The 71,222-nt window shown below is 38.7% G+C and overlaps 1 protein-coding gene across 3 annotated transcripts; it reads right to left on the reverse strand.

The window, feature by feature from the left end:
* Positions 1 to 40,532: 40,532 nt before the first annotated feature.
* ATP6V1G3 (ATPase H+ transporting V1 subunit G3) lies at positions 40,533 to 59,380 on the reverse strand. 3 transcript variants are annotated; one of them, XM_039329583.1, is made up of 4 exons: positions 59,226 to 59,370; positions 46,573 to 46,736; positions 44,147 to 44,247; positions 40,533 to 41,285 (listed from the first exon to the last, which is right to left on the reverse strand). In XM_039329583.1, the coding sequence occupies exons 2-4, from the start codon at positions 46,664 to 46,666 to the stop codon at positions 41,112 to 41,114; spliced, it is 369 nt and encodes a 122-aa protein (XP_039185517.1). In that variant the 5' UTR covers positions 46,667 to 46,736; positions 59,226 to 59,370; the 3' UTR covers positions 40,533 to 41,111. The 3 variants fall into 3 exon arrangements, with proteins under 3 accessions (XP_039185517.1, XP_039185519.1, XP_039185518.1); XM_039329585.1 differs by having other exon boundaries at positions 46,617 to 46,736; positions 59,226 to 59,369; XM_039329584.1 differs by lacking the exon at positions 46,573 to 46,736 and having other exon boundaries at positions 59,226 to 59,380.
* Positions 59,381 to 71,222: the final 11,842 nt, after the last annotated feature.

Here is a 71,222-nt window from a genome sequence, read left to right on the forward strand (position 1 = left end):
GGCCACCAAAAACCAGGCCCTCCCAGCCCCATCCCCCTTTGTCAAGCCCTGCAGTAGTGTTCTCTAGGGGTTGATAAGATGTCTCTTCCAGCCGGAGCTCATGTAGAATTAGTAGGTAGCAGGCTCTTGTCGTCAAGGAGGGGCTTCCAGGAATGAAAATAACCAGTCATGATAGTCAATGCTATGATGATATCCAACAGCCCAAGGCCGGTATAGCAGCAGGAATAAAAGATTCCTCAGCGATCGTTCAGAGTCAAGTGGGATGGAAACCCCCCCCTCGGCTCAAGACGGTAGTAGAAACAACAGTCAGTGTGCTGTAGCAATAGCTCATCCCACAGGGCAACTCCCCCACAATGTCTAAAACCTGTACCAGCAGCAATAGTCACAGTCCAAATAGCCTCCAGGCTTCGCAGCAACAAGAGCTACCACCAGTCTCTCCTCTCCTTCTGTTGCTTCTTCTTCAGTCAGGTTTCAGCATCAAAGCCCTCCCCCCCCTTTATCTTTAATGTTAAAATCTGAGGCTAGGAGCCTCAGCCAACTCCTTTCTACACACACTCTCTCTTGCCTCTGTTTGAGGTTTCCTCCTTATGAAGGAAGCAATAAAACTCCACTCTCTCCCTCCCTCTAGCTTCTGTTTAAAATATCCTTGTTAGGAAGAAAAGCAAATAAAACTTCCAGTCCCTTTACCTTCACCTGACGAACTGCAATAGCAACAGCCCCCGGCCCTCTCCTTTCCTTCCCTTTTCAAATCTTTTCTTCTGCCCACACCGGCCACACCCAAAGCCAGCAGCAGCTGTCCCAATCTCTCCCTTCCCAACCAAGCTCCTGCAAACACTCTCAGACAGCCCCGCTACAAATGTATCAAAGCTAGTATAATTCACCCTGCCTCCAGCATTCAGCTTGATTCAGTGGGCATTGTGGTTATGGATTTTTTTTTCTTTTTTAAAAAAATCCCTCCCAATCAGTGTTCTATGGTTGTTATGGAAACATATTTCTGGCATAATGTATGTCTTTCTTCAGTCTTTTTCTTTGGCACACTCCTCTTCTTGTGTGGAGAGTTGGATCTCATTTTGCCATACCTCTCAGTCAGAGAGCACCTTCTGCTGTTTGTTGTAACCATGTGTGCTAGCAAATAGATGGTTGTGGGAACTTAAAAATATGCAAATCTTACAAACAACTCCAATCTGACAGTAAAGCAGCTTATTAAACTACCAGCACCTTTAATTCACTGTGCCTTATTTCTAATGTAATCTTGTGTGCTAGTGCTGCATCTTAATGTTATTGCTAAAGCAACCAGGTTATCTCTTTACCCAGGCCATGAAAATTAAGGGTTTATAAATAGATTAGTATGTGCCTTTTTATTTCTATGCTGACATGAATAATGCTACATTCTGTCCACTTTGTGGTATGGAAAATCAGCCCTCCCCAAGAAGGAAATATTAAAAAGGCAGAATATTCTATTTCCCCAAAGGATCTTAAAGGCAGAAACGCAAGCCCAGTTTTTCTTAGTAGCCCCCAGTAGAAACTCAGGAAACCACCTTTTAGAAATGCAGATTTGATCATCCCATTCAGCCCCATTCATGAGTAAACACCAGGCAGAAGCCCATTCAAGACAAAATATTTTGAAATCTCTTGCAGCAAAACTGACAGCTAACAATACCAGAGTGATAGAATTAGAACCAGAAACCCAAAATCCAACACAGGAAGTAAGCCATCAGCCACAGCCACAGTGAAGCAGGACATGACTTTAGGTCATAATAGGATTAATCAACCACCATCAAAATACCAGAAGGGCACATTGAACCTCAGAAACAACTCCAAACACAAAAGCCAAGAAGGTATAAAAACCCATCACTCTCAGCTATATGTAGTCAGCTGCTCCAGAGCATCATGTCTTGTAGTTCTGCTCTTCAGTAAACTACAACCTTCTTTCTAAAACAGTCTCCATTCTGTTTATTCCTGGCTTGGACTGGACCCTGATGAAGATTTTTTTCTTTCAACAATTTGGCATTCCAGATGGGACTTCAAGCTAACCTCTCCAATGGATTGAGACTAATAAGCCCCATCTTGCCGGTAGCACACCCCTTGTATCTGTGGATGGGTTTCCCAGACTCTGTCCATTTAGAGCAAGGGTATTAAAGGGAGTTTTGAGTTTGAGCTCTGCTTTGGAAGAAGGTGAGTACGTCTAAATTTTAACTTTAACCTGTTGGGGGTGATGTATTTCGCAAGTTGCGAGGGACCAAGAAGAAAGTCTTGAAGTCTCATTGCAGACGGTGGGAAAGAGCATGGGAAGCTCAGTATTAAGGATCTCACCTGGGTCTCCTCTAGAGAGATGGGTGAACACCTGGGGCAGGGCCAAATTGCCCACCCAGGTGGGAATGAGTAAGAAGTGTGTGCACAAATTATGTAGGAGTGGACTCTGCTCAGGGATGAAGCAGGAACAACCAATTTGGCTAAATAAAGGTACTTAAAAGAAAAGGAATATATATATATATATATAGGAACAGTGATTTTTCCCCTCTGTTTTCTATGCAACCACATATTATATTTAAGATTTGTGCCTTCCCTAATTAGAGCTAACTGAGATTTATAGTGGGAATGACCAGGATGTGAAAACTGAGTGTTCTGTTTTCCTCTCCTTTACTTTTTGTCTTTGTGTGTGTGTGTGTCAAGGTCTTTGCATGTCCTCGAGGTAAATGTTAACTGTTGGGTGACTCTAATCCCTAGAGACAAGAATGTTAAAATTCTGCTTAAAATAAGCCACTAAAAGGAAAATACCCATACCCTGTTTATTCTGGCCAGCAAGACAGGGTGAAGAGAAATGTGTTATTTTTTTTTCTCTGTGTGTGCTTTTAAGAAACAGCCCAAAGTTATCAGGAGGGAGTGTTTTAAGTTCATTTACAGAAAAAAAAGTCATTCTTGCATTTACTGTATGTGTTTAAGTGGGGTTCATCTGTCTACTTAACATCTGCAATGTTAACCTTAATGTCTGCAAGCTATCCCCCCACATTTCGCTTCTCCATTTTTTATCCTCTGTTCTCCATGCCTTTGACCAATACTACCTCTCCTGGGAGAGTCACCCAGAAAGGGGGAAGGGGACCTTGTTCTCATGTCTTTCAGCCCTGCAGAGATGACTCAGCAACCTTTGGAAGGAAGACCGCACTGATCCAGATGCTGCCTCCAAAGGAGACCCTCCATTCATTTGAGCCAGGAAATTCGGTTTGAATCCAGCCATCCACTAAAAAATCACCATGCAACCAGTGTGCAGCAGATCTTCCCACGCCATAGATCAACCAGATGCCTGTGAAAGCTGCAGAGGAAAGAAGGACTCCTGGAACCATTGGCCCTTCCATGAAGCCTCAGAAGGCAACTGGGGAAACTATGAGGGGGAGGGTGGAAACTCATTGTAATGTTTTCTTTCTTGCCTCATTTACCTTGTAATTAAGTAGTCACATGGATTCATGGAGGGATGACATTTGGGAATGGTTGGCACAGCAAGTATTGAACACTTTGGATTTCTGTCTGGTGGGCGGCAAATTTGTCAAGGATGTTTGTATTACATGTTTTGTATTAGTAGCTGCATACACACACACACACACACACACACGCGCACACACACACACACACACTGTTCAGAATCACACTGAAGTTATTACCTTCAGTAAAGTTCTCCAAGCTGGTTCTTGCTCTAAAGCTTTGCATGCATACCTCCCTACAAATTCCAAGGGGGAGGGAATCAGGCCCCTCAGGCAATTTGCAATTCATATGCTCTCACTGAGGAGAAAGTGAGGAAAGAAATTTCTAAACCGAAAGCCCTGAGTATGTTGTACTGATGGACTCATAGTGGGAGTCCTAGGGCTCACTGTGTGCAGTTTAAATAGCCTGGCTTGCATACTGGCTAACTTCAATTTGACATCACAAATCTGGATGCACTAAACTAAGAGCTAAGGCAAGTTCAGTAAGCAACCCTTGAAAATGGCCAGTGGTTATGTACTGAGGAAAAACATGGCTGTAAAGAATTTTGGGAGGCATGTGCAAACCTGACTGGAAGCTCAAAGTGACATCCAACATCTGAAAAGAATTGGCACAAAGTATTGTACACTATAAATTTCTTTTGCCCTGACTTTTAGACCTTCATGGTTGAAAGGCTCCCCTTTTGGGAGCCACTCCATGGACAACAACATCACCATCGACATAGACAAATTTGCCATCAGTCAATTGCAAAATGTGGGTTTACTCGGAAAAGCATCCATCCTGTGACTATTCCTGTAACACCATCAAACATCCAGGTCTGTCTATATCCAGGTCCTTGGAAATGACTCGATGGGTAAACAAAAATGCAAAACCCAGGTTCAATATCTGTCTGACTGTACGACAAATCATCATCATCATGATCATCATCATCATCATTACCATCATTATCATCATCATCGAGGTTTCCAGTGATGTCGCTGCAAGATGGGCACTGGGGAATGAAGCTCCAATCCCCAAGCCTGATTTCTACCAGCTGAGGAGTCCAATAGGACCAAAAGCTGCCCTGTAGAGGCGACTGGCCAAAGGGTGAAACTTTGCAGATCACGGGCCAGAGGTAGCTGACCCGCTTGATCCAAAGGAGCCCTTGGGACCAGCAGGAAGAAAGGCTGACCACACCCATGTGGTCAGCCAGAAGCAGCTGATCGTTGGAGATAATGAATTCTAACAAGCGGAAAGCGAAACAGCTGATCCGGGTGAGACTACTTTCCTTATCAATCTACAAGCAAAAATACCGGTTCTGGGAAAAAGCATTCAAAAGCAAGAAATCCTCAAGCTCCAGGGAGGGGGAGGCTTTTTTCTTTACTCCTCCCTCATGAACTATAAGAGATGGTTTAAGCTTTGGGGAAATTAAAACTGACTTATAACAATATTGTGAAGATAACTGAGGCATAAAAGAAGGATAATTTGGGAAACTTGGATTTATAATTTTTTTATTCCTTGTTTGGAAACCATCAGCTTTTAACTTTTTAAACTTTTTAAAAATATGGTGGGAATGGACATCTATTGACATCTAGTGGCAAAACTGAGAACTACATTTAATCTTGCTTTTTTTCCTTTTCTTTATCTTACTGAGTTGTGATTGGAGTTTAAAAACTTGGCTGCATGCCCAGACACAGCTTATAGTTTAAACATTTTGGTGTCCTTGGAATTTATAATCCTGTAGATTGTGGCTGAAAAAGAAAATACTCTTTTTGGATTGCCCTTTTTTACAGGATAGATTACAATTATAAATAAAAATTGTTTTTGAAGTCATCTGGCTTTCCGCGATTACAAATACAGCTTGACCTGGAATTTTTACAAGCTGTTTTGAAAGAGTGAATAACAAGAAATCTCTTTTAACAGAACGATTTGGATTATAAATTTTGGTATAAAATTTTTCTTTTTTTCTTTTTTCCCTTTTGCTCTTTTTTACCACTCATTATTTTTATTATTTACCTCTCCTATTTGTTAGGAGCCTATTGAATTATAAATTTTGATTTATTTGGTGGATTATAAAGTATGATTAAAAGATAAAGATGAGCATCCCTAATCTATCTAGAGTTGGAAAAAAAGGATCTTCTGCTCCCTCTTCTGCTTCTGCAAGTCCAGTATATCAGAGATCAATTGATACAATGCTCCAACAAGAAAAGGCTAATAACTTTCAAAAGGAAACTCAAGCGACCCTACAAGCAATTCAAGAGGCAATCGCTACTCACATGGTGGTTACAACGAGAAATCATGAGGAGATGAAAAGTGATTTTGATAAAATGAATAAAAAAATTAACAACATGGACTCTCAATTTGAAAATTTTAAACAGTTGATTACAGATAATCAACAAAGAATCCAAAAAATAGAAGATAAATCAACTGAGGTTGACCAGAAATTAGAAGTCTTAAAAGATGAAAATCAGAAATTGATGCAAATAAATGGAGAACTAGAAGACTCGATAGCTGGGATGGAGCCTCATACTTTTTAAGATTTCAAAATATAATGGAAGATAAGGAAGAGGATCTCCTAGATTTGATAACGAAATTATTGGCAGATGCATTAGGAATTGGGAAACAGCAAATGGAAGGAGAATTAGATCTATCGAGTCAACTCAAACCATGCTAAAAGAAATAAAGTCCCCAGGGAAGTACATGTTAGATTTCTCAAAAGATCTATAAGAGATGAGATTCTGAAAAGAGTAAGAGATAAACCTTTGAAATACAAAGAAAAAGAAATTGTAGTCCTCAAACAAATTCCTAGGAGAATAAGAGAATCCTGAAGAGAATACCAGTTTCTAACTAGGAAATTAATTGAAAAAGGAGTGAATTTCAGATGGCTGATTCCAGAAGGGATTTTAATCTATTGAGATATGAAAAGATATAGATTGGATATGCCACTTAAAGCAATGGAATTCTTTGACAACCATAGAGCATTTCTGGAAGGAGGTGACTCTGAATCTGATACAAAGAGAGAAACAAAGAAACAGGAATAGCTCTATACATTAAAGAAACAATGAACACTAAAAAAATTTATGCGGATGAAGAGAGGAGAATATTAATGGTGGAAATAATGATGGATCAAAAACAGATACTGATGGTAGCAATATATGCACCAAATGATAAACAAGAACAATTTTACCAAAAATTACATTAAAAATATTAGATTTAAACTATCAAAATCTTTGTATAATGGGAGACTTTAAAGCAATAATAGATGGAACATTGGACTATAGAAGCACTAAACAAGGGAGGAAAGGAGGAAATATATTACCTAAAGCATTTTTAAAAATGGCAGAAGATATATGGAGACAAAAAAAAAAAATCCAAAGAAATTACAATATACCTTTTACTCAAATAGACATAGATCATGGTCTAGAATTGATATGATATGGACATCTTTGGAACTCAATACGAAATTGAGATAGAAACTAATGTTTGGGCATATCATAACCCAATAAAGATGATTTGGAGAGGAACTAAGAAAAAATTAAGATGATCCTCAAATAAATCTATACTGAAAGAAAAAGAATTTATACAACTAGTGACAAAGGAAATTGATTTTTTCTTCAAAATAAACAAGAAAGAAGAAACATCATTTCAAAATGTGTGGGATATGGCTAAAGCATATTTCAGAGGGTTGGCTATAACCTATACCGCTAAAAGGAATAAAGAAAAGAAACAACAACAGTTAAAGTTGAAGGAAGAATTCAGAAAGTTAGAATCAGAATTACAAATAGACCCGCAAAAGAAAATACTTAAGAAACAAATGGAGATAATAAAACATAAATTAAATCTAGTTGAGACAGAAATGATGGCTCAACAGATTAAAAGGGCTAAACAGAATTTCTTTGAAAATGCCAACAAGCCGGGGAGATGGTTAGCATATAGACTGAAAAAAGAAAAAGAGAAAAAACTGATAAACAAGCTGCAAGATCCAAAAGGTGAATTACAGTTTCAAAATGATACAATTAAAAAAGTTATCAAAGATTATTATGAGATACTTTACAAAGCAGAGGAAATTCCAAAAGAAAAAAATACAGCAGTATTTAAAAAAAGCAAACTTACCAAAAATTTCAGAGAATATTCGAAATATACTAAATGAAAAAATATCAATGATGGAGATTATAGTGGCTATAAAAAGGCAAAAAAATCATAAGACTCCAGATCCAGATGGATTACCTGCAGAACTTTATAAATCATTACAGGATGTATAAAGTCCTACTTTGAAAGAACTGTGTAATGAAATACTCCTGGAGGCTAAAATACCAAATACATGGACTGAAGCCAACATTACTTTAATACCCAAAGAAGACTCTGATCTAATGCAAATAAAAAACTATAGACTAATAACGCTATTAAATGTAGACTATAAAATTTTCGCCTCAATAATAGCAGAAAGACTAAAGAAATTTTTGATCGAATTTATACATACAGACCAAAATGGTTTTCTACCTAAAAGACAGATTAAAAACAATTTAAGAATGATTTTTGATGTGTTAGAGTACTATGAAATTCATCCAGGGAAACAGATGGCTTTAATATTCCTTGATGCACAGAAAGCGTTTGACAATGTAAACTGGCAATTCATGTTTCAGCAACTTGCGGAAATGGACTTTGGAGAAAACTTTATAACTGTAATTAAAACAATTTATCGTAAATAAACAGACAAAATAATTGTAAATGGAGATTTTACAGAAAACTTTAACATTAAAAAAGGCACAAGACAGAGATGCCCACTATCTCCATTATTATTTATATTAACACTGGAAATATTGAATAGAAACATCAGACAGGATATAGAAATTAAAGGACTGGAGATAAAATATGAAAAATATAAACTACAAGCATTTGCAGATGACTTAGTTTTTATATTGGAAAATCCATTAGAAACAAGCACTAAACCTATGGAGAAAATAAAAAAAAATTGGAGAAGTGGCAGGGTTGAAAATAAACAGAGAAAAGTCTAAAGTGCTAACAAAGAATCTAACAGAACAACAAAAAATAATCTAACAAAAAAACAAATCTTCAAATAGTTAAAAAAGTCAAATATTTGGAAATTTATCTAACAGCAAGATGTGTAACAATAAAAGAAGATAACTATGTAAGACTGATAAAACAAATAAAATTGGATCCTGAAAAGTGGAAAAACTTACAACTTTCAATGCAGGGGAGAATAGCAACAGTGAAAATGAATATATTACCAAAAATACTCTTTTTATTTCAAATGATTCCTGTAAGGCTGGGAAAAGTCTTTTTTGATGAACTGAATACAACAATACTGAAATTTATCTTGCAAAGAAAAAAAGCTAGAATTAGACTGAAAATGCTACAAGAAGCGAAAGAAAGTAGAGGATTTGGTCTGTCGGACTGTATGTTATACTACCAAGGAACTATTTTAACATGGCTTAAAGAATGGATAATGCTTATAGACAAAAGACTATTATACCTAGAGGGGCATGACCTACAAATTAGTTGGCATGCCTTTCTGTGGTATGGGAAGAATAAAATACATAGATACTTTCAAAACCACTTTATAAGAAATGCACTTCTTTCAGAATGGGAAAAAATAAAAGCAAAAATTTATATTAAGACACCTGGATGGCGTTCAACAATGGAAGCTTTCGCTTACCAAATTTAATTAATTATGACAAAGTTGTGACTTATAAAGATATTTTGGACAATGAAGACAGACAAGATTTACAAGAACAAGGTATTGATTTATCATGGTGGCCATATCTGCAAATTCAAACGAGATATGAAAAAGATATTAAAACAATGGGATTCCATAAGGAACAGACAGAATTTGATCAGATACTGTTAAAAACAGATGAAAAGTTGATTAAGAAACTCTATAAATTTCTTTTAAACTTAAAGATGGAGGAAGAACAAGTTAAAGAAACGATGATAATATGGACAAAGAACTTTGGATATAATATAGAATTAGAAGACTAGCAAAAGTTATGGGAAAGAAATGTTAAATTAACTAAAGCAATAGCATATAAAGAAAATGTATATAAAATGTTTTACAGATGGCATATGACACCAGTGAGATTAGCAAAAATGTTTAAAAATACTTCAAACAAATGTTGGAAATGCAAAGAAAGACCAAGTACTTACTATCATATCTGGTGGACATGCCCAAAAGCAAAAAGATTTTGGGTAAAAATACATTTATGGTTGGAGAAAATGACTAAAAAATAAATAGACTTTAAGCCAGAATTATTTTTGTTAAGAATAATGGGAGCAAATTATGAGAAAGATTGTATATATTTAATTGTACATGTACTAACTGCAGCAAGAATTGTTTTTGCCCAACATTGTATTAATTAAGAAAATTTTAGAGTGTGCAGAAATGGACAGATTGACTTTAAAGATAAAAGAGAAAGAAGACTCAGTGTATTTTAGAACATGGGATAATTTCTATCAATGGCTAGAAATATGAGTTAGAGAGAAAAGAATGTGATATGTAACTTTGAGCATATATTAGTAAGAAGAAGACTATCGAGCGATTAATTAACATATTGTTTATGATAATTAACTATTATCTATTATTTCTTGTTAAACACATAAACCCAGACATTATGCTGTTTGCTAAATATTGAGAACGTTATTTGAAAAAATCCTAACCCCAACTCCAACTCTAATCCTAACCCTAACCCAGGGGTAGGCAACCTCGGCTCTTTTATGACTCATGGACTTCAACTCCCAGAATTCCTGAGTCAGCTAGGAATTCTGGGAGTTGAAGTCCATGAGTCATAAAAGAGCCGAGATTGCCTACCCCTGCCCTAACCCAATCCCAACCCCAATCCAGATCTCACCTCATTCCTAACCCTATAAAAACTAATAAAATTTATGTAAAATAATAACAATATTAACAACAACAACAACAACAACACTGTCAACACTGCTCAACACTGTCTGTATATATAGCCAAGATATTGCAAGGGAGTTTGGCTTGGACAAATATGCCACACTTACTATCAAACAAGGAAAAATAGTGAAAACTGAAGGAATCAAGATGCCTCACAAAAATAACATTAAGAGTTTGGAAGAGGAAGATTACTACAAATACTTGGGTATCCTTCAAGCTGACAACATCAAGCACACTGAAGTCAAGAAAAAGATTAGAGGTGAATACATCAAGAGAGTGAAGAAGATCTTAAAGTCCAAACTCAATAGAGGAAATACCATAAAGGCAATCAACACTTGGGTAATTCCAGTCATTAGATACACAGCTGTAATAGTGGACTGGACTCAAGCAGAACTAAAAGCAATGGATAGGAAGACCAGAAAAAAGAATTACAATGAATCATGCCCTTTATCCACACATCTACCAAGGCAAATAGGTGGGTGTGGAATTTTGTAAGTATATCAGATGATTGAAGAAGAAAAAATGGCTTTGGAAGAATATCTGAAGGACAATGATGAAGATGCACTAAAGTTAGTATATCAGGAAGGCTTACTGACTACTGGAGAGACCAAATTGGCCTACAAGAAAGACCAAATGAAGAACAGAATGGAGGCATGAGAAGACAAACCACTATATGGCCAGTACATTAAAAAAATGGCTGGAAAAGCAGATAATAACAAGACCTGGCAATGGCTAAGAGCAGGAAAGTTGAAGAAAGAGACCGAGGGACTAATTCTGGCTGCACAAGACCAAGCCTTAAGGACAAATGCATACAAAGTCAAAATTGAAAAGACAGCAACAGACAGTAAGTGCTGCCTATGCAAAGAAGCTGAAGAAACAGTGGACCACCTGGTAAGCTGCTGCAAGAAGATCACACAGACTGACTACCAGCAGTATGACAAAGTGGCAACAATGGTGCATTGGAAGATCTCCAAGAAATACCATTTGCCTGCAAGCAAGAACTGGTGGGACCATAAAATAAAGTCATAGCAAATAAAGAAGTTAAATTCATCTGGGGCTTTAGATCTCAAACAGACAAGCACCTGCCACAAAACACCCTGGACTTAACAATTGTCGATAAGAAAGACAAAAAAGTCTGAATAGTGAATGTGGCAGTGCCTGGAGACAGCAGAATAGACGAGAAAGAACTGGAGAAGATAACAAAATACAAAGACCTACAAATAGAAAGAGAAAGATTGTGGCAAAGGCAAGCAAGGGTAGTACCAATAGTAATAGGCGCCTTGGGTGCAATCCCAAAACAACCGGAGCACCACTTGAACAACATTGGCATTGATAAATTAGCCATTAGTCAATTGCAAAAGGCGGCTTTACTAGGAACTGCTTCCATCCTGCGACGATATCTGTAATACCATCAAACATCCACATCTGCCTATCCGAGGTCCTTGGTAAGGACTCGAGAGATAGATAAAAATACTAAATCCAGTTTGAACATCTGGCTGACTGTGCGATGATCGATGATGATGATGATGATGATGATAATAATAATAATAATAATAAAAATGTGGCAGTATCTGGAGAAAGCAGAATAGAAGTGAAAGAACTTGAGAAGATAATATTATACAAAAATCTGGTAATAGAATGATTGCAATAGCAAGCAAAGATAGTACCAATAGTAATAGGAACCTTGAGTGCAATCCCAAAACAACTGGAGCACTACTTGAATACCATCGGCTTTGACAAATTCATCACTAGTTAATTGCAAAAGGTGGCTTTATTTGGAACAGCTTCCATCCTGCGATGATATCTGTAACACATCTGCCTATCCCAGGTCCTTGGAAAAGACTCAATAAGCAGACAAAAATGCCAAGTGCAGTCTGAACATCTGGCTGACTGTGTGGCAAACCAATAATAATAATAATCCCTGATTTCCATTTTATGTCAAAAGTGGACTTATATTAATTGCTTTGATGTCTTAATGTCCTGTAACATAGTTATTAAGATATCTTGGTTATCTTAAACAAGATTTTGCAATGTAATTTGTTAGTTTAATCCCAATAATTGCACATTAATCAGGAATGAAAGGGATACTTGGTAAACTTGGAGTTCAACATGAACCTTTCTTTTAAGAAAAGGAGCCATTAGTCACATACTGTATGTCCTCACACACATAATGCAATGGAAATTGCAGGACATTCTGTGGAATGGGCAGAATGAGATTTTGCTTTTATCTCAAAATTCTGTGCATTAGGAGCTGTTATTCACCATGCTATTTGTAATTACATTTTTTAAAAAAAGTTGCCTACAACTGCCCATTGAAATTGGGACTCTGCATTTCATTCTGGAGCTGAGTGGAAGGCTAGGCTTAGATAATCTTCATCTGAGTTGAACAAGGCTATTTAAGAATATTGTATGAAAGCCATGATTTCTTTTTCATTTTTTGGCTTAATCATGAATGGAAAATAGTCCCTCATTTACTGGCATTCAGTTCAGGAAAAAATATGAAAGAAGATGGCTTTACTCTGTAGTAAGAATGCACCCCCCAATCCTTTTTCTATGCCCCCCAATTCAGAAGAATAAAACTCAAGAAAAGAAATACAGAAAAAATGTTTTACTCATGAAACCCCTGACTAATGCAAAGAGTGGAAACTTTGAATCAGGCCTGTTGATTCATAAAGAAAGCTCAGTGGAGGTAATAGACAGACTAAAGATAAGGGGCTAAAATTAATTACATTTTCTTGACAGGATTAAAACCCAAGGAAGTCAGTGTTTTAGACCCATTGCTAGCCTTTGTGAAACAAGCTAAATCTAATAACAAAAGTACACAAAGCAAGCCTTCACATTATGAAATGCTGTAAACTGTATACAAATCCTTGTACTCATCAAATCAAATTTGTCAGCTGTCCCAGAACTGCATGCTGTTGCTGGTTCTACTCATCAATAAACAGACCTTCTTTCTTAAGCAGCCTCCATTTTATTCCCGGCTTGGAACTGGACCTGATTTTTCTTCCAACAACTTTTTAGTGCTGGATGGCTAAGATTTTATATGTTGGTTTTAACTCCTGGGCCTTCTGGAGTTAACAGTATTAGCTACTTTTTATAATTGAATATAGTGTTTATAATACTGTGGATTTAATTTATAAGTCCTCTGATGATAAAAAATTAAACAAACTCATCACAATTTCTCAGATTCTTTAGTCTAAAAATATTGGCCATGTTGCTTCTACCTTCTATCAAGGACTTCTCCATGATTCTGTGGTAGGTGGAAGCCAAAAACGAGATTTTAAACTATTTTTTTAAAGTGCAGTTTTCAGCTGCAAAATAATTGCTTGTTTCTGCTCTAGTCATGGCAATTCAAATCACTTTAATTTATGCAGGACAATCATACATGGGAATGACTTGAACATTGCTAATTGCACTATATATATATACCTCATAAAGTTCCCAAACGGTATTGAACTATGCGTACTGGGTTGCTCACAACCTAACCTCACAACTTAGTCATTAATAAAATCATTCAATTAGTATTGAAATAAAAAGAGTGTTAAGTGTTTTCCCCTCCACTCCCAATACATAGCAGTTAATCAACTCCCTCTAAAGACAATCCTGAAAACTAATTTTCAGTTTCCTCCTGACCGCTCACTGCCTGCTGTGATACACAGTTAGTAACAACTGGGACCACCAACACTATGGTCTTCCTAAAATCACAATAGCAATAAAACACTTTTTAAAAATGCATTTCACAGTTTATTCTTTGTGAGAATTGCTTCATTCACCATGAATTTGCTTTTCCTGGGGGAAGGAGATCAAGGGCAGTTTACCCAAAAGATTTTTCTCTGTTGGCATAAAAAAAGGGTCTCCTAATAGGAGAAGTCCAGCCTGTTCTATAAACCAAAAGTGAAAATAGAGTCCTAATAAGGATGCCTGGCCTCTGACTTCTTTCTGAATAAAACCACAAATACAGTATATTTATTCCTGTTCCATGTCATCTCTGTAAGAATCTGATGACATGTTATACACATCACTTTCTTTAACTCACCTAGTAAGATTCTACTTATTTCCTTAGGGCATCAAATGGCAGCCTATCACATAATTACAAAGTAGTTGAGTGCAGTGACATATATGAAGAAAAAAAATCTTACATTCTTTTCACATGAAAAGCTAAGCTTTAGGTAACTGATAGTTTCTGGGCCAAAACTGCCCAGTAAAAACATATGTGTTTTGCCCATCTGCTGTGTGGAATTGGTAGTTCTTCCATGGTGTGATGCTCCTTGGACTTCCATAATTTGTTTTTCAGGGACAGAAACTTCTGGTTCCAAACATTATCAGAGAAGGGTGGCAGATGCTTATCTTCCTCAATGAGAAAGAGGAAGTGCAAGTCAACTTTCTCCTACGTTGTATTGGTATGGGGGAATGACCTTGGGAGACAGAAAGAAGAGGTGTAGATTAAACAACCGGTATAAAAGATTTCTCAGCCCTCAAAAGGAGAGGAACAGTGGGAAGCATTTCAGAAGGGACTCTCCCTAATTTTCTGGGGTAAAATGAAAGAAGGAGGGGAATACTTTCAGTCTTCAAGATTTTGTTAATGTAACCTTATATAAAGGTGGAGTTAATGCTCATATAACTTGTTCTTCTTTTCTGGACTGCCTCAGAGGGCTAACATACTGTACATGCAGTGGGAAAGGAAGATGAAAACATTTGTATACCTATTACCTTTGCTGTAATGTAATAAACATAATTACAAGATGACCCAAGTTGGTTGCAAATTCTGAGATTTGAAATCCACATCTCTTCAAGTGGCCAAGGTTGGGAAACACTGTCCTAGCAAAATCTGATAATCATTTCATCCACATTGTGTAACCAAACGTCTTTTAGAGGTTTGTATGTGTTGTGGAGAGAAGACTATCTCGTAAGCAGAGCTTTCTATTTAGAAAGGTGAGCCTCTGTGTGAGAGAGTTGAAAGAGGACTATTTCTCCCCCCACACCCAGTGTTGGTTTTGTCCAATACATACATTGTCCATAGCATGTGCTTGAGCCACTCAGCTGGAAGACATTTGGTGAACAGTCTGATCTTGCAAATGAAGGTAAATATACATGATACAGGATAATGTTGCAGGATCCAATCTGAATCAGTCACCGGGGCCAAAGTTTTACACTTCCAAGCTTTCGTGCCATGCTGGAGGCCATCATCAGGGAATGTCTGTCTCTCTCCAGTGAACATATTCTGGAGACAGAGAAGTTTCATGATGATGGGTTCCAGCAGGAGCCCAAAAGCTTCGAAGAATTAAACCTTTGGTCCTGGTGACTGACTCATATTGGATCATGGAACAGTCTGCTCTTCTCTGTCCTCTCCTACAGTCAGAGCTCTGCAAAAGTAGGCTAAGAAGAACCCTGACACAAAGAGCAGTGCATTAAAACAGTCACATGGTTTCACCATGAGAAATGAGTGGGCCATGTTGCTCTTGATGAAGCAACTCTGTACAGGTTGTCCAGTTCAAATAATGTAAAAGCAAACCATCCTTTCATGGCTTTACACAGCCCTAATGTGTTGGCACTCTGGTGACCAGTCAGGAACCAATAGGTTCTTTAGGATTCAGAAGCAATAGACTCAAACCAGAGTGAAAAGTCAAAAAGATGTCATTGAATAAATATTAAGAATTAACAAGGAAGGAAAAATATAGCAATCCTTGTTTCTCTTTAGCATATCAGGAATCCCAAGAATGGTAGTAGTTTGACTCTCTGGATCGAAGATTTGCATAGTACCTTCTAGAAATCTGGATCTATGTTGAGGTTCTAGCTATCTAGGGACATTTGCTATCTCCCTATACTTTTCTCAAAAGACAGGATAACACCCTTAGTATTCTCATCTCATCCCATCTTTGTTTTATTCTATATTAGATAGTCCTCGACTTACGACCACAACTGGCCTCATAATTTCTGTTGCTAAGTGAGACAATTAAGTGACTTATGCCCTGTTTTACAACCTTTCTTGCCACAATTGTTACGTGAATCACTGCAGTTGTTAAGTTAGTAACACAGCTGTTAAGTGAATCTGCCTTCCCTATCGACTTTGTTTGTCAGAAGTTCACAGATGAACTTACCCCAGACTCTGCAACCATCATAAATATGAGTCAGTTGCCAAGCATCCAAATTTTGTTCATGTGACCATGGGGATGCTGCAATGGTTGTAAGTGTGAAAATGGTTATAAGTCATTTTTTTCAGCACCATTGTAACTTCGAACCATCACTAAATGAACTGTTGTAAGTTGAGGACTACCTATGTAGCATGTTTGGTTAAGGATGTAATCATAATGTTAGATAGTCGAACCTCTGCCAAGAATATTTTTAGGCAACACCGGATTTGTAGCGGACAGAATCTGTTAATGATCTGATGACACATCTGGCTAATATTTGGGGAATAATAAAAACATAGCTCTTAATATTTATTGTCCCCCACTTTCCCTTGGCAGATGTTAAATTAGGGAGCTGATGTGGTCTCTTTATTCTATACAGTATGCTGTAGGTATAAGTAAGAATGCAGACAAGGCACAAGCAAGACTGGTTAACAATAACAATGATACAATCCACCAAGCCCCCATGTAATTTTTTCTAAGCAAATATCTGGAGAAATTTGCTGTTCACAAATGGCCCCAGCTGACCATATAACTCTTTTTAAACAGATATATTTTGCACATACAAAGGAAAAAAGAGTTTCTAGATGGCATTTGGATCCTAAAAAGTTGTCCTGTATGTACCTGAACCTGCAACCTAAATGTTGGAGATGTGGTTGCTTGGATGCAACCTATTTCCATGTTTGGTGGACTTGTAAAGTTATTAAAGCCTTCTGGATTATGATTTGGTGGAACATTCAAAAGGTTTTTAAAAGGAAGATTAAGTTTACTCCCCAATTGTTTCTTTTGGGAATTTTCGTGGACTTTGATGTTAAAGAAACTATCTTAATGTTGAATTTAATAACAGCAGCAAGATTACTGGTGGGTCAATATTGGAAGAAGGATACTCTGCCTTCTTTAGAAGAATGGGTATTTAAGGTTTCTAATTTAGCAGAAATGGCTAAAATTTCTGCTTATTTAAAGGACCATTCACAAGAGAGATATTTTAACGTATGGAGAAGATGGATAGAATATGTTCAGAAGAAATATGGAACTACAAAGTTTCACTTATTCTATGAGTAACGATTTTGTTTATAAACTTACGATGTTAAAGTTTGAAGAGCGTTAAGGGTTTTTATGATTTTGTTCATTGTATAATTAGTAAACTTAAATAGATTATGTTTAATATGTTTGCATAATCCTGTATTTTGCTCTGGGAAGTCGGGGGGGAAGGGGGTGGGGGGAGGGGGTGGGGGTGGATGGGTTGAAGTTTAAGTAGTTCAGATAAAGTAGAAATAGTCTTATTGTATATAATATTAATGTTTTAATTTTGAGAGAGGAACTGCTCGGGCATTTCCCCTGGACCGCATCAAGAGGGAGGAGAAGAAGGTGAGAAGTAAGTAGGAAGGTTGAGGTGAAGGAGGAGAGGGGTGAGTGAAGAAAAAGAGGGAAAGAAGTAAGTTGGTTTGAGGTGGGATGCGGTTTGGGGGGAAATGGGTGGGCAAGACCGAATGTGGTGTGTATCAATTTGTTTTATTTTTTTATCTGAAGTATTTGTAAGATTGTTATGTATTGTAAAGTTGAAAATAAAAAAAATTACAAAAAAAAAGAAAAAAAAAGGAAAAAAGAGGTCCACTTCACTAACTCTTTGCCAGCTTTCCATGAAAACAAAAGGGTTTTATCGTAGTAGAAAAGGACTATTGTATTAACCAGAAAATACTTTGGTGAATAGAACTACCTAAGTGAATTGAGGGGGTTACTAAAAATGGTACATCTACTATTTCAGCGGTTCTCAACCTATGGGTCGCGACCCCATTTGGTGCCTTACTTCCCTTGGGCTGGACCAGCTGGTGGCCCAGACGGTGGTCGGCCTGCTCCGTCTCTGCCGCTTGCCAGCTATGCCTCGGCCGGCGCAGGGGGCGGCACCACGCATGCGCAGCGCTCCCGGGCAGGGAAAGTCCTCGACTTATGACCGATTGGGTAGTCCTCGACTTACGACCGGTTTAGTCCTCAACCTACGACTGGTTTAGTCCTTGACTTACGACTGGTTGGGGGGTCGCGGCATTAAAAAGGTTGAGAACCACTGTACTATTTTAACACAAAGGTTGCCCTGAGCTTGAGAAGCTGATTCCCCAAGTTCAAGCCTTTTTTAAAGTTCCTTTGTGATTCATTTTAAACAAAGCCTGGGAAGGGGAGCGCTAAGGGGAAATTTCCCCCTCCTGGTTATAAATAAGTCTCGAATTATGCAGAAACAAGACTGGTTTTACTGGTATAATTAACAAACAGAATATAAACATAGAAGTAGTACCACAAAGATGTTAAGAGAAACAATAAACAATGCTACTTCTTTGAATTCATCGGAAGTCCTGCTGAGAGGGCTCACTGACAAACTAACAATGGTTCCTTTCTCACAGACATATTCACAGGAGACTTAAACATGCACTCCCAGTGCTCTTCAACATCTTCATCAACGATTTGGACGAGGGGATAGATGGGGAAATCATCAAATTTGCAGACGACACCAAGCTGCCAGGAATAGCCAACACTCCAGAAGACAGGCTTAAGATACAGGAGGATCTGGACAGACTTGAATACTGGGCGCTATCGAACAAAATGAAATTCAATGGTGAAAAAAGTAAGGTTCTACATTTAGGCAAGAAAAACCAAATGTACAGGTATAGTATAGGGAGTACCTTGCTCAACAGTAGTAACTGTGAGAGGGATCTCGGAGTCCTAGTAGACAATCACTTAAATATGAGCCAGCAGTGTGCTGCAGCTGCCAAAAGAAGCCAACACAGTGCTAGGCTGCATTAACCGAGAGATAGAATCAAAATCATGTGAAGTATTAATACCACTTTACAATGCTTTGGTAAGGCCACCCTTGGAATACTGCATCCAGTTTTGGTCACCACGATGTAAAAAAGATGTTGAGACTCTAGAAAGAGCACAGAGAAGAGCAACAAAGATGATTAGGGGACTGGAGGCTAAAACATATAAGGAATGGTTGCTGGAATTGGGTATGTCTAGTTTAACGAAGAGAAGGACTAGGGGGGACATGATAGCAGTGTTCCAATATTTCAGGGGCTACCATAAAGAGGAGGGAGTCAAGCTATTTTCCAAAGTGCCTGAAGGCAGGACAAGAAGCAATGGATGGAAACCAATCAAGGAGAGAAGCAACCTAGAACTAAGGAGAAACTTCCTGTCAGATAGAACAATTAACCAGTGGAACAACCTGCCTCCAGAAGCAGTGAATGCTCCAACACTGGAAGTTTTTAAGAAGAGACTGGACAGCCATTTGTCCAAAATGGTATAGGGTTTCCTGCCTGAGCAGGGGGTTGGACTAGATGACCTCCAAGGTCTCTTCCAACTTTATTATTATTATTATTGTTGTTATTATTATTATTATCATCATCATCATCATCCTCATTATTATTATTATTATAGCACAGAACACATTTAAACAAACTATTTCTCCTCCCTTGTACAATGTTCAAGGAAACAGGTGAGCTGTGTAAAAGTATTTTTATTCTACCCTGCTCATCTTCTTGATCCCAGTTTGGGAACCATTAGCTGAGTGGTGCTTACCATGCACCTTTATTCCTTTGCATCCCCAAATGCCCTAATCGAAACAAACCATCTTGGAGGATCCAATCTGGGTCTTCCAAACTTTCAGATTTGTGCTGGAACATCTTTCTCTGTTAGTGTCCGAAAGCTCGGAAAACAATTCCTCTGGTCCCGGTGACCAACCCAGATTGGATCCTGGAGCATTATCCTGGGACACATATATTTGCCTTCATTCGTGAAACCATCTTCTCCTTCTTCCTGCCTAAGCATCCTTAAGATGCTAGTATACCTTTAATGACTACTTGGACAAGATCCTGGACAAGTTTTATTGTCAAAATTTTCAGCAAGCTTTGTCACTGCCTTCTTCCTAAGGCTGACAGTGAGTCACTATCCCAAAGCCATCTCAACTAATTTCATGCCTAAGGCAGGACTAGAATCTATAGTCTCCAAATTTTTAGCTTGGTGTCTTAACCACCCCACCAAAACTGACTCTCAGGACACCAGATTAGCTATGAAAATTTTAGGTACGCCCATAGATATTATACAGTAGTGGACTCAGATAGCCAAACTCACAAAAATATAAATATTCAGATTACTATTTATTTTGATGGAGTGATGGGAAAACTCTGAGAGCCAGAGGTGAGTCATTTCGATACAGAACAGCCAGATATTAAATGTGGGGTGGAGTTTTGAACATGACAGATCAGTACAGTACAGAGTGCCAGAGGAGTTGGGAAATCAATAATTAAGCACACTGTGAGGTATTTGTTTCATGAAAATTCTAAGTAGCTTTTAATGAAGTTGTGATGCAATTGAATCCCATGATTCTACAAAATTATTAACAGTTTCAAAGCAATGTGCTCTGGAATTGCAGCAAAAATTAATTGGTGCTGAAAAACTTACCTAACCATAATTTAAACCTTTTACACTTTCATATTTTAAGTTTCATCATCAAAGAACTAATTGTTTTTAAAATTACAAAACAACATCATTTTTAACTCCAAGAAGGACATGCATATCTTAACTAGCAATCGATCATATTTATTATTGAATTATGTTTTTTAAAAACCAAGGATAATTTGTTGATCTCCACCTTGATTACATCTGACATTTACACATATGTAAATCCCACATTTAGATCAACAGTGCAGGTACACACTGCGCACAATAAGAAAACCTGCAAGTCCTTTCCTTGACACCACCTAGTTGCTAGGCAGCCTGAGAGCAGAGATCCTAAAAAGCCAGCAGCTTCAATCACCCCCGCTTGTATATTTTGTATTCAAGACTATACTTTTTTTTTATTCCAGTAATACTATCACATCAACACAGGAAGAAGTGAAAAAGTAATACTAATTTTGAAATACACAGTATACTAATTATTCAAAAGCCACTGAAAATTATTTGGCCTTTTTTACAGTTATTCTTTTTTTAAAAAAGATTTTAATATAAATTAATCTCTGTATCATTTGACTTGGCCTTTGATTGTTGTTTCAATTAGTGCACCCATAGCTGGGCTGCAAAAAAATGGATGAGTAACTATTTGACAGCAAAGAAATAATAAAAAATTTTTTTGTTTTAGATTACCTAGTAGGTTGCACTTTTTGCAGCTCTGATCTGTACCCTTAATATTTATTTAGATTGGATAAGCAGAAATTAACAATCAAACAGTGAACAACATTCCAAACAAGGAAGCAACTTAGAAAAACAAGAACCTAATCAAGAACACTCCCACCAACACTGATAGGACAAGCCACATGTTGAAATCTCAAATAACAAACAAGGTTCATAAATATTACTTCAAGCAGGTAAATCCTATGGATTAAATATAATTTAGGAGAAAGCAAAAAAAAATAATGGTTATGAATAAATGTAAGAAAATGTTACTTAGCCTGAAAACAAGTACAGAGAGCACAATAATATTTTGGTTTGTATTTTGACTGATAGATGGTACCATATCATAGAAATAAAGTGCAGGATTGAATAGGGAGAAATATTTTTTTAAAAAAAATAAGTAAACTTGTTTGCAGTTAACCTTAAGATTAGAATTTTACTGGTGGATCTTAAATGGTTACCAGTTTTTTGAATGGACAATGATCTAAATGACAATCAGAAGATTGTCTGAATTAAAAAAAAATACATAAAATATCATGAATTGAACATGCATGAGATGATAAGATTCCCCCAAAGAGTGGACACAGGGAAATTATTGATATCATCATGCAGCAGAATGCAATGATATGTAGTAAGGAATATGAACTATTGTTCTTCAATTAACGGTGCAAAGAAAAAAAATGAAGGGAGACACAGTTCTAAAAAATGACACATATCCTTGCTGAAAAATCAATGTAGATTGGCAAAAATACAGTGCCTGTGATAGAACACGCTCTGAAAAGAATAAGAAAATATTTATGGTCACCAACTGGAAGAGGAGGAGGAAGAGAAAGAATGTGGCAATTATAAGAAATTTAGGGAAATTATCTTAGGGTTGAAACAATGTTTTGATATAGTTTTTGAACAGTTTATTTATTGCATTCTTTCTTTTTATTTTATAATCTGTATTTTGCAAGCATGGATAACAATCATGTAACCCGTTTGTTTTCTTGGCCAATAAATGAACTTTCAAAGAAACACCTTGATTCAGTCAGAAAAAATTGCTAATGCTTGTTTTTTCTGCTTTTAACAAAATGTAAAAATCTGCCGAGAAGAAATTAATCTTTGCAAATGTCAATAGGTTTAAAATGTTAATGATGGAGTATGATGGAGTTCATAATTATAGTTATGTGATGTCACACATCACATAAAAATGCAAAGGTATACAGTTAACTTTAAACGTCAGAGTTGGGATAAATGATGAAGAGTTGAGAAAAACTGCAAACTAAAGAAAATGGGAGAAATCACCAAAAGAACAGATGGACAAAAAGGGAGCTGCACAACTGAACTGTGCATGGAAAAGTGCGAAGTTTACATCTTTTAAAACAGCACAGTCAGATGGTGGGTGGGCTCATCTTGCATGTTGCTTGGCATGCAGATAAGAAATGTGCCTTCTTTTAGCACTTAATATGATGCATTTACTTTGGTTTTCTTGTATGAAAGAATGGAAGTCAAGGGCAGCCAAGCAGAGACAGAGAGAGAAAGAGAGAAATTGTCACCCTGATTGAATAGGATTCTTGCCTGCTCTGATTTGAGAATGCTACCCATTGAAGTGAAGGTAGTGGTGATGGTAACATGGGTATCCTTCAAGCTGACAACATCAAGCACACTGAAGTCAAGAAAAAGATTAGAGGTAAATACATCAAGAGAGTGAAGAAAAACTTTACGAAGCTACTGATGAAATATGTTCACAAATAAAAGAATTTACTATGGAAATAAAAAACAGAAATTCTGCTTTGAATGTACAGATTGACTCCCAGACCTTATCTGAGCACTCTATAGACCAAAAAACAACAGAAGCGGGATTAACTAAAGGTAAAGAAGATTCCATCCTATTTCATATGCATGCTGATAAGATCTCCGAGGAACTAAAAAGGATTGCAATTAAACCACTTGCAACCTTAAAACCAACAGAAATGGACAGACAAGCCCAACGAACTGAGAACTATGATAGCTTGGATAAACAACTATCATCTACAAAGTTGGACATAACTGAGCCGGCTATTCAACAGTTTCAAACGTGGAGATTTGACTTTTCAAAACAACAAGGGATTACTTACAAAAGAGCTAGGTCTCTAAAACAGAAAAGAGGACGTCTTTGTTTGATTGAAAGGATACTACAAGGCACAAAGAGTGACTTGTTGATTGATATAGAGGCCTTGTTATGGAAACCGGTTTGGCATAAAAGGAAAGCTAGAATAAGATTTAAGAACGTGACTTAAGGTTTTATGTAATGGGTTTAAAAGGCTTATTAGATATGGATTGATTTATGGCTTAAGACAGTTAAATAAGAGGTTAGATTGAATAAAAATTAATTAAAGGTTTAAACTTAATAACAAGTTGTTTTGTCTATGTATTAATATGTTTTGGATACAGTAACTTTGGAAGGAGGTTAAAGAAACTTGATACAGATATTGAGGGATTGATTGTTAGATTATAAAGAATAATAGAAATAGAAAGGTATTTTCTCTTTTCTTTTTTCTTTTGCTTTGTTTCTGTTTTTTCTTCTTTGTTCTTTTTTTCCTTTCTGATTTGAACTAATATTTTCTTTTCTTATTAGAACTGATAGTCATTTTGTAATGGAAGAAGAGTAGAAAAAAGAAGAAATGATATTAATAAATGTTTATTGAATATGTTAAGGAAAAAGGTTATGGGGAGACTCCCGAAGTGTTAACTAGGTATTTAGATTAGAAATATGGAACATAGCAAGTGAAATAGTTAAACTTAACACAGGATCTGGATTTGTGGATTTATTTAGATGAAAGATTATTGAGGATTGTTATGATTGATTTAGTTGCATTGAAATATATCAATTTGAATATAATATGTCATTAGAGGGAAAAGAGAGGAGGTTTTTAATGACTTAATCTGAACTTTATGAGTATGACTTTGTTTTGTGGACAATCGATTGCCCAGCCACCATGTTGTTTCTTAAACACTTCTTTGTAAAATGAAAAAAAAAAAACAATAAAACTTGTTTAAAAAAAAGAGAGAGTGAAGAAGATTTTAAAGTCCAAACTCAATGGAAGGAATACCATGAAGGCAATCAACACCTGGGTAATTCCAATCATTAGATACACAGCTGGAATTGTGGACTGGACTCAAGCAAAACTAAAAGCAATGGATAGGAAGACCAGAAAAAAGAATTACAATGAATCATGCCCTTCATCCACCAAGGCAAATAGGTGGGCATGGAATTTTGTAAGTACATCAGATGGTTGAAGAAGAAAAAAATGGCTTTGGAAGTGTATCTGAAGGACAGTGGTGAAGATGCACCAAAATTAGTATATCAGGAAGGCATACTGACTACTGGAAAGACCAAACTGGCCTACAAGAAAGACTAAATGAAGAACAGAATGGAGGCATGGGAAGACAAACCACTATAAGGCCAGTACATTAAAAAACATGGCTGGGAAAGCAGATAATAACAAGGTCTGGCAAAGTCTAAGAGCAGGAAAGTTGAAGAAAGAGACCGAGGGACTAATTCTGGCTGCACAAGACCAAGCCTTAAGGACAAATGCATACAAAGTCAAAATTGAGAAGACAGCAACAGACAGTAAGTGCCGCCTATGCAAAGAAGCTGAAGAAACAGTGGACCACCTGGTAAGCTGCTGCAAGAAGATCACACAGACTGACTATCAGCAGGATGACAAAGTAGCAACAATGATGCATTGGAAGATCTCCAAGAAATACCATTTGCCTGCAAGCAGGAACTGGTGGGACCATAAAATAAAGTCATAGCAAATAAAGAAGTTAAATTCATCTGGGGCTTTAGATCTCAAACAGACAAGCACCTGCCACAAAACACCCTGGACTTAACAATTGTCAATAAGAAAGACAAAAAAGTCTGACTAGTGGACGTGGCAATATATATATTGAAGAGTCTCCTTGTTTCAGATTCTTCTTTTCTTGGATGTTCTTGGAGAGATAAGAATTGGTTGCCAGAGCATTGAACCAAAGAATCAAAAGGAATCACAAACACCAAGGCTATGATAATATAATATCACAATTGTCTGGTTTCATAACTACTCTTCATTTGCTGCTAGTGGTGAGCTGCCTGGTCATGTCTATGCAAAAACTCCTCTTGGTCAAAAATGTTCCTTTTGAGAAATGAATTGGCCCCCAAGTGATGCGCAGTAAGGATAATAGCTAGGAATGGAGAAATTCCAGGCTTTCCAAATTTATACCTGAAGTAGAAAGTAATGCACACTTCCACATTTTGTGATGTGGTTCACAGTTTAGTAAAATGTAAATGCATGTGTTTAGCCACACTCAGCTCAAGAATATGTTTATTAGGGAAAAGGTGCATGTAAAATATGCCCATTAGGAGGAACGCAAAAATATATGGATTTTGTGCAAATCATTTTTAAAGAAATATTCCAAACTGATGGCCTTAACGTACTGTAATGTTTAAAAGATTAGCTACTGAGTCAATACCTGGTATCAAGATGCTGAAACAATGAGATAACATTATAGCTTTCGCTCTCTAGGCTCACATGGCTTATATTTCTCATCCCCTTCCTCTGCTATTTTGTTTTAAATGTGGAAATGCTCTTTAACGTTATCTAACTAAGTGGAAATGTACAGGAGCTTAAAACATTAATTATTAATCTTAAAGAGAACCAGTGCTTAAGGCATCTGGCCAGAAGCTGGGAGTTCTAGTCCTGCCATTGCATGTAGCCTACGGGGTGACCTTGGTCCAGTTACTCTATCTTAGCCCCAGAAAGCAAGCAATGGCAAGTCACTTCCAAAAAAAGCCCCCCCCCAAAACCCCTTGCTATAAAAACCATAGGGACTTATCTGAGAGGTCATCAGGAGTCAACACTGACTTGAAGGCATACATACACACAAAAATCTTAAAAAAAATACAAGCCACCAAGAAATCAGCACTGGCTGATTTGGATCTGCTGAATTTATTTTAATAATAGTAGCTATTAAAAGAGGACTACCTTACGGTGGTTGCAAAAAGCTCAAATAACCACTGTGTGGCAGCCAAATGATAGAGTAAACCCTGCCTCTTTTCAATCATCCACAGTGGTAATCTTGATTTTTGCAGGCCAAATATATCAGCTGTGATTAAAGACATTTTTTAATGGGTCAGTTTTTACAAGATAGTTTTGTGGTATTCAGGGGAGGGGGAGAGAAACCTGGCACTTGATTAATTCATAATTGATACATGTCAAAATATGTCAGATCTATGTAACTTTTGAAATTAGTAAAAAGGAGGCAATTGAATCTTTTTTATGGGTTTTATTAATCCGCAGTGCCATCTAGGGTCGAGCTGAAGCATTTAAATCTACTTGCAACTTGTTTAGCAGAGGTATAATAGTTTTTTTTTTTAAAAAAACTTGCATATAAAATAATATGGTATGTATCTCTTGTGGGGCAGAAAATAAAAGAAATAGAATGGGGAATCTTGATTATAAAGTTAATGTTGCTGTTTTTTTTTTACTGAAGTTTTTATTGGTTTATTTACAGGATATCTTGAATCAAAATAGAGATGTGGTTGATAAATTGGAATAACAAATTATATCCATACCATTTCTCATGCCGCTTCTGAACTCTTTAAAAATCAAATGAATCAGGACAGCTCATATAATAATTTTCCCCTTTAGGAAGAGATTCATTTGGTGCAGGAACGAATAGTCTCTGGCTTAAACTTCTCTAAATTCCCACGACTGCTTCCCTAACCCAATCATTAACATATCAGAAAGACACCAGGTAGTATTATTGTAATGTGAGGGTAGATACCACATATCTTTTATTTTTTTTTTCTGATTTCTATCCTGCTGCTATCTAAATCAGACTCTCACCAGCACACAACAGTGAAAACAGTAGTAATAATAATACATTAAATACAAAAGCCTACTAAAAACCAACAGTTAACCGTGACTATCATCTACCAACCTGCCAAAAACTCTCTGGAAGAGAGTTTAATCTTTAACATTTTCCAAAACACTGTCAGGGTAGGGAATAACCTGATTTCTAAGCGATGGCTGTTCCATAGAAAGGGGCGTTGTCTTACCTGAACGCCTTTTCTCAGCATGATGATGGAGAATCCACGGATGGGTTGTCTTAGTCTATCTGCTCCAATTGGACTAAGTCTGAATTTGGTAACGCCCCCTCTGTGCCAAGTGCACCCCAGTTTTAGACTAAGGCGATACCCAGACTTTAGTCCGATGCGTCTGAACAAATGGGAACTAGGCCAACTGACCTAATGGGAGGGAGTGGATTCTCCATCATCATGCTGAGAAAAGGCGTTCAGGTAAGACAACGCCCCTTTCTCCAGCATGATTGGATGGAGAACCCACGGATGGGACATACCAAAGCCCTGTGTCCCTAGGGTGGGAAATTAGATTGGGCCTGGGTCCCATCCAATGTTAATGCGTGTTCTAGTACCTTGCGGCCGAATGAAGCTGTAGAAGATGCGTATACATCCATCTTGCAGTGACGGACAAAGGAGGAGGGCGATGCCCATGTTGCTGCCCTACAAACCTCCTCTATGGATGCCTGGGTAGACCAGGCTGCTGTAGTGGCTGCGCCCCTGGTGGAATGGGCCGTGATATGGCTGGGAGCTTGAAGTGACTGAGTTTGGTATGCCAGAGAAATACAAGCTCTAATCCACCTGCCTATAGTGGGTGAGGAAACCTTTTGTCCTAACGACGATGGGTGAAATGACACAAACAGAGCCTCAGTCTTGCAGAAAGATGAGGTTCTCTGTATATAGCAATCTAAGGCCCTGCGAACATCCAATCTGTTCCACTGAGCCTCTGTGTTATTAGATGGGTTCGGACAGAAGTCCGGCAAAACTATGTCCTGGGACCTATGATATAAGGAGTTAACCTTAGGCACAAAGGAGGGATCTAACCTGAGAGTAACCCTGTCCTTATGGAAAATACACAGGTCCTTTCTTACTGACAGGGCAGCCAGCTCAGAGATCCTTCTGGCTGAAGTTATAGCAACCAGAAATGCCACCTTCATTGATAATTGTTTGAACAAACAAGTGTCAATAGGCTCAAAGGGTGGTGAGATGAGAGCCTGTAGAACCTGATGAAGGTCCCAGGAGGGATATCTATGTACCGTTGGTGGTCTGGCATTGTTAGCTCCCTTTAGGAAGGAGCGTATCATAGGGTGTTGTGTTAAGGGCTCCTTGCCATAGGAAATAACCGTGGCAAGTGCTGCTACCTGCCTACGGATGGTACTTGTGGAAAGACCTTTGTCCAGACCATCCATCAGGAACTCCAGGATAACTGGCACTGCAGCCTGTAAGGGTTCAATATTGTGCGCTAAACACCAATTACAGAAGCTTTTCCATGTAGCATCGTATATTCTATTCGTCGAGGGTCGCCTGGATTGCTGGATCATGGCTATGACCCTTGACGAATATGAGTCTAGGCCTAAGGCCTGCCTCTCAAGTGCCAGACGGTTAACTGAAGCCATTGAGGGTCTGGAAGATGTAACTCTCCCTGAATGAGGGAGATCCGATTGGCTGGGATCCTCCATGGAGTGGATGCGGAGAGCTCCATCAGGTCGGCGAACCAAGGTCGTCTCGGCCAATGTGGGGCGACCAGGAGAACCTCTGCTTGCTCACGAATGATCTTCCTGATCGTGGCAGGTAGGAGAGGTAGTGGAGGAAAGGCATAGAGCAGTTCCCTGGGCCAGGGACTGCGGAGTGCATCTGTTCCTTCCGCTGATGGGGACGGGAACCTGGAAAGGAATCTGGGAAGCTGTGAGTTGGCTGGGGAGGCAAACAGATCTAGGGTTGGGGAACCAAACCTGTCCATGATCTCTCTGAAGATCTCCGGATTCAGCTGCCATTCGGAATGGTCCACGGTGGCTCTGCTCAGTGAGTCCGCCTGCTGGTTGGCCACTCCGGATATGTGCTCCGCCCTGATGGAGGCAAGATTCAGTTCCGCCCAAGACCCCAGCAATCTGGCCTCCTGCATGAGAGGCTTGGACCTCGTTCCCCCCTGTCTGTTGATATGGGCCTTGGCTGTGATGTTGTCGGTTAAGACCAGGACGTGCTGGCCCTGTACTAAGCTGCTGAATCTCTTTAGGGCCATGTGTATGGCTCTTACTTCCAGCCAGTTTATATTGTTCTTTAGATCCTGCCTGGACCACTGACCTTGGGCCCAGTGTGTGTGGAGGTGTGCCCCCCACCCAAATAGGCTTGCGTCTGTGGTGATGGTGATCCTGTCTGGTTCTTTGAATTCTGCTCCCCGTGACAGTGCCGGAGAGTCCCACCAACGAAGGGAGTTCAACACCGATTGTGGAACTCGGATCTTCTGGTGGGATGTGCTGGTATGAAGTCTCTGAAATGGAAGGAGACGCCACTGTAATTCCCTGGCATGGAGACGTGCCCATGGCACAATTTGCACGCAGGACACCATCTTCCCTAGTAGCTGTGAAAGGGATGCCAATGTGACTACTCTGCCCCTTCGGATCCGACGTACAAGAGTCTGGATAGAGTTCCGTCGGTCCTGAGATAGGTAGACCGTGCAGTTGTCTGTGTCTATAACTGCGCCCAAATGGAGGAGCCGAGTTGATGGTACAGTCTGACTTTTCTGGAAATTAACGGAAAACCCGTGCTTCTGCAAAACTTTGATGGCTAGGGCGAGATCTGCTCGGGCCCTCTGCCATGATGACGACTGAATTAGAATGTCATCTAAATAACATTGAATCCTGATGGGAATTAGTCTAAGGTGGGCTGCAATCACTGCCAGTACCTTTGTAAATACTCTCGGTGCAGATGAGAGGCCAAATGGAAGGGCTCTGTACTGGTAGTGGCATCGTGCATAACTAAATCTGAGGTATTTGCGGTGTCCAGGAAAAATGGGAATGTGCAAATATGCCTCAGTCAGGTCTATGGAGGTAAGAAAGTTACCTTGCCTGACGCTAGCCAGGATTGATTGAAGTGATAGCATCTTAAATTTCTTATACCTCAGGTAGAGATTTAGGCCTTTTAAGTTCAAGATCGCCCTCCAGCCCCCTGAAGCCTTGGAAATGACGAAGAGGTCTGAGTAAAACCCTCGTCCTTCTTGTTCTTGTGGAACTGGTTCAATTGCTTGTATTTGCAATAAATGAGCTATTGCTTCTGACATAAGTTCAGCTCTGGCCCTGTTGTTTGAAATAGGACAAGAGCGGAACCTGTCGGGTGGATGGGAACGAAACTCTAATCGCAGGCCTTGGGAGACGGTGTCTAACACCCATGCATCCGTAGTAGTGGCCGCCCAAATGTTGGAATAGAGGGCCAGCCGGCCTCCTATGGGAGGTGAGGCTGCAGGCTCACTTGCCTCGCTTGAAGGAGCGGCTCCCTGTGCCCCGAAAGGACCGCTTAGTCTGGAACTGTGATCTGCCTCTGTATGCTGAACGATCTTGTTGTCGTTCCTGCCTCTGAAAGGAGGGGCGAGAAGCCTGGGCCCAATCCCAGGATGGCGCTGGCCGAAAGGGCTGCCTTCTGTAGTTACTCTGCGACAAGTTCCCCCAGCGCCTATCTCCCCTCCTTGATGTATTGACCAAGATCTTGCGTTTATCCTTACCTTCGGTTAGGTATGGCTCTAGCGCCTTACCAAAGAGTTGTCCACCTGTGTAAGGCTTGGAGGCCAGACGCCACTTGGCCTTGGTGTCTGCTCGCCAGTTTCTGAGCCAGAGGAGCCTTCGTGCTGAAATGTCTGCCGCGATGGTCCGGGCAGTGTATCTGGCCGTGAGTAGGGAGGCATCGGCCAGATACTGGGACGTGGCCACCAACTTACCCAGATTCTGGTGGACTCTGAGCTGGTCCGGAGGGATCATGTCCTGGAGCTCCCATAACCACAGGACCGAAGCCCTGGTAAAGAAGGCCATGGAGGTTGCCGCCCTCGTTGCCCAGGCTGACGCTTGGTGGGCTCTGCGTAGGGCAGACTCGATCTTCTTGTCCTCTGCTCTTAGTGCCTCATTTATGTCCCCAGGAATATTGGACTTGGGAAACAATGAGTTCAAGGGCTCATCAATTTTGGGTATCTCCAAAAGGGAGGTCAGGGAAGGAGCGACATTGAACAATTGCCTTTCTACTGCACCAGGGCTCAAGGGGGATCCTAGGTTCTCCCATTGTTTCTGGACCATCTTTAGAAAAAGGGGAGGGCAGGGAATATGATTCTGTGAGACAGAGGGTTCAGTGTATATGGCTTGGGGACCTTGGGATGTTGGTGGGGTCTCCTGTTGTTGAGTGAGGTTTGCAGTAGTACAGGCTTTGAGTAGCAAGGAATTAAAGAAGGAATGGTCAAAGAGACCAACAGGAGGGGTGGACTCGGATGGGGCGATGCCCTCGTCATCAGACAAGATCAGGTCAGGTTGTTCAGCTCCTGTAGATTCCAGGTCCGATATGGGGTCATCCATCCACTCCGGAGATTGTGAGTGATGTGTGGTCTGGGGGGGGGGTGGCTGTGGAGTGTTGGAGGCCATAAACTGAGCCACAGCCTGGGCTATCATGGACTGGAGCAAGTTTGGGTTCAGGGCCTGGTTCTCAGGGAGGCGGAGCCCTGCTGCAGTGGGTGTAAATGTGGCCTGGGGCCCTGAGGTGTCTGACCAGTCATACCCCTCCCTGAGGTCACAGCTATGCTTGAATCTGACTCGGTAATTCCTCTGGGGGGAGACCAAGCCCCTGGGGCTGAGGCACTATGTGAAGAAAGGGGCTTAAAAATAGACCTCCCCCTTGTGCCTGCCAGATCTGGGGATACCGTTCTCGGTCCTTGGCCCCCTTCCTCCCTCTGTGGCTCCCTGCTTAGTCGGGCTCGCTTGGTGGTGCTCTTTCCACTTGCCTCTGATTGACGACTTCTCTTGACCGGATCGCTGCCTCTCTCTGCCATGACGTTGCTCTGGTCTCAACCTTGGCAAAACGCCCCCTCAGCGCTGTAGTTCACCAAGGGAGTCTACAGAGATAATTCAGCCCTAGAGGGGAAGGGCGGGGAACTGATGTGGGCACCCCGATCACTTAGGATCGATCAGGCCCTCCCCAGTCGAAGCTGCTCTCTGAAGAGTTGGCCACCGATGATCAAATGCTGCCTTCAGAAGAAGGTTCCAGGCAGCCTGGACTCCGGATACACCCAAAAAGGCCTCCGGTGGCTTTAGCCACGTACAAAATGGCCGCCGATGACTTTAGTAACAAACAAAATGGCCGCCGAGGCTTCAGCCCCACTCAAAATGGCCGCCGAGGGCTTCAGCCACAAACAAAATGGCCGCCGAGGCTTCAGCCCCACTCAAAATGGCCGCCGAGGGCTTCAGCCACAAACAAAATGGCCGCTGAGGCTTCAGCCCCACTCAAAATGGCCACCAGTGACTTTCGCCACTCCCAAAATGGCCGTCACTGGCCTCAACCACCTACAAAATGGCCGTCGGGGCTGAGCCACACCTAAAATGGCCGCCGGAGGCAATTCAAAATGGCGGCCGCCAATTTGGCGCCTTAAAAAAGCCCAGAAAAAACGGCCGTTGGAAGGAGGCCTTGAGGCCCGGGTGTAAGCTGCGACGAGCCCTCGTTCGGATGAATCGCCTGGGCTCCTAAGCAGCTGGTGGCATGCGATTAGGCCGGCTGGGAAGGATGTCGTCCAAGGCCTGACGGGCCCTCCCGGCTCCGAAAATTGGGCCGCGCCCAATTTCTCACCTGTTGCTGTCGGCTGGGACCGAGGGACCTGGGAAGGCTCCCTGTCGGCCTGACGAGGCTCGACGATGTTGCGGAGCCCTCAGTGCGATCAGCAGCTTGCTTGCTGTGGTGCCGGCCATCGAAGTATGCCCGATGCCTCCGACGATCAGCTGGCAGTCGGAGGATCGTCAGAGCAGCTCCGGATGGAAGCGAGTAAAATCGAAGGTTTGAAGTGCTGTCCCTAACTGAGGGAAACGAACAAGGGGAAAGCTTTCCCCCCCCCAGGGTTGTGGGTCTGTCAGCCTAAATAGGCTTCAGACTGGTCTAATTGATCCTTTTTCCTAGCTAATAATCGATTCAAATCAATAATAAAAAACAATTAATACTAATAGCCTGAGCCAAGTAATTAAATGGAATTTAACAGTCTTCTGCTCCAGGAGCGAAGACAAAACGCGTCTTAGAGCAAATAGGACTAAGTCTAAAACTGGGGTGCACTTGGCACAGAGGGGGCGTTACCAAATTCAGACTTAGTCCAATTGGAGCAGATAGACTAAGACAACCCATCCGTGGGTTCTCCATCCAATCATGCTGGAGAACAGAAGGAATCACTATGGAATGCTTCATTTTCCTTACCTTAAGGAGATGGAAGTTTTCCCCACAATGTTTGTACTGAGTTCTGTTTCAGTGCCAATGGCACCTAGGGCTCAAAGTCAGCACATTACATTGCACTTGGAAGTGTATAGGCAACCAATGCAGGGCCCAAAGCATAGTTGTGTTGTGCTCCTGACATCTGGTTGCAGATAATAAGCAGGTTCTCACCTGGAGCTTCAAAATAGTCTTTAAAGGAAGACCTAGGTAGAGTGCATTGCAGTGGTTCAGCCAGGTAGTGACAAAGGTGTGAATGTGTACTTGGTTTTCTGGCTAGGATCAAACTGGTGCCCCACCCAAAGCTGGATAAAAAGCCTCCCGACCTTCCTTCCACCTTCCTTCTGTCCCTATAGTAACAGCCTTGAGTTCAGGAAGACACCCCCCCCCAAGACAGCAGGTGGCAGGAGATTGCTACTTCCTTAAGAAGCGACACCTCAGCAGACAGAGGAACCCTGAGCAATCAACAGGAATTCCATTATGTACAGTCAATGACACAAGCTTGCCAACTTAATATCTTTGTTGTTGTTAATTGCGAAGTCATGTTCGACCCATCGTGACCCCATGGACAACATTCCCCCAGGTCTTCCTGTCCTCTACCATCTTGTGGAGTCCATTTAAGCTCACTCCTACTGCTTCAGTGACTCCATCCAGCCACCTCATTCTCTGTCATCCCCCTTAATATCTTACAAGGGCATTTTTCTTAAATTTATAATAATTAATTAGACCAAGATGGTACACCTTTTGCTATGTTGGGAAATCCTTTATATTAACAGACAATGAACCTCTTTGTGAAAGGGTTCTGAGGTAAAGGTTATGCTTTTAGAGTAGGTGCTACAAAATATTGTAAGTATGAAATGCCCCCTTCCTTTCACACAGAAAAGGAGAGTAGGGAGAACATTCTGAATTTCTTTGATGAACTCTGCTGGAAACCACCCCACCCTTTCCCTTTAACATTGTTTTCCAGCTTAGGCAGGTTGTTCCACTGGTTAATTGTTCTAACTGACAGGAAGTTTCTCCTCAGTTCTAGGTTGCTTCTCTCTTTGGTTAGTTTCCATCCATTGCTTCTTGTCCTGCCTTCAGGCGCTTTGGAAAATAGCTTGATTCCCTCTTCTTTATGGTAGCCCCTGAGATATTGGAACACTGCTATCATGTCACCCCTCGTCCTTCTCTTCATTAAACTAGACATGCACAATACCAGCAACCATTCCTTATATGTTTTAGCCTCCAGTCCCCTAATCATCTTTGTTGCTCTTCTCTGTACTCTTTCTAGAATCTCAACATCTTTTTTACATCGCGGTGACCAAAACTGGATATAGTATTCCAAGTGTGGCCTTACCAAGGCATTGTAAAGTGGAATTAATACTTCACGTGATCTTGATTCTATCTCTCTGTTAATGCAGCCTAGCACTGTGTTGGCCTTTTTGGCAGCTGCAGCACACTGATGGCTCATATTTAAGTGATTGTCCACTAGGACTCCGAGGTCCCTCTTACAGTTACTACTATTGAGCAAGTACCTGTACATTTGGTTTTTCTTGCCTAAATGTAGAACCTTACTTTTTTCACCATTGAATTTCATTTTGTTAGATAGTGCCCAGTGTTCAAGTCTGTCCAGATCCTTCTGTATCTTAAGCCTGTCTTCTGGAGTGTTGGCTATTTCTGCCAGCTTGGTGTCGTCTGCAAATTTGATGAGTTCCCCATCTATCCCCCTCGTCCAAATCGTTGATGAAAATGTTGAAGAGCATTGGGCCCAGAACAGAGCCCTGGGGCACCCCACTAGACACTTCCCTCCATGTAGATGCGGTTCCATTGAGGACCACATGCTGAGACGGCCAGTCAGCCAGCTACAGATCCATCTGTGGTGATGCTGTCTATCACACATTTTTCTATCTTGTCAAGTAGTAGGTTGTCATCTACTTTATCAAATGCCTTACTGAAGTCCAAGTAAATTATATCCACAGCATTCCTCTGATCCACTAATTTTGTCACTTGGTCAAATAATGCAATAAGATTTGTCTGGCATGATCTATTTTTGACAAAACCCATGCTGGCTTTTAGTAATGACTTTGTTTGCCTCTAGGTGTTCTCTGATTCGTTGTTTGATTATCTTTTCCAGGATCTTCCCAGGTATTGAGGTCAAGCTGATAGGTCTGTAATTTCCTGGGTCCATTTTTTTCCTTTTTTGAAGATGGGAACTACATCGGCTCTTTTCTAGTCCTCCGGTAGTTCCCCAGTGCTCCAGGATCTTTGAAAAATATAGTTCAGTGGTCACATCTGCCAGTTCCTTGAGAACCTTGGGGTGTAATCCATCTGGTCCCGGTGATTTGAACTTGTCTAGAATGGAGGGGTGCTCACCTATCATTTTCTTGCCTAGCTTAACTTGTGTTTCTATTCTGTTTTTTATGGCACTATTTTTGATAGGATGGTCTGTTTTTTCCCTTTGTGCAAAGACAGATGCAAAAAATGAGTTAAATAGTTCTGCTTTCTCCCTGTTGCTTGTCACCTTCTTGCCACTTTCACCCACTGGTAATTGACCAATCACTTCCTTCACTTTTTTCTTGTTTTTTACATGTTAAAAGAAGGGGTTTTTTTTTTGTTATTTTTGACTTTGGTCACAAGCCTTAGTTCATTTTGAGCCTTGGCTTTCCTCACTTCATCTTTGCAGGCTCGGGCTATTTGTTGATATTCTGACTTAATTATGTGCCCTTCTTTCCACTTTCTATACTTGTCCTTTTTATCTTTCAATTTGTCAGAGAGGTCTTTATGCAACCATGCTGGTTTCTGTTGAGAGCTGTTATTTTTCCTCTTTGTTGGTATTGTGCTAGACTAGGCTTTTATTATCTCATTTTTCAAAATTTCCAAGCTTCTTGAGTTGTTTTCCCCTTGAGGATTCTCATCCATGGAATCCTTCCCAAGCCCTCTCTAAGTTTATTGAAATTAGCTCTCTTGAAGTCCAAGACTCTAGTTTAACTGTGTTCTATTGTTTGTGCTTCCATAATGTTGAATTCCAATATTGCATGATCACTTCCTCCCAAGGTTCCTATGGCTTCAACACCTTCTATCATTTCATCTCTGTTAGTGAGAATTAGATCCAAAATGGCTAATCCCCTAGTTCCCTTCTCTACTTTTTGGGAGACAAAGTTGCCTGCTAGGTTTGCCAGGAACCTGTTTGATCTTCCACTTGGTGCAGAGTTTGTCTCCCAGTTGATGTCATGGTAGTTAAAGTCCCCCATTACTATTGTGATGTGCTTCCTAAATACCTTAGTTAGCTGACTAGCAAAAAGTTCATCTATTTCCTCTGTTTGGTTGGGTAGTCTGTAGTATACACCTATGGCAATGTCATTCCCCCCACTTTTATATTGACCTAAATGCATTCAAGACAGTTTTTATCATTGTTGTGCTCTATTTCTGTAGAGATGTAGTTATTTCTTATATAGAGAGCAATTCCACCTCCTCTTTTATTTGGTCTGTTTCTTTTAAATAATTTAAATCTCTCTAGTTGTGTGTTCCATGTCTGGGTTTCATCCCACCATGTTTCTGTAATGGCAACAATATCATATCTGCACTCATTAACCTGAATTTCTAGTTCACCCTGTTTGCTGTTCATACTCTGTGCATTGGTGTATAGACATTTGAGTCCTTTATGACTGATCCTGTGTTTATTTTATACATAACCTGTAGACAAGAGTTCCCCTATTGTCTTACCACCTATTTGGTTAGTGCACTTTGTGTGGCACTCACTATTAGAGGCTTGATTTTGCTTGACAGCAAGGTTGGTATTCTTGTCCCCACACACATCTATGTTACATGCACTGATAGCCCTATAATTTTTAGATTGCTGGGGACAGGGTTGTTCTGTATTAATTAACTCACTGTCCCTGCTGTTTAGTTTAAATTTTCCTTCAGAAAATCTGTGAACTTATAACTGAGTAACTCAGTCCCTTTTTTTGATGGATGCAAACCATCTCTTTTGTACATCTTTTCATTGGACTAGCTACAGACATCGTGACTAATATATCCAAAGCCTTCCCCTTTACACCACTCCTTTAGCCACATATTGAATTCTGCTATATGCTGGCCTTTTCCATTTTGCTACTTATACACTGGTAAAACCTCTGAAAAAGTAAGCCTACAGCCTATTCTGCTAAGGTCCTGCCCCAAGCTCTGGAAATCGTTCTGCACAGAGAGTACATCTTTTTGGGACAGATTGTTAGTGCCAAGATGTACAATAGCCTCCACATCACAATCCCTGCTGCCATTCTTGATTATTTTAGAAATACTCTTCTTGTCCCTACTGGCAGTAGCACCTGGAAGACACCTGACCTCTTTCAAAACCTCTGTGTCCTTTCCTAAATTTACAACCCTTATAATTGAATCACCTATCAGAAGGTGGCTTCTCTTTTTGGATGCCTTTCTGTTCTTGCATGACTGATGTGTAATACCCGATTCACACTTCTCTCTGTCAAAATCTAGTTCTTCATCTCGGACCACAATCCCTTGCTTATTTGAGTTATCATCACAAATACCTTTACCCATCTCCTTAATGTCCCTATTAAGGTCAGCAAGGGCACTGTAACTGTTGTGCAGGGACACAGCAAAAGCTTTGTGTTTATGGTTCACAGCTCTCACCCTGCCAGATCCCACGGTTGTCCACACTGCCTTCTCCTGCAGGATCTTTGTGGTAGAGAGGGCTGATAGCATGGAGGTTTAATAAAGTAGAGTAGAAATAGGTCATTCATTCATTCACTCATCTATCTATCTATCTATCTATCTATCTATCTATCTATCTATCTATCTATCTATCTATCTATCTCTAATATGCTGCCCATCCAACTAATAAGGTGGCTCTGGTGGCATATGCAATTTTATACAATACATCAAAGACCAAGCCTGTATTAATCATCTGGAACATGACTTTTAGAACTTAAAAAATCTAACAACAATTAGTAATGTTTGTTGAAAAGTTTTTATATTTAAACTTAGCTAGTTGATGGGGGGGGGAATAGAAGAGAAAGGGAAGATGAATTACTAAGAAGTAATTTGTCTTTCCTTATGTTTTTTAAAATGTAGATGTAATACTCTTTTGTTTTATCTTGCTTTTTTCTGCTTTTTACTTTTTTACAAAAAAATCAAAACCAATGAATTAAAATTTATTTTGCACACCTCATTAGATTTTTTTTTTTTAGGCGCTGTGATTAAAATACAATAGGCAGATAGTAAACTTTGCTGTCAATGCTTAATCAGCTAGCTATAAAGAGAAAGATTGACAGAACAATTTGTTTTTGTTAGGATTGCAGTTTTAACTGATTTGCAACACCATCCTCAAAATTCAGTTCCAGAGAACTTAGTACTCCAGAATTATTTATTTATTTAAGCAGTGCCTTTGAGTCAATGCTGACTCCAGGCGACTCCCTAGACAAGTCCCTGCAGCTCTTTTTGGCAATATTTCAGAGGTGGCTTTGCGCTTGCTTCCTAAGAGTGAGAGAGAGTGTTTGGCTCAAGGTTAACTCAGCTGTCTTCAGGCCTGGAACTCATAATCCTCCATTTTTAGCCTTTAGCCTTAACTACTAAGCCAAACTGGCTCTCACAGCAGAAAATTATATGTAATCATGTAAAGCTTTTTACTTCATAGGGAAGGGCAAATGTTTGCGTGCCTTGGTTTCCAGTGCAGTATTTACTATCTCCGCAGCCTTTGAGGTTTCCTTCCATTAATTAACCTGGAATTCAGATATTATGATAGTATGTAGCACTTGAGGGAATATCAAAAAAGGCATAAAAATCTCTACTCAGAACGTGAATTGGCTGCCTTTTTTGTGTAAGTGAACATACTTTCAACCACTTCTTTAAATGTGGGAGTTCAGAGCACTCTCTGAAGTCTTTTCAATATTGATGAAGGAGAATAGAAGAATCAAACACCAAGGGTAACCTTCCTTAACAATGATTTGTTGCATTAGTTATTCTTATATTTCAAGTCATTCTACTCTTTGTTCAGCTTTAAAAGGTGCCTTATTGAACTTGTCACTATTTGTTTATTTAAACGTAGAGTATTTGTGATTTTTTAAAAATCCCATGACTTGGGATTTAGGGGCCAGGAAATAACATTAAAAATTAGAAAGGAACTGAAAATTCAAATTGCCAATATATTAGGAATCCCTCCACTGACTGTATCATCACTGAGGAACTGATCTTCAGCAGCAGAAATTGTCTCTGTATAATTGATCCACACAATCTACCATGCAGAACCTATGGAGAACCACTCTTCACTTATGCCATTAGTTAGACTTAGAGATGGAACTGCTTACCACTTCTTGTGAATTGGAGTCTACCTTTAATCTATTCCATGAATAGGACTCTTACTTATTTCAGAGGTGTCACATACCTATCTTTGCTGTAACCAAGCAAATATATTTTTGACACAATGAAGAGAGAGAGAGAGGATTTTTTTTGGCCAAATGCCAACTCACAGACAGAACTTCTAATTCCAGCATAACTTGGGGCAGTTACTGTACGTCTGATATGTAAAGGCATCCAATAAATGTGACTGTACCTTCCCCATATGTACCACCCTAGAGACACATGGTTAATGTTAAGTCTAATAATATATAATATTTATTGTATACTTAGTTATTTTAAAACTCCACATATTGAGGCAAACAGATTTCCTACAACAAGCCATATGACAAAATACTCTCCAAGCAGTAGAGAACATCAGAAGGAAAAAAAGACACCCACTTAAAAGCTGCTGGTGTCAAGCAATTCTTTTTTCTGCTTTTGCCCATATTTAAGTGATACAATCTTTGCTACAAAAAAAGAAAAAAAAAGTGAGGGTAGAAATCTATGTTGCCAGAGAGTTGCCTATAAAAGCTGGCCATATTACAAATATTATACTCAAGAATATGTTTCAGCTTTGAGATTATATTATATATCCAGCTGGAATGAAGAAAGCAATAATAATTTTAAAAAAATCTGTAGTAAAATTATGTGTAATAATTTGGCTGTTGGAAACAGAAAATCCAAATGGATTCTGTTTGGTCCTGGCTGGTAATAAAAATATAATTGGTAACAAGCTAATATAAAATGATAGTTCCCAATCTGCCATCTTCGTTAGGCTATCTCATTCTGCAAGAACTGCTTCTTTTAAAACATTTCCATAGGGGATTTAAATTGTATATGTATAATTTGGATGGATATCAGGATTGATGTCGTACACTTTGCCTAATAGATGACCAAGCACATTCTCCATGTTCTTGTGATAATTATTAGTGAGGCCTTGGATCTTTGCTGCAGTTTCTTCATCTATTTTTGTTGATAGATTATCATGAGAGCCCATTATCTGCAAAGACAAAACAAGGTATAATATGTAAAGTAAGCAGAAACGTCTATACATGTTTCAAGAGAACTCATGTTCTTTTAACAGCAGGATGCTGTTATTCAAAAAGTCCTTTCTGAGGGAGTTATCTCTCTTGCCATCTTGCCCCTTGTGGGGAATCTAGGATTATGGGCTAGAGAGGTTTGTGTTGGGTGTGTTTGTGTGTATTTATCTCTCTGAAGCAGCCAAAGAAAATAAAAAACAAAAAAATAGAAGATGGCAAAGTTGTTACAAGACTATCTACAAAGCTAGTGCACTTTGCTACCCCTGTGCTAAATTACCAGTTGCTAAATTGCCAACTTAGTATCACAAGATAAATTGGTTTCAAGGAATTACTAATCAAGGAACCACCAACAACTCTCCCACCAACACTGATAGGGCAAGCCACTAGTACAGGGGTCCCCAACCTCCACGCCATGGACTGGCACCAATCTGTGGCTCACTGGGAACTGGGCCATGCAAGTCAGTGAAACCCCTTCTGTGCATGCACAGGAGGTAGCTAGCATGCGAAACCACACTTTTCCAGTCCCTAGAAAAGCCACTCTCCGCAGAACCACTCCCTGGCACCTGAAAGATTGGGGGGGGGGGTCACTGCACTACTATATAAAAAGAGAGCAAACCCCACACTCTTCTAACACTATATTCTCTAGTTGGGATAATGAAACATCTGCAACAAAACAAAACCGTTTCAGTAGTTCCAAGAAGGCTCCACACCATTTGCACCTTTCAGGTGACCTTGAGACACAGATAAACCTCCAAGTGGCCTCAACAACTCTCTAAAAGAATGCAAATGACCAGCTCTCTGCAAGGAATATAAATCCTTCCATTTCCCACCATCCAGTCAGAGCTGAATAAGCTTCTTGGATGAGAAGCAAAAAGTCTTTAGAGAAAAACAAGGAAGTCCAGTTGCCTCTTGAAAAAGCACCTTTGGGAGAAGGAGAATTAGGTCTCAACTTCCATGCCTTAATTACTAGAGCACTTAGGTCAAGTTTTAGGTCTCTGAGAGGCAGCGTGGTATAGTGATTTAGATGCTGGGTAGGACAGGTATACTCAGATTCAAGTCTATCCTCAAACACTCAGCTCAATTTACCTCATCAACTTGTTATTGTGAGCAAAAAATAATAAGAGGAAGTGCCAAGTATGCCACTTTGACTTCTGAAGGAGAGGTGGAATATTAATCAATCAAGATATACAAACAGTTTTTAAAAGTGATACACAAAGTAAGAGAAATGTCTCCGCAGGCCTCACATGGTTAATCTGGGTTGGAAAAGAATTTGATTTATCTTTTCCCCTGATATTTCAATGTGGGAATTGAGGAAAAGTAAAGGCGATCAGTTTATTGAGTGAATATACTTAACTGTGTGCAATATTATATTGTTACCCATTGTTATAACCATCATTGATGCAGAGATGGAGAAAGTATGTAATTGTATCCTGTAGCATTCCATACTAAGCATGAATTTGCCTGAACAGTATGCACAGGGTTGGGGTTTTGTGATAATTTGTTTTTAATTAACTAAATATTTGACAGATTGTGGTGGAAACAACATTGACCTACCATTTAATTAAATGATATTTCTACATCAATTGAACAATTTAGCAAGGTGATGTTAAAAACAGATGCATACATTCCAAACTGTGACTCCTTTCTTCTAGTTTTGTGCTTCCTTTTCACACCAATTTAAATGTTTTAACCTTACAGAATTCTAAATACACTACTTGGGAATTGCTGCCAAATATGTGGGCAAAACCCTTTCATCATTCTTTACTTTTTCAGAGGGGACCTTCAAAAACGACTAATATGAATGACAACAGATATAAGATTAAATTTTCTACTCATTGATTTTTTTTTTTTTAATGTATAAAAGCAGTGGCTTTTTATGAACTTAATCCTCAGCCAGGGATCACACTGACCTTTGAGAAATAGGCAACCTAATTTTAAAAGCTCAATCAGTTGCCTCAGTCAGTTTAGGTGTCTGGCTAGAGTGGTCAGCTTCTCTCTGTAAGATGGGCCAGATCAGGAAAGAGTCTCCACAAGAGGTTTAGAAATAGATGTTATTGAGATAGATTATAGTAACAGAATCTTGAAAATCTGCTAGTGTTTTATCTTTCCTCCTTCTTATACCCTCTTTGAACCAAGCAAGGAGCCAGGCTGAGGATAGGGATAATAATTTTAATATTATCCCCTTTCCTGGGGTTTAAGGAATGTTTTTGGTAACAATAACAACAATAATAATAATCTATATTTTCTATTATTTGCATCAAATGAATATATCAGGACTAGTAGTTAAGCTTTTTACTTACTCAATAAAGGAATGTGTGCATTTCACATATTTCATATTCCAATGCTGTATGAACAGTCAATGCATATAATTTAAAGTTGTGGAAATAGAATCCCAGAAGGATTGAAAAATCTGAATTGTGATGGAATGTAGTCCAGACTTACAGGATGGAGGGGCTCTTTCACGTTAAGAAAGAGACAAAGAAGCTTGGAACTCCCCCTAGCAGTTCGCAGGGACTATCTAGTAGTTATGCAAATATGCGCTTTAGTTCGGCAATATTTCTGTCTATAGGCAAACAACAATATTCTGAAGCAATTCAGCACGTTGTTCTTGGCCTTTTGGGCCTGACAGATTACACAAAATGTATGAACAATTCCTAATATGTACTGCTTCTTCTTTCCCCAATTTGTGATTTCAGATACTTGAGTTCCATCTGCCATCAGCCCTAGCCAGCGTAGCCCATGTAATTAGTCAGAAACGCCTTGAGGGCTTCAAACTAGAAAGTTTTCAATGATCTAACCTTCCCTTGATATTCTTACTTACTTTGGAATGCTTCCGTCTGAAATCTTTTTCCCTCTGGAGCCTGTAGTGGTCTATCTCTGCTATGGCTTCTTCCTTGGCCTGCTTCAGTCTCTTTCCTTTTCCTGAAAAAGAAGCCATGCCATTTTAATTGGATTATTTTATTTACTGCAGGAGGTCAGACAAAATTAAAACTCAGTCCCTTCCTTAGTTCAAGAACAGTTAGTTAGTTCATTGTCCCCTTTCTTTCAACCCAAACAAAAACCCCAACTTCTTCCTCTTCCTAATTTTTCTTGCCAAGAAGCTATGTATAATCTTATAATTTAACTTCTAGAAGTATACATCAGTCTGTAAAGAGTCTGAATGCTATATAGTCAGGAATTATGCCATAAATTATTTTTGCGTCTACTGGAGAGATTTGAAGAAATCTCTCGGTGTTTTGTTGACCACTGTTTAATACTCTTTTAAAAAATAGATTCCCATAATTTCTTGGGAAGCTTTGAATTGGACTGATCTCAAAGGCTCAAGTGTCTTTGTCACTATCATCTTATACAGAATGACCCAATTTCCTTGTCACATTTAGTTATTTAAAAAAAAGTATATGACTGTCTAACTCACTCTCTGTAAATTTGGGCAGCTTACAAAGATAAAAACCCAATAGAAAAATAATAAAAAGCAACAACCCTCTACCTTCTGGCAACAACAATCAAATAAGACACTTAATCCCATTGTGATTAATGGGGGAGCCAATTTGTGAAGATGATATTCCGCAGGGAGGGAGCCATCACAGAAAAGGCCCTTCTTCTTAATCCCACTAGATGGACCTCTTTAGGAGAGGGGACTCATAGCATCCCCTGCTTCCTCCCTTTAGTGGGTCAAGTAGATGTGACTTGGAAAAGATGGTCCCTCAATTCCCTAAATGGTTTAAATATAGTTGACCTACACACACAGCACTAAACTATAAATAATGAAATACAAATCACAGAGCTAGATTTGTACAACATGATATGTTCAAATTAGACAAATCATTTTATTATCCTGAGCAATACTCTGCTTAGATACCCTATGCCAGTGATGGCGAACCTTTTAGAGACCGAGTGCCCAAATTGCAACCCAAAACCCACATGTATTGTTGGGTGCCGGGTGGGCGTGGCCCATTGGGTGGGCGTGGCTGCGGTGGTAATGGCAGACTGGGTGAGACTAAAAAGTTCAATCAATCAATTCCAACTTTGCAAGATCTTTTTTTTCTCCGCGAGAAGTTGAAATTGATTGATTGAACCTTTTTTTTTTTTGCACATGGTGGCGGAGGCCTAAAGCAAAAAGGTTTTATAAAACCTAGTTGAAGGCCTAGGACTGGGGTGATGGCGCACATGCCCAGAGAGAGGGGTCTGCATGCCACCGGTGGCACACGTGCCATAGGTTCACCACCATGGCCCTATGCTATACAAGAATTATTAGCCTCCCAGCTAAACTAGACAGCAAACATGACTAGATGAACTAATTCTGTAAAATTAACCAAATTTTCCCAGTCTGAAAGTACAAACTTCCTGGTGCCACTTTTAAACATCTGATCAATTAGGGCAGGTCCTGCCTAAGTTTCTCTCTCTGATTGTTAAGCTACTGGCAGCTCCTGCCTCTCTTGTCTGATTGTTTTTTAGACAGATGCCTTCCCCTTGTTCCCCAGGGTAACACACACATTTCATTACAAGCCTATTCTTAATTCATTGACAATAAAAAGTTAATGGATATATTAAAAGAATAAAAGTAAATCCACAAAAATGTTCATATGCATATCACATATAGTGTTCTACAAGGGAAGACAGAACACAGTCCTGACATCTCATCAGGTATAGTGTCTCCATATCAGAATGCATATATCCATATGTGTGTGTATATATACATATATATATATATATATATATATATATATATATATATATATATATATATTAGAAATAAAAACAAAAACGCGACTCTTGGGAGTATTCATATTGTCAAAATAATGATCACCAAGAGAATATCTATCCAAAAATAGAATTTAATCCACCAAGCTTTCGTCAAATACATTTGACATCGTCAGGGTTAAAAGGCAAACACCGGGGGAAGTCTTATATTCAGTTGTTTAATGCCTGTTTCCGGCTCCTGGAGCGTGTCATCGGCCCCAGCTGATCGAATTGAGTCCCAAGCACACCCCCCCCACATCAGCACCTATCCTCTTTCCATAGCTAATTTGCATTCTGTCATACGTTACTCTGTTAGCTGTTTCAGGGATGGTCAGGTTGGGGGTCAGGATCTTTTTTCCTCCCCTGCTCATAATTCCCCCACCATCCCACACACGACTTCCCTTAGGGAGTGGGGGTAGGCAATTATTCTATTTTTGGATAGATATTCTCTTGGTGATCATTATTTTGACAATATATATATATATATATATATTCTGAGGTTTTCACGGGTATTTATATGTAGGTCTTTGGTTATTCGGATTTTCTCCCACGTAAAATTGGAGGTGTCTTGGCGACGTTTCGACGAAGTCCCATTCGTCATCTTCAGGCTGGTGTCTTCAGCTTCGTGCTTCGTGCTTATTGAGTTTCCACCTCCCCTTCGCTATTGTTTGCTAGTGGGAATATTAAAGCACATTTTGAGCACTAACACATTGTAGACATGAAGGTAAAAGTAACATCAAAGTCTAGTGACTCATTTCATAATAAGGGTAATATGGCAACAGTGATGTCCAGCTGATTTTTTAAAGTATTAACATAATGTTTCATATCTTGGTCTTGCAAATTCCAGTTTAGTCAGGTATTTAGGTATTTATGCATTTATTTAGATTAATCATTCTACCTAAGGTTGAAGAATTAAAATGAATCCTGTGAGGTTTTTAGCTCCATATGATGTTCTCTTAAATATGACACTTTAGTAGACAGAAGAGACAGCTCTCTTTCAGATGCAAAAGGGCGTTGTACATTCCATTTTAAGCAGAGTGTAAAGACATGAGATGGTAGAGGACAGGAAGACCTGGAGGAACATTGTCCATGGGGTCGCGATGGGTCGGACACGACTTCACAATTAACAACAAAGACATGAATTTAGGAAAATATTGAAACAACTAAAGGAGACCTGGGCAAGTTCTAGCAGCCAGAAGGAGAAGAATTAATGTTCTTACACTGAGATTCCATTTCCGTCTAATTTAGATAAGAAAAAAGGATGACAAGAAACATTCTGAAAGTGTTGATTGCCCCCTACTTAAGTTATAATTTCTTCCAGTTCTTGAGCTTTGTCTATTAATGTATGTAAAATTTATAAAACACCATCTTGCCTCCAATAATCACATCCTAAAGAAAAACACAACTTCTGAAGAATTGCAGAGTACTCACTGTTTAGAAATCTAGAATGGCTAGAACTATAGACTGATCAGCAGCATTCTGTATGCTTTATACTTACAACCGCAAAGACAAACAATTAGGAATGACACCCAATAGTTTCAAGTTTTCAACTTGCTTTGCAAATAGCCCAGACCACACAGCTTGTATAGTTACATACTATGGAAGAGGTGATAATGCAAGCATGCTTTTGCATTCCAAGCAACATGCAGATATGGGTAAAGGAATTGATCAGACACAGCTATTTTGTGACAAAGCATATGAGGTAAGTTGTTCCAAGTTTCAGTGCAGTAATGAGGGAATTAGCCATATCTGTAGTTAGATGCATTCTATCTAGTCCTGTATTCACATTTATCTGTTCTGCCAGAATTTAGATTAGATGTTCCACTGCTGAAGGGATCCTGTCTCCATAAAAAAGGCAATACAGTGCTGTGTCTGGTGTCCTGTCAATCAGAAGCAATGTCACCAAAAGCAAGTTTATAGAAAAGTGAAGGAAGAGCTGTCATACCACAGTACTGCAAAAAGTAAGGAGAAACAAAACAGTTGGAGACAAAGACTTGGTTTTTGGCATACTGAAAATGTTGCATGGCTTCCTATTGCAGCTAACAGAAGTAAAAATACCCATGGCATTGAAAATGAAGATAAAACAGAATAAGAAATCAGCATAGTTTACTTTTTCAAGAAATTGCAATAAAGTACTGAAACATTGTGGAATAGTGAAAACTAAAGCATTCTTCAGAACACCAAATGTTTATTTTCGTTGTGTTAAAAATAATGCTTAGGTGACTTTTGGTGGGCAAATTTAGAATTTTTAAAACAATTTGTGGACTTTCTTATAAAATGGCTGCCCTTATTCATAAAAATGGCTGCCATAGGAAATATGTCCTGTGAAAAAAATGCCAGTTTATCAGGAGGCAAACTGGTGAAGGGGTCCTTGCCAGTCTAGAATAATATCCAATGTTTATCAAAGATAAGCAAAGCAGTAGGCTCTAATCACTCATTATTATTTTCAGCAAATGCCTCTGGGTTTATGTAGTCTCTAAAAACATTCTTGGGAATAAGCATTATGTCAGAAATTTGTTTGTAGAATTATAGCTTCCCTGAAAAGAAATAAAAAAGAACCTTGGAAACAAAATCACATGGAAGCCAAATGTACATCATAGAAATTATTTACTAAAATCAAATGGCCAGTTATGGTTTAATAATATGACTACACATTATTAAAGATCACATGCCTTTTCTTCTATTCCCTTCCTGTGAACAGGATATGTTTTTGTGTTAACCATAATTAACAATATATATGTCATCAAAAACTATGGTTTAATTTATCTTTGTTTTGAAGAAGCATGCTGAAAGCACTTTAAAAAAACTGGAGAAAGGCCTTGTGACTCCATTGTAATGTTACAATACCTGCAGATTGGAAAGGCTATTGGCATAGCCTTTCATCCTAAATTAAGTGCCTGGGTGTTTCAATAGAGAGCAACATGACTCTCCTTTAATAGAGATTATATATTAGAAATTATAGCAGCAATATGGTACGTTCATATTGTTCAATCTAGATGTTACCTGATTATTGGAGGAGGTGAACTATGGACTTAATGCAATACCTGTCTCAAATTTGGGCCTTGCCTTAATAAGCAAACAATGATGGCTCGGAATGTCCATATAATGTTTTCAGATAGCATATACATGTTTACATATACAACCTCAGGCATACTCTACCTCCAGAGATACAAATAATAGCTGTTTGGATTCATGCTTTGCATAAAACCATATTATTTGGTTTTTTTGAAAGAAAAATCTTCATCAGGGTCCAATCCAAGTCAGGAATAAACAAAATGGAGACTGCTTTAGAAAGAAGGTTGTAGTTCATTGAAGAGCAGAGCCAGACAGAAAATGTGGCTTTGGAAAGCTGACCACATGTAGCTGGGGGCGGTGGGTTTTTATACCTTCTTGGGCTTTTGTGTTTGGAGTTGTTTCCTGTTCCTGTGGCATGAACTTTGACCTGAGCTTTTGAGTGTGTCCTTTTTGGTATTCTGATGGTGGTGGATTAATCCTATTATGTCCTAAAGGTCATATCCTGCTTCCCTGTGGCTGTGGCTGATGGCTATGTCCTGTGTTGGATTTTTTTGGGTGAGCGGTTGTTGTGTTTGTGTTTCTAATCCCATTGGCTCCAAGCTTCCTGGCTACAGTCTTTTTGAAAGGTTTATCAGATCTGCATTTCTAAAAGTTGGCCTACTTGGTTTCTGCTTGGGGGAGGGAGACTTTGGCCTGTCTTTGCCTAAGATTTTTCATTATTCCTTTGTGGAAATATAATATTCTGTCCTTTTTAATATCTCACAAAATATTTCCTTCTCTGGGGCTGACTTCCCACAGTTCCTTCTCTAATTCTGGAAAGCCTTTGTGCCCTGGAGGAAAGTAGCTGTGTTACTTTCTGCTTCTTATCCATGAGAATTTGACAGAGACACCGTTTTCTTTGATATCCCAGGATATATCTGGATGTTCTTTGCTAAAAAATCAGGCTCAAATCTTCACCATACCACAATGAATAAATGGATGCATGGTTATATCTCAGCTTGGAAGCCATTATTAACTCTCATATATTTTCTTTAAGTTGCCATGCTATGTTGGATTGAGTTATGTTACACACTGGAAACTGGGCATGGCACAGCTGAGGTCAGAAATCCTGGATCTGTGTTTTGAGACAACTTTGAATAGAACTGATCAATTTGGCAGTGCATTCTTTGTAAATGAGAACCAACATTCTGAATTAGTAGATTTAAGAAGTGACCAAACACTAAAAGAACTGAAAACTTTTTCAGACCTTATGTCAGTTTTGCTAATGTTGCTTAACTGATGACTAAGTGAGTGATGAAGCCTAAGTCCTGAAGTGAACTCCATTAAGCAATCACTTTGAATATCATTTTGTCTTCAAAAGTACAAACAATCTTCTGTCCATCGATTAATTTCACTTGCCCAGATCTAGGTATTATGTTGAGGTCTTGGATTAGGCAAACTATTTTGCAATATAGGCTTATTTTCCCACCCTTAAAAAGTGCCTTATTTATTGTGGTTAAAATTTAAGATGATTGGGATGCAACATGTTAAGTAACTATTCTGAAGATTTCAGGAGCCATTGTTTTGCCAGCTGAAAATTATAGAGTGAATCCAAATATGTTTATTTAATCTCAATATCACATCCAATATGAACATTTTTGGACTTTCAGCCACAGATATAAAAATGTCTTGAAAAGGGGAATGGCAGCGTTTAATCCTTGAATAGAAATTATAGTTGTAACATCTACTATACCACGCAGATAAAAAGAATCCTATGTGAATCTTGCTTCTATGAAATGCAGAAGTTTATGTTCTGAGCCTCAGGGTTACCTGTGGATCCTGAAATATCCATCCATCCATCTATCTATTCACCTGCTACTTTTTGAAAACTGAAGAAGCTGTATAGCCTTCCAAGGTGATATCTAGCAATATTGAGATGGAGGACAATCAGCACTGAAGAATCATATGAGATTCGAGTAGGGATACATCAAATATTTCTGATGAGATATGTCAAGATCTTTTATTTTTCTCCTAATTCCTTAGATTAGCCTTTCCCAACCTGTTATTCTGAAAACTGGATTGGAATTTGCACAGAAGATTGCTTTTGAGAAGAACTATCCAATTCATTTTGGAAATCCTCTTTGGCATAATTTGTTGGCCACGATATTATTTTATGTACTCCAGCTCCAATTTTTGATGGATTTCCAGTAACACTTGGTTTCATTACTACAGGATATATAGTATGAATGACACTATATAAAAGTTACATATGTTCCCTAAGTAACATCACACGTTTTATGCATAATGACCCAAATTTATTTATTTACAATTTTTATTAGACTACAATACTTCACTTCAAGTATTTCTCACATAATTAAGAATTTTATATGCAATCATATTGCTTCTAAGTTAGACATGACATTTTAAAACTTTAAAAAAATATATTATCTGTGACTACTGAAATTATCTACTAAAATAGTATAAAATACTATAATCTTTGGAGACAAATTCCTAGTGTGTGTTCAATCACACCTGGCCAATAAAGAATCCTATCCTATCCTATCCTATTCTTTGGAAACTGAGTAAATCAGCCAGCTATTTCAGTATAATGGATATTTTTCAATTACTATCAATACTGTAGATATTCAATATCAGGTTGTGTTATAACCAAGTGCATCTGAAGCTAGAGCAAAACCTGTTGCTCACTCAAGGTGAATGAAAAATGAATGGCTGGTTTGGATCTCAGTAATCTTTATTCTCCAAAGCATTTGGGTTGTGTGATTTGGTCATTTACACATATAGTTGATTACAAGGATTGGGATCTAGAATGCTTTCATTCATGGACTTACACAAGTTTGAACACATTTAAAAAACATACTCATGTTCTGAACTCCTCCTCCTCCTCCTCCTCCTCCTCCTCCTCCTCCTCCTTCTGAGCCAACAAGAAATGATCCTATTCTTATGAACATAAGAGTCATGTTTTCAATTTTCCAGTTCAGGAAGGTCAAACCTGTTTCACATTGCAATTAAATCTTGCTGATGGTGGAAGAGCAAGCAGAGTGTACCTCTTTAAACTAGTGCAGGGTGCCTTAGAACTGGTATTTCCTGAAATGCAGAAAAAAATAGTTTTGGCTTATGCCACAGGTTTGCACGCATGTACCTATGAGTCAGTTTTGACTCCTGGCGACTGCCAGGACAAGTCCCTGCATTTTTCTTGGCAAGATAGTGACTGGCTCAAGGTCACCTAGCTGGCTTTGTGCCTAAGGTGGGCCTAAAATTTATGGTCTCTCAGTTTCTAGTCTGGTGCTTTAACCAGTATACCAAACTGTCTGTCTTAAAGATAATTATATCCCCAACAACCTATAAAGATAGGTCAGATTTTCCAAGTTTCACAAAGACAATAGAATAATAGAGTTGAAAGGGAGGTCTTCTAATCCAATCTCCTGCTCAAGCAGGGAGCCCTATAACATGATGAAATTCTTTAAATGCATCTTTATAGAAGCTTAAGGAAACGAATGCAAGAATGTAGGAGATAAAAGAGCTATAAGAGATGGAAGGAGTTTGATCCTGACCGGCTCAAGGTTGACTCAGCCTTTCATTCTTCCGAGGTCGGTCAAATGAGGACCCAGAGTGTTGGGGGCATTATGCTGACTCTGTAAACCACTTAGAGGGGGCTGTAAAGCATTATGAAACGGTATGTTCATATTAGTAAAGTTGGAAGGGACCTTGGAGGTCATCTAGTCCAACCCCCTGCTCGGGCAGGAAACCCTACACCATTTCGGACAAGTGGCTGTCCGGTCTCTTCTTAAAAACTTCCAGTGTTGGAGCATTTACTTCTTCTGGAGGCAAGCTGTTCCACTGATTAATTGTTCTCACTGTCAGGAAGTTTCTCCTTAGTTCTAGGTTGCTTCTCTCCTTGATTAGTTTCCACCCATTGCTTCTTGTCCTCCCTTCAGGTGCTTTTGAAAATAGCTTAATTCCCTCTTCTTTATGGCAGCCCCTGAGATATTGGAATACTGCTATCATGTCCCCCCTTGTCCTTCTCTTCGTTAAACTAGACATACCCAATTCTAGCAACCGTTCCTTATATGTTTTAGCCTCCAGTCCCCTAATCATCTTTGTTGCTCTTCTCTGTACTCTTTCTAGAGTCTCAACATCTTTTTTGCATCGTGGTGACCAAAACTGGATGCAGTATTCCAAGTGTGGCCTTACCAAGGCATTGAAGAGTGGTATTAATACTTCACGTGATCTTGATTCTATCCCTCTGTTAATGCAGCCTAGCACTGTGTTGGCCTTTTTGGCAGCTGCAGCACACTGCTGGCTCATATTTAGTGATTGTCTACTAGGACTCCGAGGTCCCTCTCACAGTTACTACTATTGAGCATGGTGCCACCTATGCTGTACTTGTGCATTTGGTTTTTCTTGCCTAAATGTAGAACCTTGCTTTTTTCACCATTGAATTTCATTTTGTTAGTTAGTGCCCAGTGTTCAAGTCTGTCCAGATCCTTCTGTATCTTAAGCCTGTCTTCTGGAGTGTTGGCTATTCCTGCCAGCTTGGTGTCGTCTGCAAATTTGATGAGTTCCCCATCTATCCCTTCATCCAAATCGTTGATGAAGATGTTGAAGAGTACTGGGCCCAGAACAGAGCCCTGGGGCACCCCACTACACACTTCCCTCCATATAGATGCAGTTCCATTGAGGACCACTCGCTGAGTACGGCCGGTCAGCCAGCTACGGATCCATCTGGTGGTGGTTCTGTCTACCCCACATTTTTCTATCTTGTCAAGTAGTAGGTTGTGATCTACTTTATCAAATGCCTTACTGAAGTCCAAGTAAATTATGTCCACAGCATTCCTCTGATCCACTAATTTTGTCACTTGGTCAAAGAATGCAATAAGATTTGTCTGGCATGATCTATTTTTGACAAACCCATGTTGGCTTTTAGTAATGACTTTGTTTGCCTCTAGGTGTTCGTTGATTCGTTGTTTGATTATCTTTTCCAGGATCTTCCCAGGTATTGAGGTCAGGCTGATAGGTCTGTAATTTCCTGGATCCATTTTTTTTCCTTTTTTGAGGATGGGAACTACATCAGCTCTTTTCCAGTCCTCTGGTAGTTCCCCTGTGTTCCAGGATCTTTGAAAAATATAGTTCAGTGGCTCCGATATCACATCTGCCAGTTCCTTGAGAACTCTGGGATGTAATCCATCTGGTCCTGGCGATTTGAACTCATCTAGGCTGGACAGGTGCTCACTAACCATTTTCTTGCCTATCTTAATTTGTGTTTCTGTTTTGTTTTTTATGGCACTATTTTTGATAGGTTGGTCTGTTTTTTCCCTTTGTGTAAAGACAGATGCAAAAAATGAGTTAAATAGTTCTGCTTTCTCCCTGTTGCTTGTCACCTTCTTGCCACTTCCACCCACTAATGGACCAATCATTTCCTTCACTTTTTTCTTGTTTTTTACATGTTGAAAGAAGCTTTTTTTGTTATTTTTGACTTTGGTCGCAAGCCTTAGTTCATTTTGAGCCTTGGCTTTCTTCACTTCATCTTTGCAGGCTCGGGCTATTTGCTGATATTCTGACTTAGTTATGTTCCCCTCTTTCCACTTTCTATACTTGTCCTTTTTATCTTTCAATTTGTCAGAGAGTTCTTTATGCAGCCATGCTGGTTTCTTTTGAGAGCTGTTGTTTTTCCTCTTTGTTGGTATTGTGCTAGACTGTGCTTTTATTATCTCATTTTTCAAAATTTCCCAAGCTTCTTGAGTTGTTTTCCCCTTGAGGATTCTCATCCATGGAATCCTTCCCAAGCCCTCTCTAAGTTTATTGAAATTAGCTCTCTTGAAGTCCAAGACTCTAGTTTGACTGTGTTCTATTGCTTGTGCTTCTATAATGTTGAATTCTAATATTGCATGATCACTTCCTCCCAGGGTTCCTATGGCTTCAACACCGTCTATCATTTCATCTCTGTTAGTGAGAATTAGATCCAAAATGGCTAATCCCCTAGTTCCCTTCTCTACTTTTTGGGAGACAAAGTTGTCTGCTAGGTTTGCCAGGAACCTGTTTGATCTTCCACTTGGTGCGGAGTTTGTCTCCCAGTTGATGTCAGGGTAGTTAAAGTCCCCCATTACTATTGTGATGTGCTTCCTACATACCTTAGTTAGCTGACTAGCAAAAAGTTCATCTATTTCCTCTGTTTGGTTGGGTGGTCTGTAGTATACACCTATGGCAATGTCATTTCCCCTCCCTTTTATATTGACCCAAATGCATTCAAGACAGTTTTTATCATTGTTGTGCTCTATTTCTGTGGAGATGTAGTTATTTCTTATATAGAGAGCAACTCCACCTCCTCTTTTATTTGGTCTGTTTCTTTTGAATAATTTAAATCCCTCTAGCTGTGTGTTCTATGTGTGGGTTTCATCCCACCATGTTTCCGTAATGGCAACAATATCGTATCTGCCCTCATTAACCTGAATTTCTAGTTCACCCTGTTTGCTGTTCATACTCTGTGCATTGGTGTATAAACATTTGAGTCCTTTGTGAGTGGCCCTGTGTTTCCTTTCTACATAACCTGTGTGGTGCCTGAGTTCCCCTATTGTCTTACCACCTATTTGGTTAGTGCACTTTATGTGGCACTCGCTATTAGAGGCTTCATTTTGCTTGATAGCAAGGTTGGTATTCTTGTCCACACACACATCTATGCTACATGCACTGATAGCCCTATAGTTTTTAAATTGCCGGGGACAGGGTTGTTCCGTGTCAATTAACTCCCTGTCCCCGCTGTTTAGTTTAAATTTCCCTCCAGAAAATCTGTGAATTTATAGCCGAGTAACTCAGTCCCTTTTTTTGATGGATGCAAACCATCTCTTTTGTACATCTTTTGATTGGACCAGCTACTGACATCGTGACTAATATATCCAAAGCCTTCCCCTTTACACCACTCCTTTAGCCACATATTGAATTGTGCTATGCGCTGGCCTTTTCCGTTTTGCTCCTTATACACTGGTAAGACCTCTGAGAAAGTAAGCCTACAGCCTATTCTGCTAAGTTCCTTCCCCAAGCTCTGGAAATCATTCTGCACAGAGAGTACATCTTTTTGGGATAGATCATTAGTGCCAAGATGTACAATAGCCTCCACATCCAAGTCCTTGCTGCCATTCTTGATTATTTTAGAAATACGCTTCTTGTCCCTACTGGCAGTAGCACCTGGAAGACACCTGACCTGTTTCAAAGCCTCTGTGTCCTTCCCTAAATTTACATCCCTTATAATTGAATCACCTACCAGAAGGTAGCTTCTCTTTTTGGGAGCCTTTCTATTCTTTCATGACTGATGTGCAATACCTGATTCACACTTCTCCCTGTCAGAATCTAGTTCTTATATAAGTCTAAGGGCTATGGCTATTGTTAGAAGAATAATAGCATAACCTCATTTCATGGAAATGAAACCAATTTCATTGACAAAACGATTGGCACAGGCCTGCCAAGTGCTAATCTAAAGCCAATTCAGCTACTCTTGCTGGAAAAAAGGACGGGGAAAAATATCACTGCAGCTTGGTGTAGACTAGAGTCTAAAACTGCTATCTTGTTTCTTAAAAAAATTGTTAGGAAACATTGTTGTTTCTCTTTTCTCAGAGCTTATGAGATTTTGTTTGTATTTGTTTTAATGTGCACCTAGTCTGTTATTATATCATGTGTTGTATTAGATTCGTTGCATTATTTATATTAGATAGGTTTAGTTTGCCATTTTTAATGTTCATTTATCATTTTTGTTCCTTTTTTTAGAGATTTAAAGGGTTTTAAAAAATATTTTAAGGTTTTTATGCAATTTAATTTTTGTATTTTTAATGCTTTTAAATTCCTTACACCCCACCCTTGTTATGCTGGTCTTTGACCATAATTAAGGGTGATAGTAATTAGTTTCTCCTGGTTCCGAGCTTTTTTATTTTGTATGGTGTTCATTAATGCTGTTTATATTCCTGTGTAAGCCAGGTAAAGGCTTCATAGGAAGATATCTTCACTGGGCTTCAGTGGAAGCATGGGAAGCTATTCATGGGAGAACTGATACTTGCTATTGGTTGCTTGAACTCAGATGCTTTGTAATTAAGGTTAGTACATCCTTATTATGGGTGTCACCTGTGAACATTTATTTTCATTCATTTTTTGTTTTGTTTTTGGAAAGCACTTTTTCCCCTCCAAAGACATGGGAGAACAATGGATGGTTCTCTAGATATTGCTGAACTACAACTCCTGATAGTCCCTACCAACATGGTCAACTTGAGCATGGTGGGAATCAGGATTTCAGTAGCACCTGCAAGGTCACACATTATGAAGTCATATAATAATGGGCTGGTAACTCTGGAGTAACCAACAGAAGATCGATATCAGCTGTTATTGAGAATGTTATTGGGAATGAATGAAAAGTCTATTCTGGCCAGATTTTGTATTTATTGGTGATTTTTAAAAAGATTCCTAATAAATAGTATAAGAACTCCTGCCTTGGGCAGGGGATTGAACTAGAAGACCATCAAGATCCCTTCAGCCCTATGATTCTATGAAATATGAAGGCAGTGTAAAGCTTTAGTAGAGTGCTTTACTGTATTCTGAAGATATTCTACCAAGCAATACAGTTCCCCAAATTCAAAGAATAAAGCAAATCTGTCATATCACGTTATGTTTCTCCTGGGACCTTTTCTGGATCTGTAGTAGACAGAAAAGGTTTCGGTTGGAGAATGCACTCCAAAGTGAATTCCTGAGAAAAAACATCACATCATCAGTGCACCTCCACAAGGCACACAGTGTCACCATTGCAATACAAAACCTCTACAGAACTGAGACTAGCAAACCCAAATTTTGAATACATTGTCATGAAACATAGCTTGAAAAGTATCCTTTAATTCAAAGTCCATATTGCTGAGTCCACTATTTATAGATTTTTCTTTGGAATGTTTTCCCTCGCAAAATCAGAGAAATGTATAATCCAAAAGATGATTTCCTTTCTCACTACATTTATACTTCATCTCTATTTTATACAATTCAGGGTGGTGTACTTAATACTTCTGCTACCTATTTTCCCACAAAAAAATCTGTGAAGTGGACTGGGCTGAGAAAGAGTAACTGGCCCAAAGTCACTCAACTGGTTTTCATGCTAAGAAAGGACTAGAATTGAGTGTTCGGGTTGCTAGACCACCAACTTCCCCACTATGTGAAACTATCTGTCTTAAAAGTCATTTTATCTCCAACAGTCCATTAGATCATAAAATAAAGGCAGGGCAGATTATCAAGGTTTTCCTCAAATACCTTTTTGTAGAAGCTTTAGGAAGTGAATGAAAGACTCTACAAGTAATAATAGCAAAACCCAATTTCATAGAAATGAAATCAATTTAATTGATAAAAATATTTTTTTTAAAGTCCTGGTAGCAAATGCAGAGTTGCTGATGGGCCCCAATATAATAAGGAGAAAGAGATCTAAGGAAACTAGACATGAAATCTTGTGTAAGGATGAATAATACTTTATAGAAGTTACTGTAGAATAAAATTACATATGGTTTTTTTTATAGTATGTAACTTTCAACAAAGCCTAAAATGTATAATTAGATTAACAAAATGTTAGTAGGTGGATTAAAACGTGATAAATAATATTGGCAATTCAAACAAGTTTACTTACATAGAAGATCTACAAGAACCACTGGCCTTGTTGGCTGAGGCTGATAGGAAATATAGTGAATCAATAGACAGAGGGCAACGGTTCCTTTAGTTCTGAGATGCAACCAACATTAAATCAGAGAAGATTATAATGGCACAGTTGGGAAAGATGGATTCCATTCGCACACACACAAACACAAACATGCCACATATGTTATTTCACTCTCCCTATTCTAGACCCCAAAATGGAAGTCACAATTTTCATTAGAGGACCAGAAAAGAATGTAGAAGGATGATTGTTGATTCACATTAATTCACCCCATTATTAGACACCCCATTATTAAAATGTTGGGAAAAAGACATTGGAGTTAATTTTAAAAATTAATCCAATGGTGAAAAAAATCAAATTACTATAACCTTTAAATGTATTATAACACTTCCTTGCTGATGCCTCTGTGATTTATCTGTAGTTATATATGACAAACATTTTCTGGAGATTTAATAGAGTTCCATCATAGGATGCTACTTACTTTTTTTGGCTTCTTCAAGCTTATCTTTGGCCCGTTTTTCTGCCTGGAGAAGTTGCTGTATTCCCTGAGACTGGCTAGTCATTTTGCCTCCTTGAGTTCAGAAAATGCCTATGGGAACTACAAAGGAGGAAGAAGGCTTTATGGCGTGACACCATATTTATTCAATGCTTCTTCTGTTGTGTCAATAATCAAACCATAAACTTTGCTCTATCCGTTTCAGGATGAAGCCAGATTAAAACCATGGAAGAAAACAAAAAGCAGGTGCAAAGAAGTGGATCAACTGGTTTGAGGGAGTTTCCCCCCCCCACTATAGCTGCCCTCTTCAACATGGCTTATATGCAACCATCAACATAAAATCTTTGCCAGCTCTGTTTGACAGTGATATTTATGCAAGGTTTAGATTAAAAATATCAAGGTAGCAGCATGATTTGAGTAAAGTAAAACTCAGAAAGCACCTGGGTTTTTTCCCCCTTAATGCTTGCTTGCATTGCAGATCTTTTCCTGTGCAGTAGCTGCCATTAGCACAGGCATATCAATCATTGCTATTATATCCCCCACTTCTTTGTTTAATATTGCAGGCATGAGCACATAGGCATGTCAAGATCTCCAAGGTGACTACCATTACTGGGATTAAAAGTCAGGATATATGGATCATGTGATGACATGGTTTCCATTTCAGTATTTTGTATTGTTTGTGCATATTTTTATTTTTCAATTATACATATATGGATTTATATTTAATTTATACCCTTGATTTCTATTCTTGAAACAAGAATAATACAGAAATGATCAACAGTCATTTTTAAAAAGATAAACGTGGTTTTCCAAAAGTGCATTAAAGCACACAACTATATGTAAATATTATGCATTGAGACATTTTTGTTTTGTTTTTTGAAGGTCATAGTCAATAGAATTACACATAGCTAGGACTAGTCCAGGAATTCTGGGAGTTGAAGTCCATGAGTCATAAAAGAGCCGAGGTTGCCTACCCCTGGACTAGTCCAATGTGGAGTGATTGTCCCTCTTCTCCTCTCCCCTGCCCTCATTTACTGGGTCTTCTGCTGCCTGATCGCTCTTAAGGATTAGCCTGTGAAGAAGGCCTCAATAAATAAAGTTGTTCATAACTTTGTCTCTCCTTATAATGAATACCATTAGATTTTGATCAATGTTCTTCAGACTGAAGCAATATATAATTACCATCCTGGCATGGGATGGCTTGAGACCCCTGAGTCACTTTGGTGCTGAAGTAGATGCTGAAGTCATAGTGGAAGAAAGAAAAAGTATATAGTATTTTATCCATTGAGCTCCTCTCCGCTGTCTTTGGGCATATCCAGACATAGCAGAGATTGTGCTGTTAAGGTGTCAGTCTGAATCATATATATATAAAAAGAAGGGCTTTGATTCCATTATTTCATTCAACAACAAGATTTTTTTTTTACTCTTCTCCCATAGATGTCCCTGATAGTATAGTTTCCTTCTTTTGGCAGGATAGTTGTAATGTAGGGACTCACTTAGGGAACTGCAAAGTAGTAGGTAGGGAGCTATGTATTGCTTATCCTGATGGATAGAAGCATTTCAGAATATTCAGTTAAAGAAATAAATTAGAATATGAAAAATATCTGCAGACAAGATTTTTGTACAGCTTCTTCTTCATTGTTTCACCTTTTGGAGTAGAATGTGTCAGTGTAAACTTTTATGTCAAGAATTGGCAACTTAACATAGTGACCTGGTTCTTGTGGTTCACAAGATGTGTGAGAGAACAGACATCAAGATCTATTTTGTCTACTTTTATCTAATTGAACATTCCTTCCTTCCTTCCTTCCTTCCTTCCTTCCTTCCTTCCTTCCTTCCTTCCTTCCTTCCTTCCTACCTACCTACCTACAGTGAAAGGGAGTGTGTAGGATATCTATCTAAAATGCTAAAACTGCTTTTATTTATTGGATTTTTTTTACCTAGACTTTATTACTTTACAAGTAACTCAAAGCAGCGAATATACCTAATATTCTTTCTTTCTCCTATTTTCTCTACAACAACAATTCTGATATCTAAATGGGGCTGAAACAACGTGACTGGCCCAGAATCAGCCAGCTGGCTTTCATACATAAGGCAGGATTAGAATTCACAGCCTCCTGGTTTCTAGCCTGGTGCCTTAGCTACTAGGCCAAACTGGCATTGTTTAGCTACATAGGTGTTTCTTGACACTTACCCTGGGAACCAAAAATGCAAAGCAGCAAAAGAAAGTGAATTGAAACAATCTGTTTTCATTTGTCTACCAACCAATGGGCTTACTTTCCAGATATAAACCTAGCAGCCCAGCCAAGGCTCCATCTACCCCTCCCCCCCCAAACACACACCTCACTCCCGCTACCTGGAATCTCCCCTCTAACTAGTTTATCAGTACAGCTCCCCATTCTAAAGTCTGGCTTCTCACAATTGCAGAAATTTCTCCCTCACACAGAAGGCACCTACAGAAAAACATCTTTTTAACCGCTTCCTATTCAGAATGCACGAAACATGACAGATGCACTGTGTGACCTGCTTTTGCAGCCCAGCTGCTCCACCCCAGGTACAAATGGGTCTTGAACAATTGTGGTGTCGAACTGCAGCATTCTGCCAGAGGTTCTCTTACCCTTCAAAGAGTATTATCTTCGGAAGAGGATTTCAAAGGCCAAATAATAGACTCCATTCTGATCAAGGTACCATGCATTTTTCACTCTCTTCCTTATCATGTAAGGGTAGAACACAGGAAGAAGATTGGTGGTACAGTACTATTCCAATCAGAAGAAGAGATTTAAAAAAAAATGTTTCTTTGGCTTCTTAAGAGTTAATAGGCTGTTGGTTTTCCTGTCCTTTGTCCAATTCTAAAAATGTCCCCTGTTAGAACTGGTTGCCAAGCATGGAACTATTTCATTATTGCTGAAACTGGCAATGTGCTAAGGAGCAGATGCACCATTTGCTTTGCCATTCATACCATTTGCCTTCAAATGCATGCATGCGCACACGGACCTCACACAAATATAGAGTATCCCTCCCCCCCACATTATGCTTTGTTTACATGGACAAGTAATCAAATAAGCATTTCAGCTTGTGGCAAACCGGAATTGCTTCCTATCATGGCTTTATGCAAATGGGATCTCAGTGAATTCTATCTGTGAGCATCATATGGCAGCCTGCCATTGCCCAAAAGAAGTAGACTTCCCAATTAGCAGCAGATTGACTTTATTATAGTTTCTATAGATGAGAAACTGGATTATTAATCTGTTGTTGGCCTGACAAACTAGCAACGAGAACTTCATTATCTTACATTTTTTGGAGAAAAGTATAAAGCCAAACCGCCCCCCCCCCCACAAAAAAGATTTACAAATAAACACAATTTTGTTGCTGGTCCAGTGGTAGGAAAGCTACTTTCTTTATTAACGAAACTTAGGAACCTTTGCAAAGACAAAAGGATGAATTTCATCTTTCATCTTCATTCAATTCTTGGCAAGCAGATTGAAAACCCCTGTAGCTGTGAATGACAAGATGGGGGAAAAAATGACACAGATGGATAATGGGTATCACTAAGTAAACAATGGCATTAGGATATGTCTAAACCACTGAGTAAAATTTGGGGCCTCTTCCTGGAGATTGAAGTAGCTGGATTTAGTATATGCTGCTCACACTCTTTAGGGAGGTCAGAAAACCACCACCACCACCACCACCATCACTACAAAGCTCAGCTAATACAAGAAAAAGTGCAAATGGCACTTTTCAATGAAAATAAAAAGTTATTTGTTCCTAAAAAAACACTGATCCTGGTTATCAGTAGTTGCCATTGTTCCAATCACTTCCTTCAGTTTAGCTAGTTTTTTTTTTAAAAAAAATATGGAATTAACCCAGAGACTAAAAGAGTACATTTTTTATTTCCTAACCTGCATAGGCACTCTTTAGTTGCACTCTAACAAAAGACTTAATCTGGACTTACACCATTTTACACGCAAATTTTACACGCAAATAACTAAAATTGGCTAGATTTGCACAATACATGAAGTCACCCAAAAGGAAAAAAGAATCAAGATTAGATGTAACCAAAGTTAATAGGGCAGGACAGAACCCATAGGAAGGGTGATGGGTTCAAATGCCCTTTTTAAGAAGGACTCTGGATAACCTGCCTCTAACTTCTATTCCTTGGAACAGAGGCTGTGTAATTCTTTTTTTTTTTATTGAAAATTTTTAAAAGTTTTTACAAAAAACAAAAAAGACAACAACAACAAAAAAAACAAAACAACCCTCACCCAACCCCTCCCAAACTGTGTAATTCTTATTACTACCAGCTAACTTCTAACTTCTACCAGGTGGGATTCAGCCAGTTCGTACCACTTCGGCAGAACTGGTAGCTAATTTTTTGTTGCCCAGGCCCAGAATGGACTTCTGGAAGCGGCATCCACAAAGAGAACTGGTTGTTCACATATTTGAATCTCACCACTGCACATAACTACTACTTCTAACCTTCTCTTTCTGCTAACTGTGGCACACAAGGGGTCATCCACATCCTGTGGGGTTTTTTTTCAATTACTAGGTCAAATTCTAAGACAAAAAGTGTTACAGGGCTATTTTCCAGCAATATAGCATTGAGGCAAGGGACTATAAGTATCATTTTCTTTCTTCCATGGAGATAAAACTTAATTAAGAAAATAATTTTTATAAATCAAATGTAAAACCCTTATTTCCTTTTAAATATGAAAATGCAAAAGGTTAAGGAAAAAAATAGCTTCCTGCGCTGGGCAACGTATAACTAGCACCTTGTTTTTATTAAAACAAAGCTAAAAATGTAAAATAAATCATACTTAGAACACAAATAAATCGACTCAGAACACAAATCACTAATTTTACTGCTTTGTGTGGGTTTCACAAGGCTTCAGCTTATCATGGCATAACAGTGAGATAAAATCTGTAAAACTCCAGAACATAATCCAACTACCCTGGCTAGGATAGGCCATATTACAACTAATACAAAGAGATAAACATAATAAAGAATAAAAAAATTAATACACACAGAAAACATTCAAAAGATCTTATTGCAAACTTCTGACAAAGTATTTCTATCTCTAGTGAAATAGCCCAAATTCTTGAAACAGGCGTTCTCACTAATTCGCTTTTACCTGGAATTCATTCCTTCTTCATATTAGCAAATTTTAAAGTGAGCCTGATTAAAAACAGCACACTTAGAGGGGAGTCTTAGTTCTTAATTGAGAAAGTTGTGGTTGTACAGTATAAATACCAGCATCCATATGAGATTGTAGGTATGAGAGTTGAAGGGTTTGCATTGCTTTTGTTTTAAGCCAGAATCTTTCTAAAGCAAATTTAACTGTGTTATAGGTTGAGAAGCAAATGCCACTGTTTTCATCTTATGTGTCAACTAAAGAATTGCTGGAATTTTTGCATTTTCATTTTATCTTTCAAAACAGTATTTCTACTTGTCTTTCATGGCTGGTGTCACTAGCTCCTACCACATCCGGTTTGGTTTTTGGATTTTTTTTTCTTTTTCTTAGCATGGGACTGAGCTTTACTGAGAGCTTCTTTATTCTGTTGTACAATTGTTGCAAAAGGGTTACCAGATCTGAGAGATAAAATTCAAGTAAACAATAGATGGCACCAACCATTGTTGGTTTCTGCCCATCCTACTAGATCTGGCAAGGTGGACATACTCTGGATTCCCAGAGTGAAGTCATGTTGCCTGGTGGGGTCTCAAAAGCATGCCTTCACTGTCATGATGCCTGCCTTATGGAACAGTCTCCTTTGGCAAATGGGCCCTGATCCTGTTGGCCTTTGGAGGAGCAGTGAAGATTTAGCTTTCCCCCCAGGCACTGTGTCCTTGATGCTGTAGAGCCAGCATTGGATGGTTGGTGGATGGATGCAAGTTTTATTAGGGCCTCAACATTTTTTATTGTTTTAAATTTTTGCTGTATTGTATTACTTTTTTATTTTGTTCACCACCCAGAGTGGAAGAAAGGAATGAATGAAGGAAGGAAGGAAGGAAGGAAGGAAGGAGATAGAGAAAAAGAAATAAAGGAGAGAGATAGATTAAAACAGAGATAGAGATAAAAAGGAAGAATAGAGGGAAAGAAAGAGAGATAAAGACAGAGATAAAGAAAAAGAAAGGAAGAGATTGAAAAAGAATAAAAGAGAAATAAGGAAGGAAGGAAGGAAGAAAGAAAAAGAAAGAAAGAAAGAAAAAAAGAAGAAAGAGGAAGGAAGGAAGGAAGAAAAAGAAAGAAAGAAAGAAAGAAAGAAGAAAGAAGAAGGAAGGAAGGAAGGAAGGAAGGAAGGAAGGAAGGAAGGAAGGAAGGAAGGAAGGAATGTTTGCAGCCCTGATGGCTCTATCTAAGTAGAATGGAAGATACAAAATCTGAAAACTTTTAGGACCTTAAGAGAACAATGCACTTCTTTTCATCCAACACAAGAGGTCATTCTTAAAGAAGAACAGAAAGTATCTTAATTAGAATTTGTAATATGGCCACTCAACCTAGGAAGGAAAGAGGAAAGGTGTCCCTCCTAAGATAGGAACTTCATGCGACCTGTTTCCTGGGTACCAATGGGTAGAAAAACTAGTTGTAAACAAGACGGAAGATTTTTTATGCTCTAGGCTGAAGTCAGAGAGGCATGCAAAAACAAGGATAACAGACAAGAGATTAGAAATGAGAAAGTAGGGTCTGGAACAGTAACGGCCTTGTAAGGCTTATAGAGACAATATTAGATTCCTGGAGAAGTTCAGTGTAACATATGGAGACCCAAAAGAAATAAATCGCAAGCAAGAAAATAACATCTTTTCCTTTTTTTAAAAAGAAAATTTTATTGACTTTCTAGTTTTACATTTAAATATTTGAAAAGCAACGTGGTGGCTGAGTTGGTCAATAATTCAATAACATACAAATATCTTTAGTACAGATCACAAATTATTAAATTAAATATTTCCTCTCTTTTCCCCTTGATATTTACTGTCTCATATTTAAATTAATACAATTCTTATTATATCGATTAAATAAAAATAACTTTCTTACATTTATCCATAATTTTTAGTTTAGACATATCCTAATTATTTTAACGTTCAATCTTTTTAGACAATCAATGTCCTGGTTAGTTTCCCCCAATTTTTAGTTTTCCATTAATATTTAAATTTAACGTTTAATATTTATAATTTCCAAGTTTTAAATAACCCCAATTCCCTTTATCACAATTCATCACAAGATCTAATGTTCAGGATTCACATCTTATCTATTTGAATTCTCACCATCTTACATCAACAGATTAATAATACAATATAATATTCTTATTTTCTGGTAATTTCCAAATATCTTAAATTTAGTAACCAAAATTTCTCTTATTTCAACATTTAATACTTCCTCTCTTTTTCTCTTAATATCTACTATCTCATATTTAAGCTAGTAATTTTTATTATTACCGCTAAGTAAAAACATATTTATTACATTCATCGATAGATTTTTAGCTTATATATATCTTAATTATCTTTACATTTCACCTTTATAAGCAAATCATTGTTCAAATTTAACTGTTAATATTTATACTTCCAAGTTTTAAATGACCAAAGTTTTCTTTATCTCAACTCATAACAATATCTAGTATTTAAAGTACACATCTTATCTATTTGAGTATATTCTATTTTAATTCTCACTAATAAGTCAAAACCCCCATTTTCTTCAATCTTATTCTAACTTTCTTTCTTTGCTAAATCGTCTTCCATGTCCATGCTTTTGATTCATGAAATAAATCTCCCTGTGTTATTATGTATATTGTTTGATGTAGAAAAAACCATCCGGTCGCCATTTTTTTGAGAGGACTAACAAATCGTCTCTCTATTTTTCCATCTCGATATAGTTGTCTTGAACTCTTTATCTTCTCTTCAGTCTGTTCTTCTTCTTGATCCTCAGGTTTCTTCTGATTTATGTAGGAAGTCTTTTCCCTTTTCCATATTGTAAGTCCCTTTTCTGGGTTTTCCATTGACTGTATTTGTTGATCAGTTAAATCCTCTGTCATAATATTTAATTGTTCCACTTTTTCTGTTATATTCTGTGTAGTAGATTTTTTAGTTGTAATCAAAGTTTGAGTTCATATATCTGGCTGACATCTTGTTCTTTTCTGTAACCTCTTATTTTATCAGTAGCTGTAAGAATAGTTTGGTGAATTGCTTTCAACATAAGGAGAATCTGTTCCTGATCTTCATCCATATTCTCTTAGTAGTGAATTAGGTTAAAAACTTTACAATCAGAGAATGCAAAAAAAATGTCACTGGGTATAGAACACAGCTGGGCTTCTCATAGCTGATGTCTCAAGGTTATAAGTCTTATCTATAGTCTGGGCTACTGGCCAAGTTTCTTTTAAGCAATAACAAGTTGTTATATCAGGTTTAGCCACAAGATGTTGCCCCTACCATTTAAAGTTTTCTTTTAAGTCCAAAGTTTTTATAATCTTTTCAGTTTTACTTCTTTTTTATAAGTAAAAACCCAGATCTTCAGTAAGAATAAAAAATCTTTTAGTCCACAAACTTTAAAAAATAAAAATCCAATTAGGATCAAGTTATTCTTGCAACGTTTTAAACTACCCTGGATAGTCAGCTGCCGTTGTTTTTAGAGGGAGGGATAAAATCTCCCTTCCCTCTCCACAAGGGGGGAAAGTACTTTAGGCAGTTTATGCAGGTAAAAAAGATAGTTAGGATTTAAGAGAGGTAGATCTCACCCAGTCTCATCTGTACTGCTTTATAGTTGCCTGGTGGTAAGTGTGATTTCGGCTGTCTGCAGCCTAGTCACGAGCCATATTTCTATGGCCGGTCTTTCATGTGCCGGTTTGGAGGGCTGCCCGGGTCGAGCAAAAGGGTTATCGCCCTCCCGTCATCAAGTGGGGATCCCCTCCTTGCTGGTCACCCCTACAGGGTGACTTTCAACCCTTTCCAGGATCCCCCAGTGACGCGAAGATGCAGAAGATGGAGCTCACCTTCCAGATGTCCATGGCCGCTACGTCAGCAAACCGGAAAGTCCCGAAATAAAGATCAACTTATAAAATGGGCAAAACATAAAAAACCAGATTGAAGAACTGGGGAAACAGCAAATGCTAGCAACATACTACCACTATTAATAACAATAACTAGTTATGGTAGTATCTAGAAATTAGTATCTAGAAAAGTTAGCTATATCACAAATATTTTGGAACTGATTGATGATACAAGAATATAATCTTGAGGCAACTGAACAGCAGAAAAGGCTCTTGCCATCCTTTTTATATATAAAAAAATCATCCTGAATCACAAGGGACAAGGACTAGGGATATCTTCAGCCTTCTCTTTCACAAGATAAGCAATCCAGTTCTGACCATCTCCTCTTTCAGCAGTAGATTCATCACTGGCAGCACATTTAATATTATCTGGCTCTGTACTTCCATCTAATGCTAAGACAGCTGGAGATCCATCAATTCCACTTCCATTTTCTTTCCCTTTTTCCATGGAATGGAATGAACAAAATAATAACAACAAAAGCTGCTACCCCACAGTGGCATAGTCAGGTCTGTGCCACTGCAGTCAGTCTGAGACAGGGATAGAGGCTGTCACCATGGCATATGAAAACCAAAGCAGCCTAGAGATGCTCCATTTCTGTATAGATTCTCTTGTACTTCATCTTGCATCATGAAAAGTAAGGATTAATTAATTAATTAATGTCAGCCATTAATTAATTAATTGGCTAATTAAATCTATACTGTAATTCCCATGATATTGCTTAGGTAAGCTCTATAGATCATTGGACTTGTTCTGGGCTAAATCTAATCCTACAAGCAGTCCACATTTGCAACCACAATTGGAACTGGCAACTCCATTGCTAACTGAAGTGGTCACTAAGTGGAAAATAACAACTGTGCTTTACTTTTTGCACTCTTCCACCCTTTGGAATTCCTACCCCATGCTGGGATAATTAGCAAGAAGGGAATTAATGTCTGTATTTATATTAATTGGAAGAGAAAGGATTAAATGGGGCCACAATGTGGAATATACATTGAGAGCAATGTGCTGGTGCCAGCTGCCTGGTGTATTCTCCACAGAATGCCTCCTTACTCTCTTGTAACCTCTTCTTCTTCAATCTCTCCGATCTGCTGGAGAAGGGAGGAGGGAAAAATGGATCAGGAGCAGAAGAGATTATCTAGAAATTGTTTCTTTTATTCCCCCCCCCCCGCCCTTGCATACTGTACTTACTGACTGTAAAGGCAATCATGTGACTGAGGGACACTGCAAAGATCATAAAAGCAGCCATTGTTCACAAAGTTATTTTTTCAAAACCACTGTAACTTCAAATAGTCACTGAATGAGGCAGTTGGTAGGCAAGGACCACCTATACCAGATTTGGGCTGCAAAACTCTATATTGTCAATACAGCTAATAAGTTAATTTTATCTATATCTCTTTGACTATTATTCTGATTTTTATAGCCCAGACGTGGTGGTCCATCTCTTTCGAATTCCCATTGTAAATGGTTAATCCCCAGTAAATGACTGAAGTATGAGAACAAAGCCAACATATGAAGAGGTAAATTCAATATTGCTTTTATTTTGTATTTTGTATTTATTTTATATTTCTATGTGAATGTAATAATTGGTTTACCCAATATCTTCCTCAAATGATCTTGCAGATCCCCCTGTTTTGTTTTGACAATAAAATGAGTGAAAGAAAGTTGTGTATTGCTTCTCAAGATTCAGAAAAAACTTTAAAGTTAATGGATCAGTGTATAATCTGCATTTCTCAATCATAAAACATGTGACTCAGAGTTGTGAGGAGCATTGATATACATGGAAGGTGAAAACAGCAAATAATGCAGTTTTTTTGTAGCAGTGTGAACAAAGCCCACCCATTTATACATGCATATAACATTTACACATTTACAAAATGGGTGAGGCTTGAATTGTACCACTGCCATTGCCTTTTGTCTGTTTTATCTGTTTCATCTTCCCAAAATATTTGGGAAGATTTGTAATGCATGACATTGGCTGGTTCTGAAGGCTTAATATTCCCTCATTCCAGCTACATTACATGGCACTTGAAACTAGAATAAACTTGGGATTTCTTATGATGCTGCATTGTGTAAGCAGCTTATATGCAGTTGTTTTCCTCTTGCTGGAAATACTGGCCTCACCTAATTGTTTTCCACAATCTAAACCTAAGATGGATTCACAGATTCATTCTCTCTCTCTCTCTCTCTCTCTCTGAATACTTACACTAATGGGGGTGCCACTGAACGCAGCTACTAAGCTGAAACATTTTTCTTAATACTTTTCTAAGATGTTGGATTCAGATGATAAAGGAGGATGAAAAATGATGGAAATGTGTGATGACAGCAACAGACCAAACTTTAATCAAGACAAGAAAGAAGTGGATGGATGATGATTTTGATGGATCTGAAATATTCAGTCTCTCAGTTTTCCCAGATTTAACATTCACCATTTTTCTCTGTGGGGCAGGAGACATTTTGAAATATCATTAGCATTGGCAACCCTCTGTCTCAGCAGTTAAAGATAGTAGCCGCTGTGGAGATTAAATCTTTTTCTGAGAGGGCATGGCAGGTGATAGTGGAAGACTCACAAAAGGAAATGGGCTGCTTTTAAAAGCCCCCCAAATTCCCTTTCTATCAAAAAGAAGCTTTGGGCTTATGATGAAATAATACAGGATTTTTTTAAAAAAATGCTTGAACAATGCATGCATCTGAAAGTTTTGTAAAATTTAATTAAACCACTTGATGTTCCCCCATTGCTAGTCTTCAAATGGAACATTTTGTTCTTTACTAGTTTTCATTACATTATTCTTCCTTGTTCTCATGAATTAATACAGGGAGTAGCAAATCTGCTTTGAAAATATTTAGTAGAGGCAACCAAAGAAACCTCGCATAGGGAGGTACTGTGACACAGAGAAAGTGGTATTTGTACCTCAATTCATATTTTGTCTTTCACAATGAATTTCAGCAGTGAA

This window comes from Crotalus tigris, unplaced genomic scaffold (assembly GCF_016545835.1).
Source record: "Crotalus tigris isolate CLP2741 ecotype Arizona unplaced genomic scaffold, ASM1654583v1 scf7180000024401.5802323, whole genome shotgun sequence".
Classification (NCBI taxonomy): Eukaryota; Metazoa; Chordata; class Lepidosauria; order Squamata; family Viperidae; genus Crotalus; species Crotalus tigris.

Bases quoted from the DNA above. Each gene is read 5' to 3' on its own strand.
- ATP6V1G3 (XM_039329583.1), bottom strand. From the start codon at position 46,666: ATGACGAATGGGACTTCGTCGAAACGTCGCCAAGACACCTCCAATTTT. The intron at 44,248-46,572 runs GTGAAAACCTCA...CTTCTTTTTCAG, and splicing joins AGACCTACATATAAATACCC to GAAAAGGAAAGAGACTGAAG. The intron at 41,286-44,146 runs GTAAGTAAGAAT...TTGTCTTTGCAG, and splicing joins TCAGACGGAAGCATTCCAAA to ATAATGGGCTCTCATGATAA.